The sequence below is a fragment of the Cornus florida genome, unplaced genomic scaffold (assembly GCF_030987335.1).
Source record: "Cornus florida cultivar Cherokee Brave unplaced genomic scaffold, ASM3098733v1 CherokeeBrave_3.0.0_Hap2_Chr07, whole genome shotgun sequence".
Lineage (NCBI taxonomy): Eukaryota > Viridiplantae > Streptophyta > Magnoliopsida > Cornales > Cornaceae > Cornus > Cornus florida.
This window is the reverse complement of record NW_026775577.1, coordinates 52,661,190-52,733,278: the sequence shown is the minus strand read 5'-3', so window position 1 is coordinate 52,733,278 and position 72,089 is coordinate 52,661,190. Positions and strand designations below refer to the sequence as shown.

The following is a 72,089-nucleotide window of genomic DNA, read 5'->3' as shown; positions in this document are numbered from 1 at the left end:
AATGACAGAGGTTCATAAATCTGAGTTCTCTATCTATCCAAGTGGAGATAAAATGTATCAAGACATGAAGCGATAATTTAGGTGGGAAAGTATGAAGAGGGACATAACCATCTTTGTCTCCAAGTATAATACCTGTCAGATGGTCAAGATTGATCATCAGAGACTGCTTCGTTCCTTGCAATCACTTCTTATACCGGAGTGGAAATAGGAGAGTATCTCTATGGATTTTGTGGAGGGATTACCCAATTCCACCAGGAACCACAATTTTATTTGGGTCATTGTTGATAGGTTGACCAAATCAGCATATTCGCACTGATTTCACTTCAGAACAGTTGGTGAGGCTTTACATTTCAAAGATTGTGAAGCTACATGGCATACCGATGTCTATTATGTCAGACAGGGATTTGAGCTTTGTATCAGGATTTTGGGGGAGTTTTCAGCAGGCCTTGGGTACCGAATTACATCTTAGCATTGCTTATCATCCTCAGACTGATGAACAGATCGAGAGGGTTAATCAGATCATGGAGGATATGTTTCGTGCCTGTGTCCTTGATAATAAAGGTAGTTGGGAGGATTATTTGCCACTTACAGTGTTTGCCTACAATAATAGTTTTCAGATGACTATTGGTATGGCACCATTTGAGGCCTTGTAAGGCCGACCATGTCAATCTCCTGTTTGTTGGTTAGAGGTTGGTGAGAGCAGATTTCTGGGTCCTGCATTTATCAAGGATACCTCTGAGAAGATTGCTCTTATTCGTGACTGCATGCGCACTACCCAGAGTAGGCAGAAGAGTTATGCAGATCGTCGTACTCGCAGTTTAGAGTTTTAGGTGGGGGATCAGGTGTTGCTCAAAATGTCTACCATGAAGGGTGTAATGCGCTTTGGGAAGAAGGGAAAGTTGTCACCACGTTTTGTCGGTCCTTTTATGATTACAGATCGAGTCGAAGCCGTAGCTTATCGATTAGCACTTTCGGTTCATCTACATCTGGTCCATAATGTATTCCATGTGTTCATGTTGCGGAAAATTCTGCGAGATGAGGATCGCTATCAGCATATAGATGTTAGCGAGATTGAGTTGCAGCCGGATGCGACGTATATCGAGCCACCGTGTCGTATTCTTGATCGTCGTGAGTAAGTGCTTTGCAACAAGACTATCCCTTTTGTGCGTTATCAGTGGAGCCATCATAATGAGGCCGAGTCCACTTGAGAACAGGAAGATTTCATCTGTTCAAAATTTCCAGAATTATTGAAATAAAGAAAAGAGTGAATTCCGAGGACGGAATTCCTTTTGTTAGGGAGAAAGAATGTTATACCCCTAAATTTTTAAAGGCTTTTATTTTTTAATTTTATTTCAATTTATTTATTTACATGGCTATTTGAATTGTTTGTGCATTAGTTTTAAGATTTTATTTGTTTGTCACTAAATGCTAATTATTTAGTATTTATTTTGTTTTAATTATTTACATGACTATGTGAATTCTTTGTACATTTATTTTGGAGTGTTTAATTATTGGTTCTTTTAAATGTTATTTATTTAAATTCTTTATTTGTATGGTTGGGCAGATATATATCTACACACACACACACACACACCTACACCTATAATATATATATATATATACATATAATATATATATATATATACATACACATTAATATACACACACATACCTACACATATAATATATATATATACATACATATAATATATATATACATACACATTAATATACACACACATACCTACACATATAATATATATATATACATACATATAATATATATATATATATATATATACATACACATTAATATAGTGTGTGTATATATATATACACGAATATATATATAGACCTTATATATATGAATGGATATATATGATTTTTATATATGGATATATAGAAATATATATATATACCTTATATGTGTAACTTTATATATATGTATAGATATATACAATTTTTATATATATGTATGGTGATTTACGAATATATATATATATATATATATATATATATATATATATATATTTATATTGATTTAAATGTATGGATTTATATGATTTAAGTTATTTATTTATTAGTTATTGGCTATGACAGAATGAAAGATTAAGGAAAGAAAGGAAGGTATCAAAATGGGTCTGTACATAAGGATTAGCTGTGCATATATATATAAATATACATATATACATATATATTTATATTTATGTGTACATATTATACTGTAGTTATATTATAGCAATGGGTTACTAGTCTTCCTATGTGTTATGGGAGTGGTATTAGAATAGGTTAGTGTTTTGTTATTATTTGTAGGTTGTATATATATATAATTTAGGTTGGGTCTGTAGGGTTGATTTAGAACCCGTATACAGATAGAAGAGAAAAGAAAAACAGAAAGGGGCGGCACAAACCAGAGAGAAAGGAGAGGAAGAAAAAGAGAGGAAGAGAGAAGAAAAAAAAAAAAGGAGAGAAGGAGGAGGAGAGTAGTAAGGCCGACTGTTGTGAGTGATATTCGGAGCGCAGAGGTAGACTATGGCGACCCAAAAGCCGCCGGCGTCATTGGAAAATTTGAGAAGAATGGTGTAGAGTTTCGACCCGCAGAGGTAAACTATGGCGACCCGAAAGCCACCGGCGTCATTGGAAAATTTGAGAAGAATGGTGTAGAGTTTCGACCCGAAACTCTTGAGACAAGTCTTTGTTCTATTCATTCTCTTTGAATTCGCATTCGATTCATCTCTAGAAGGATTCTAGGGTATAAATTACAAAGAAAGAGATTAGTTTGATTGTATGAATTAATCAGGTCATTATGATATATTTTTCTTTTATTTTATTGCATGAATTTAGTTGTTGTTCTTGTATATTTCTTGAATTTTGTTGTTCTATTCATGGATTGTTCGGGCACTTTGGGATTTAGTTCTGGTCTTAGGGATTTGGCTGTAGGTTTTCAGAAGAGATTGTAGGGCTACAAATGGAAGGATGAGATGTGCGGTAAGAAGTCGGTGTAGTTGAAGGGGCAGTCGGTTCTGCCTGTGTGTCATCAAGGTTTTGTTATATTTTCATTATGTTTGGGTTTTGCAAAGTGTTCAGTAGAGACCCATGTTATTCGGGGTCAGTTTGGCATGGTGCAAGCAGTATAGTTTTGTTTCTAGCAAGTGGTTACTTCGAATTATTATTTTAAGTTATAATCTATTTATGATAGTTATTACTTGATTTGGAGTTAGTTGCATGTTGACTATTAGCTCTCACTTGTAAGTAACTACTGTAATTTTATTAAATTAATATAATAGAATTTTTTAAAATTTCAAATTATTAATTTTAATGTCTATTTAAAAAGGCTTACTTTCTTATGAAAAATTATTGTAGAGGATAATGCTATATTAATTGTCTAAGAAACAATAAATGGCTTTGTTTGCATTTTAAGTTATTAGCATGGGACTTTTAATAGTTAGAAATTTTATTTTTATATATTTTGATGGTATTATGATAATTAATCATGCATGTGTTAATGTTAATGATTTTACTTGCATTATAAGTTAATTGCATAATAGGTATAGAAGCCTATACCACCTTATAAAATACTCAGATAAATTCTATTAATAGTGTATGGGAATTTTAAGTATACATAATTGTATATATGTGTATAATGGGAGACCATTGTCAAGATATGGTCTTTGAAGTACCATTGTTAGGATATGGCTTGCTGATACATTTATGGTCTGGCTAAAATGTCAAGACTCATATGTTTTGTCAAACCATTGTCAAGATATGGCTATGACCTTAGATTGTGCCATTGTCAAGATATGGCTATAATTACTTACATATGTATATTTTAATTGGGTACTGTAATACAAGCTTGAGGTCTCAGGATCGATGGTTAGGGTTGGCGTATATTACCAGGTGAGATGAGTAGCAGGACATAGGGATGTTTATGCCCTGGTAGAGGAGGTACTCATGACCACCTTGTGTGCGCTTGCATGAGACCTATTATCCGGTTGAGGCTGTCTTATGATCTAGTGAGAGTCTATAGTATGTATAGTTATGTATATTGACCTACGTAGTCATTGCATGAGTCAGACTAGGATGTATCGTTTATCGGGTCTCTATTTGGGATGTAGTAGAAATGACTTATTCGTGGATTTTGATCCACCTTTGTTATTATCTTTTTAGGTCCTCGTCAGCTCCAGGCGTAGAGTTAGTTCGTGCAGAGCAGAGGCCAGTCTTCTTCCCTCTTCCGGTGTCATCAACGTAGGATTCTATATTATATTATTTCTGAGATAGACATTTAGTTATTTCATCTATTAGTTTGGGATTTTTATTAGGGGTCCACGTTGTATGGATTCCCGAGTTATTCTCTGGAGATTTATTATTACTATGGAATTTTATTATAGATTATGTTATCAGAGGTTTTGTTATTTAATTATTAATTTAGTTTTCTATTTCAGCGTTATTTATTTATTTTATTATTTTTCCTCTTATATTTTGTGCTTGCTTATTATTGATTAACTGATATCCCCTGACTTTATGCATGGACCTAATCAACCCGTGTTCCAAAATTAGGGGGTATCACAGTTGGTATCACAGCACTCTAGGTTCAAGTGTCTCTAGGGTTTCGTTCGTTATAAGACTTCCGCGTAGCGTATTCTTTTGATTAGAACCTAAGTTTTAGGGTTCATTGTATTCCTTTATAGTCCATTAGATACGTATTGATGTCTATCTTTTGATGTTAACTGAATGGTTAACAGTGGAAGAAGAAAGAAAAGAGAGCAGGTTAGGAGAACAAGGCAACAAAGGTGAGCGAAGCGTAGGCAGCAGAATCTCCTACGACGTCAGCAGATTACAGAGGAGCAATGATTCCCTTTCTTGTAAGAGGAGGAGGAACAAGTTCCTATAATTCAAGTGACGGCCCTGGATTTTCAAACCAGTGCGTCCTGTGATGACCCGTAAGATGACCTGAAACGGATCCAAAATACGGAAGCAAAAATTAAAAACAAGGTATCTAAGGATACACGACATCCCTAAGACACCAAGGTGACCTTCCATGAAGTCACGGAACTCAAAAGAATCAAATGCGGAAGTTAAGATTTATAAAATAGGATTAGTACTTGACCAGGGGTAAAATGGTCTTTCTAAACAAAACTGGATGCAACTGAGCATACCATTAGATAGACAAGGAAAAATTAATAAATCTAGACTCAAGAATTACTTGATTCGAGTCTGGATGAAAAAGATATGAAACGTCAAAGTTGCAAAAATTAGACTTTTGGGTTTCAAATCAATGAGGCAAGTGTACTTGACGAGGGGTAAAATGATCATTTCAGATAGAACTGGATGCAACCGTGCATACCATTGGATAGACAAGCAAAACTTAATAAACTTAGACTCAAAAATCACTTGATTTAGAGTCTGGAAGAAGAAGATATGAAGCCTCAAAGTTTCAAAAAAATTAGACTTTTGGGTTTCAAATCAATGTGGCAAGGGTACTTGACAAGGGGTAAAATGGCCTTTTCACCTAGAATTAGATGCAACCGTGCATTCCGTTGGGTAGACAAGCAAAACTTAATAAACTTAGACTCAAAAATAACTTGATTTGGAGTCCTAAAGAAGAAGATATGAAATGTTAAAGTTTCAAAAAAATAGACTTTCCGGGTTTCAAATCTGGGGAGGACCTGCACAGATTTTGGGACTTCAAATGCAATTTTGAGGGCTTAAACGACATTTTTTGGCAAAAAGTTGTGAAGAAACCCCCCTAAAAAAATCATGTTTTTTACATGACCATGTCAAGAGAAGGTTTTATTTTTCAAGAGAAATACCCGAAATGCCTCTTAGATCAGAACTTTTTCCGGAAAAACCTAAAACGCACCAGATTTCCAGATCTGCGAGTTCTTTTTGGCATCAAAACGATTTTTTTTTTTTCTTTTGTAAAAACACAAAGAAGAAACCCCCTCTAAAATCATGTTTTCTATCTGGCTATATAGACAGAAACAAAAAAAAAAAAAAAAATACACTGTAAAATACCCAGAATGCCCCTAGATCAGAAAAAGGCAAGAAGTTGAAAAAGCTATTATACCATAGCAGAAAACTGAACTTTGCACGGGATTTTCGGCACCATGACGACATTTTGTGGAAAAACACGAAGAAGAAACCCCCCCTAAAATCACATTTTCTAAGTGACCATGTCAAGGCCAAATTTATTTCCAGAAGGAAAATCCCAAAATGCCCTTAAACCGGATTATGCAACAAAAATATAAATTGAGTCCATAGGAGGCTCAAATCACAAAGGAAATGGTTTTTCTTGCAAACGATCATGCACGTAGACGTAACTTACTTATTAGGATGCGCTACAATGATCCACGGCATAAAAATACCGCCGATGCAAAATATGACCCCCCGACGGCCAAAATGGCTAAAATAAACTAGAGATGGAATATTTGAAAACCAAAATTATAAAATAGTTTCAAATTACCATTTGGCCCTTGACCACACTTCATACATGATTAATAAGACCCTATGAAAGAATAATAATGGAATCCCCACACCCGATGCAAAGGTAATGAAGCAATAACTTACCATTTTTCAATGTTTTCATAATATTTCATGAAGTTAAAAGTTACATAGGATACAAGATACATGTCATCGGCCTCCGGTCTTATCTCATACATGTCAAATACATCGTAAAAGGTGTACTTATGTACACATTACATACATGGAATCGAATATACAAGTTTTGACATATAAGGCTAAAAAAAATGACATTTTAAGCGAACATTTGCATGAAATGGAAAACTTTAAAGCTACAAGTCGTCCAAGGAAGGATGTGCATCTCGAACCAAGGTATCCGTACCTAAAAATAATCCGGTAACTTCGGGGTGAGTGACCAAGTTACTCGTAGGGAATAAGCATGCATAGACCTAGCATTTTATAAAATTATCACCTTAAGATGAAACATGTTAAAGGGGCTTATGCCACCTTACGTCTATGTCAAAGTGAGACTCAGGGAGCATCCTAAGCTACCTTAGAGTATTTCTAGCATAAACCACATCATCCATGCAATTTAGGTAACATAGAAGCATGAGATACACACAACAAGATATTTAATATACAAGTATACGTACACAAGTATACAATCAATATTGAAATGCAATTAAGACAAGTATACTAGGTAATCTAGAAAGTAAATCATCAATATGCAAGTGTACATACTAAGTGCACTAAGCAATATTGAAATATAATACAACATATATATTCAAGTATACATTTCTAAGTATACTAAGCAATGTTGACATACATGGCATACAAGTATACAAATCCAACTATATAAAGCATTTTTTATATATACAATGCATACAAGTATACAAACACAAGTATACTAAGCAAGAAATGAAGTATCATGCGTCCAAGCACAAGTTAAAAGTAATCCACAATTACAACTAGGAATTGAATGTGAAATCAACCAATGGTGGAAAGACAAAGGACATATAGTCTCAATGACCAAACAAGTGATCTCGGGTTACTAGCCCGCAAGGAACTACCTAGTGCGCACTATATGTTGTAGAGGGAACTCTCATCCCCCGTACTAGAGACATACTTTAGCCTTAACATATTACAATGTCCATACAAGCTTTCCAAAAATCATCAAGTTGTGCAACAAGTATATCACATATACACAATGCACATTGTCAATTACCATGCATAACCAAGTCATGGAATACACACAAGATGTCGTGACTCGGATTTTTATACAACTCGGTAGGTCAGCGATGAACCGAAGATTGACCTGATAACGGATCCAAATGCGCAAGTAAGGAACAAGACAATGGTCTTCCAAGGCATAACACACCTCTAAGACCCTAAGATAACCTTCCATGAGGTCACGGAACTCAATGAGAACTGACGCAGAAGCAAAAGATCGGAAGAATGACAATTAAGCCCCCAGGGGCAAGGTAGTCATTTCTGAAAGTATGGATTCAGGTGTCACCGAGCACACCACTAGAAAGACAATGAAAAACTAATCAAGATGGACTCAAGAATCGCATGATTCGAAGTTCGAACGAAGGAGAAACGACAAGGTGAAGGAAAACGAGCAAACCCGTTAATCAAGGGCAAAGTGGTCAATTTGCAAATATGAAGGGAGATTTGACTCTAAATAAGTCAAATAAGGTTCACACAACCTAAACCAATCATTACACAATATTCCAAGAGGTTCCAAGAACATTGGACAAGAATCCTACGAAATGCCCCTTCCCGGTTTAAACAAAAACTGACACCCTCTCACTAAAACATGAATAACTCTCACTAAGATTGGAGTTTTAATGCATGGTTGATGACATTGGAAATCTGACTTCAAGCTCATGAATTTAGGCTCAAGAATCACCCCATTTGGGTTAGAAACAAAGAAGTTATGGCCATTCAAAGTCGGAGCAGCAGTGCTGAAACTAAACTGAAGCTAGTCTCAGGTTCTAGCTATTTCGGTCGACCGAAATGACCCATCAGACGACTGAAATGGACAAATTTTGTGCTGAAATCATGTTTTCAAGGCTTGGTTGTATCAGTAGACCGAAATGAACCATTGGTCGACCGAAATAAGCCATCGGTCGACCGAAATAGCCCTGAACAGTGAAAATGGCTACTGGAAATGCATGTTTTGAAGTTCAATCAAAAACCAAAAGGCTTCGGTCGACTGAAATGCGATCAACTGAAATGACTCGAGAAAGTGCAAAAATTTCATGTTATGCACTCAAGGTTGAAGGTCTACTTGAAATTCCCCATGGCATGTTCAATTCACAAAATATACAAGTGTGTGATGATGTGAACATGCACGCAAGTGTAAAATGGACATTTAAACATGTTACAATGGTCTACGGCCTCATTACATTCCATTTACAAGATTTGACATATCAAACCTCTAAAGTTGAAAAAATTACGTTTCAAAGGTAAACTTAAAGTTTACAGACATAGACTTGAACTTAAAGGTTTGTGGCCCTTGGCCTCATGTCATACATGTCAAATACATTGAAAAGAGTGCATTTATGTGCACTTTACATACATAGAATCAAGAAATACATGTATGATACATAAAGCTACCAAAAATGGCATTTCATGCTAACACTTGCATGAAATGGAAACATAAAAGCTATAAGCCATCCCAATGAATGATGAACATCACGAACCAAGTCTTCGTACCTGTCAAAACCACCAATAACTTTGGGGTGAGTAAACAAGACTAACAAGTTTACTCGTAGAGAATGAGCATGCATCGACTCGATTTCTTTCAGATTTTTAGACTGACATGCAATAGTTCAAAAGGATCATGCCATCCAATGTCAATGTCAAAGGTTAAACTCAGGGAGCATCCTAGGCTACCCTAGAGCAATATCAACAAGAATCATGATATATATACATATATGAAATAAGTCAAGATTTGGGATAATCCAAAGAACACGATAAGATGGATGCTTGAAAATAGATCAACATGAATTATACTTTTAATACAATTAAACAAGGTTTGGGATAATCCATACCACACGACAAGAAGCATACTCAGAAGCAAGAACAAGGCATAATATCTATGCTAATGACAAGATTAGAGCATTCTAATTTACACGATAGGAGTCATACAAGAAATCAAGAACAGGGCATAATATCTATGCGATTAACACGGTTTGTGCATTTCATAAAACACGTCAAGGAGTAACATATGGAATCAGGGACAAGGCATACTATCTATGCGCGTAAACAAGGATGGAATATTCCATATAACACGACAATAAGTACACTTGGATATAATTTAACAAAAATTACATTATCAATGCAATTTATATGATTGGACTACACCAATTAACATGACAAAAAGTATACTTGAAATCACGAATGAAGCATAAGATCTATGCAATTAACAAGATTGGAGCATTTCACATAATACAACAAGTTTTAAATCTTCAAGGAATAACAACTTGAAATTTAAGGAGTGAAATCAACCAATGTGGAAACTCAGATATCGCCCGAATTAAAACTGTACTCTTGAGATCACTTTAGGGCTACTAACCCATTGGTACCTTTCCCCTAGTGTGCACTATAGTTGTAGGAGGACATTCCCCCATACTAGAACCAAGTCCTAGCCATGACAATTCTTGATTGATATCCCAAGTCCCAAAATCAACAAGTTGTGCAAGTCAAGATTGTATCAAACACAAGAAATGCATTAACCACGTTTCATGCACAACCAAGATTTTGGAACATACAAGTCATGCCCTAAGTACTCAACTATGATGGCATGTGAAATATCAAGAAATCATAGTATGCAACTATATAGACAACAACCATGATATATAGTGATTGGAATTCATTGAAGAAAATATACCACAAGTGTAAGATACATGGTTCAAATACTTACTAAGCAAGACATGTGTAAGTAAACCATTCCAAGACAATGAGCAAGTTCATTAAATATATTAATGAAACCAAGATATAAGGGATCATGATTAAACCGATGGAAGCATAAAAAGGAAACTTAATCTACTCAAGGGATCAAGTTATCAAGATTACAAGGTAAGTCCAAGTGTTCTACAACAAGGCATGTCAAGGATCATGTCAAGGACAAGTCTAAGAGCAAGTTACTAGTTCATTTCATACAAGATTCAACCATGTGAATTAAGTTCCATACAAAGGAAATAATTAAGTATATGTTTCAAAGCTTATCCGATTATTCTCGAGTTGATACACGTGAATGAATTTATCAAGGAAAACATGATTACAAGGTTAGAAACTTAACCTAGCTCATGGAACTATAGAATGGATTTTAATTAATTCATTTAATTAAAATCTCTAGATTTTGAAATTCATTCAAATGCTCTCAAATTAATGTATGTTATACAACATGTCAAGACTTGATTTAAGAGCATGCTACAAGTGAATTAAATGCAAGATACGGCCATGAGTATTAAACTTTAATACTAGAAAAATAATAATTGAAAGGTTTCAAAATCTAATAAAATATTCTAGATTTAATATATATGAAACTAGATGGCATGTACATCATGAATATCAAGTCGAAAATCAAATGGAGTGAATAGTACACTCGGGGCAAATTAATTAATCAAATTAATTAATGAATACTAGATTTTAAAACATCTCCGATTACTCTCAATTTAATCTATGTTGAAGAGCATGCTAGGGCCTAATATGATATGCTAACACATATTGATTTCAAGCTAGTTAAGGCCATGTGAATTAATCTGTCACCTAAGATAAATATTAAATAAAAGCTTTAATACTTATTTAAATGCTCTAAATTTAATACACGACAATGAGCATATCATGGGGCAATATAATATCATGCTACATGTTTAAACCAAGTCATGAGCAACCGGGAAAATCAGATCCCGTACAAGAAAAATAAATAATAAAATCTCTAGATTTTATATTTAATCATGCAAACAAGTTGTATAAGCATCACAAGCAAGCTATATAACAAGAATCATAAATTATAACACCCCCTACCTCGATTTGAGATGAAATCTCAAAAGCCCACCGAAACAAAAGTGCTCCGAATCCGGCGATACCAAAGGGTTTTGTTAGGGACAACACCGTGAACAAGAATCCGCAAGAAGCCCCATGAAAATCCAAACTTGGCTTCAAACCTGAACTCAAGAAATGGTGAGAAATGGTTTCTAATAAAGGCAAAAAGGTGTGCGTCATCAAGGCGAGCATTAAACACTAAGGTACTACTATGTTTTACACGAGGGAAGTGGCCGAAAAAGAAGAAAGAAGACCGGTAGCCCCTTGGCAGCCATGGCTGCCGGCCAAGAGAGAGGAGAGAGAAAGAGAAAAATCTGATATTTTCTCTTAAGTGACCTTATTTATAGAAAATCTCAAAAAATGCCCCGAAAGGGCTCCGCCAAGTCTGGAAAAGTGTAATTTGAGCAGACGCGCTCAAACAGCAAAACTCCATGAACAAAAAAGATTCACAATGAGAAAAAATGAACAACGGAAGAAACGGCGTCTAAAACCGAGTCCCGAGCAGAGAGATATGCCTCGAACAAGTTCGGCGGCAACCGGGTCCAGAAACTCTGAAACTGGAGAAAAATGACCAGAACGGAATTCTATGAGTACACGACTCGACGAAATGTGAAAATGAATCCCGTACGAGGATCCAGGCACCAGACAAGGTATTTTGCAATAACTTTCGTTAATTGCACAATGACCCCTACAAAAAGGGTTAACTGCAAAACTACCCCATAATGAAAATATCTTCCAAAAGATATTTTCTTAGATACCCCTGAAATAAAATATCTCCAAAAGATGTTTATGAAAAACACCCCAAGAAAAGAAAAGATTCTTAAGAATTGTGCATCCATGTCCCTATGGACACCGGGAGCAACCAGAGTACTTTCTTGCAAAAGTAAAGATACGTATTTCGAGGAAACCACTGAAGATAAAGGCATGTGAAGTCAAAAACTAACTCCGAACACAAAAAGTGAGGTTGTGCCAAAAACTGACAAACGGGGATAAGACAGAATAGGGAAAAGGACGAAATAACGCATAGTGTCCGAAAAGTGAAAATGCGAAAATGACTCGGTCCTCAAAGAAAGTTGTCAATCCATGGAAAAGAGTCTCGGAAATCATTTCCAAGCACTAGAGATGACACTAAGCGACAAGAAACAGAATTCAGAAAGGAAAATTAAACGGAAAAAATTTATCCGTAAAATTTCAGGAAAAAAAGAAAGGGAGGAAAATTTCCGAGTCATGACACAAGATATGCTCTAGACCTTCAAGCTACAATGGCATATTAAATGTCATATAAGTATAATGTGTATACAACAAGTTAAAACATAACTTCTACTCATGGAATACCATCTTGTAATCATACACCAAGTTACAAATTATAAGTTAAGCAAGAATATAACATCAATATTTAATTACCTCAATGAAAGCATACAAATGGAACTTAATTAAATTAAATAACTAAATTCTCAAGATTTCAAAGCAACTCCAAAGATTCTAAATATATTATATGTCAAAGGTCATGGCAAAGCCTAATTTAATTTCAAGTTACAAGCCAATTCTACCTTAGTTACAACAAAGTAAATTAAGATCAATGCCAAGAAAATAATTAAATAAATTTCTCAAAACTCATTCAAATATTCTCTATTTAATATATATGAAAGAACATGTCAAGACATTGTTTAAAATCAAGTTACAAGTTAATTCTACACTAGGTACAACTAGGTGAATTAAATTTCATACAAGAAAATAATTAAATAAAGTTTTCCAAATTCATTCAAATATTCTCTATTTAATATATGTTAAAGAATATACCATACTCATTACCTATATCAAGTCAAATGTCAATTTAAATGAATGTAACACTTGAATAGAAATTAATTAAACTAACTAATTAATTTCTCTAGAATTTAAATCAATTTCAAATGACTCTAAGTAATTATATGCCAATGGTACTATCATGGTAATCACATATATCAACTCAAAAACTTAATTAAGTATGTAGAACAATTAAATAGAAATTAATTAATTTTAAATAATTAAATCTCTAGATTCTAAAACAACTCTAAATGACTTTATACTAATACAAGTTATAGATCAAGTCATGGCCTTCAAGAATATCATGTCCTATCTTAATTTCATGCAAGGTATTACTACCTATTAATTTAAAAATTAAATATAAGACATGTAAACAAATTATTGTACGGTATAAAAATAATTAAAACACTTAAATTAAAAACCTAAATCACCTCCTACCTCACAAGAGGATTGTTCCTCTTGAATCTAAAGCAAACAAAGGAATTTTACAATTTCCTTCAGGGTTATATAAAGGAATGTGAGGCAAGTGTTTTGTGTTCCAAGCTCTTAGGTCTAAGGTGAGTGGAAGGAGATCAAAACCAAGGTTTTAAGCCTAGGTTAATGGTTTCCTTCAATGGTGGCTAGGGTTCTAAGTGATGAAGAAGAAGTTTTATGTGTAAAATGAAATAATTAAAACACTTTAGTGTATTCCTCCACTCACTTGGTCAATGGAAGTCAAACACACCTAGTCTTGCACCATCCCCTCACACACACAAAAGCTAGACTTTAATTAGAAGCCTATACTTGTCATTAATCCAATGGTTCATTCTAGGCTTAATTTAAAGCCTACACTTGTCAACAATCCAAGCCAACAAGTGCACCAATGTTAGGACAACAAGTGGGTGAATCTCCACCCTCCACATGTCATCATTCAAGGCTTCCAAGTGTGAACCAATGAGATGCTTACAAGTGGACCAATGAGAATATGACACTTGTCACACTTTTCGATAATTACAAAAAGGTCATTTTTGAAAATATCTTCCAAAATAAATTACAAAAAAGTCCCTAAGAAATAAAATAATTACTTTCTATAATTAAAAAAAAAAACCCAAAAATAAATAATGTTTCTTAAGAAACTATGCATCCATGCCCTTTTACGTAAAAGTAAACAACTAGCATACTTTTCTAAAAAAGTAAAAATACATAAAGCATGTAATTTAAATATCATGGATGCATGCAAAATCGGAACCAAATCCGAGCACAAAAAGTAAGGTTACGCGAAGAAAATCATTCTCGGGAAAAAGACAAAAGGTGAATAGTGTCAAAAAAATAAAAATGTGGAAATGACTCGGTCCTTAAAAGAAGTTGTCAATCCAAAGGAAAGAGTCTCGGAAACCATTTTCGAGCACTTGAGATGACACTAAGTGATGAGTAACCAAACTCAGAAAAGAAAATTCAACGAAAAAAATTTATCCGTAAAATTTTAGAAAAAGGAAAGGAAGGAAAATAACCGGGTCATTACAATTCATGAGGAGGAACAGCAAACTCAGGAGTCTCAGTGTCAGGACCAACATTAGGGCAGAGGTGTAGAGTATCCTCCTCAACTAGTTGACATCATTGTTCAGACTGTAGTAGTAGGCGTGGTAGCTACACTTCAAAATTAGCCACATGTTCAGCAGACACATGTACCAGTACCGGTAGTTCAGGCTAATTCTTGGGAGAAGGTTATGAGTTTTTTTTTTTTCACAAAGGGGAGCCAACCTAAGTTCTTAGGCTCCACCGATGTGAGAATGGCTCACCAGGGATAGGCGTTCCCAACTTTACCAGCGCCACGCCACTACAGGGACAAGCACCGTAGCAATTGTATTATGGCAGGGTGTATAACCACATGCCACAGGACGTTCAGACTCCTCAGGCTATTGAGGGTATGTTTCCTATAGACGTTAGATTTGGGCGTGTTTTGTTTGATACAGGAGCTACACATTCATTTGTGTTTAGTTCATTTGTTGTATTATTTGGGATGACTATACAGTTATGTGATCAACCCCATAGTATTGGTACACTTATAAATGTTACTTATATTTTGCGTTAGAGTGATGGGCCTGTGACACTAGATATGGGTAGACTTAGATTTCTAGCCAACGGTCCTGGACATGCACTTTCATGATGTGATACTTAGGATGGATTGGTTATCTCACTTCTATGCTCAGGTTAATTATCACGATAAGTCTATTGTGTTTGCGATATCGGGTTAGTATATGTATATCATTGGTATGCCATATTATAACGGGGGATCGAGCACTCATTTATTGTATATGAAGGAGGAGTCTGAGGAGGAGATTACTGTAGCACTGGACAGTTGTGATACCCCTCGAATCCGAGGCACAGGTTGATCAGGCCCAGGCCCAAACCCAAGGGATATCAAACAATTAATATGTTATAATGAACACAGATTACAAAATGAAATAAGAATTAAACTTTTAAGAGCTGAAAGAAACTAAAATATAAAATCCTTTAATATTATATATACTTAAATCCTAATAATCCAAAACCTCCATAAGTTAAACAACTCGAGAATCCATCTCTAGTGGACCCCAAATAAAAATCCCAAACTGAATGAAAGTAAAAATAAAGATAAAATCCAAATCCAACATCTGGAAAGAAATCATACATTGTTGGTCGAATGGAAGATCGTCTCTACTCAGCACGAACAAGGTCAAGCCTGGAACTGACGCAGACCTGAAAAATAGAAGTGGGTCAGGCCCACAAACAAGTTCTATCCTACTACAATCCAAATAGAGACTCGATAAGCATGTACATGCTAAATAGTTCAACAATAGCTACTAATCCATACATAAATATATCCACACTATTGGACACTCGCTAAACCATGAAGAAGGTCTCAACCTGAATAAAAGGCATCACACAAAACACACCTGAGTGGGCATGAGTGCCTAAACCTAAACAGGGTATACCTCAACCCTCACAGCTAGCTACATATCCAATTGCATATACGCACCCTAACCGTCGACACTGAGACTCAAGCTTATGTCGCGGTATCATAAAAATATATCTAAACTCCGTTCCTAACCATCCACAAGAAATCCAATAAGTCGATCGGCGTATTCAACCGCACCGACTCATCAATATAAGGAGGAATTTATTTAATAACCCATGCTCTTATTCCAAAATAGGTAGGACTTAGAATTTTCTTTTGAGCTAATCCAAACCTAGTATGACATCGTCCCATACCGGTGCATACAATCCCATCCATCCAACAGTTGATATAGTACTTACAATTAAATAACAATATCAACAATTCCATAGCAAGCGTACTAGAATGTATTAGCAACCATTCTTAAATAATACCAAAAATTAATTAACATTGAAAATATAAATATTAGTATCAACTACTCCATACAAAGCATACTAAAGCAAATTATCAACATACTTAATTAACTTAATAGTCGATAAAATACTGCCCATATAAATGTCAATACCAAGAATTCCAGACTAAGCATGTTAGAGCAGATTAACTAGCATGCTTAATTAAACCAATACAGAAACCATAACTTGATCACACAGGACTGTATCTGTATTATAACTCTATTCCCAGTTTCTATATAATTAACAGAGCCTAAAAAAATATTGTCTCATTCAATTCCATGGCATGCAACATAAATATAAGTAAATTATCATACTTGAAACTTTCTGCTCAACAGATTGATGCACCGCATTCTAGAAATTTAATCACCAATTTATCTTAGGTAAACATAGATTCCTAGCAACTATTTCTATTCTTTGAATATGACAATAGCAGTGAACAACTCTCACAGAAACTTCTAAAATAATTAAGAATTAAACTATCCAAAATCCCACAGGTCTGCCAAGCACATACAAATTTCATACAGTTTCAACAGTCAAACTCAGTGTCTAAATCTATGTTCTTTTATTCCTTTAGACTTTAATTTTCCTCTGGACAATCTCTAAACATCCATTACAATATCTATTCTTCTCAGAATAACTTAGAAAATCAACTACCAAAGACCTTCCTTACTGAAAATTGAAAAACAAAACCACAGAACGGGAAAAACTGGAAAAACAAAAGATGGAGCAGGCTCCAAAAATACTTAGAGCCGCCTCCAAGTGCCTTGGAGCTGCCTCCAAAGGCCTTGGACCCACCTCCAAGTAAAAGGAGCCGGCTCCAATCCAAAAGGAGCCGGCTCCAATCCAAAAGGAGCCAGCTCTCTCCCTTCTCTTCTCCGTGTTCTCTTTTCCAGCATCGTCTACACCCTCGACTCTTCACTGCTTAGGTTCCCAGAACATGTAACTGAGTTCCAGTAGATTACCAACCCTTGTTTAAGTCCTTATTACATTGCTAAGATGGGTGTAAACAAAGAACTATATAGACAAGTTTCAAGTTTATACGATTTAGCAGGTAAAAACACATACTGTCACAATTAAAATTCGAACCATGAAACAGATAACATTTTTATTTTATTAACACATGTAATCCATCCTGGAACTATTAAGTATGCAAAGAACATGAAGCCTAAGGGAGAGAGTTAAGACAGAACTTGCCTTTGAGACTTTTGTTCAAAATATCTACGCTGTCTTCGAAGGTTCCCGGCAATTCTTACTGAAAAATTCCTCTGTTCCTCCTCTCTGCTTCCAAAGACGTATTAGGTTTATTTTTCTTAAACCCTAAACCACTGTATAAGCCTATTTATAACCTTAAACTATAAACCCTAATCCATGTATAATTCGGCCCATAAGTAATCCTAGGTTAAAATCATGTTGGCTACTTATGTGTATACCAAATATGCAACCAACCCTACTGTAACGTGAAACATAATTAAATTGAATTAAATCAAGGCAATTAAACAATTAAATTTAAATTCAATTAAATAAATTTAAGGAAAACAACTAAATTAAACCACTTAAATAATTAAATCAAGTAAATTAAAACAATTAGCTAATCAATTAAAGAACACTAATGAAAAATTAAATAACTAACCTTAATATCAGCAACAAAATTAACACATATACACTTCAACAATTTAAAAATGTAATTTAAATAGTAAAACAAATAAACTAAAATAGCAGGACTAACCTTTTGAAATTAGGGGTATTTCATTCTTCCCCCCTAACAAAAGGAATTCTGTCATCGGAATTCGCTCTTACCTTCTTCCAAAATTTCAGGAAACTGCGAGCGAATGACATCCTCCCGTTCCCAAGTAGACTCAGACTCATTGTGATGACTCCACTGAACATGAACCAAAGGGATAACCTTATTACGAAGGATTTGATCCCGACGGTCGACAATACGACACGGTGGCTCCAGATAAGTTGCATCTGGCTACAACTCAATCTCCCCAACATCGATATGCTGATACCGATCCTCATCTCGCAGAAATTTCCGCAACATGGAAACATGGAACACATTATGGACACGATCCAAATTATCCGGAAGTGCCAACTGATAAGCGACAGCTCCAACTCGATCCGTAATCATAAATGGATCGACAAACCGTGGTGACAACTTCCATTTCTTCCCAAAGCGTATTACACCCTTCATAGGTGACACCTTGAGTAGAACCGGATCCCCAACCTGAAACTCTAAAGCACGAGTGCGACGATCAGCATAGCTCTTCTGCCTACTTTGAGCAGTACGCATGCGATCTTGAATAAGAGCAATCTTCTCAAAAGTATCCTTGATGAACTCAGGACCCAAGAATCTGCTCTCACCAACCTCCATCCAATAAACAGGCGATCGACACGATCGGCCATATAACGCCTCAAATGGTGCCATCCCAATAGTCTTCTGAAAACTATTGTTATAAGCAAACTCCACAAGCGGTAGGTAATCCTCCCAATGGCCCTTGAAATCAAGAACACACGACCGAAGCATATCCTCCATGATCTAATTCACCCGCTCAGTCTGTCCATCAGTCTGAGGATGATAAGTAGTGCTAAGATGCAACTCTGTACCCAAAGCCTGCTGAAAACTCTTCCAGAATCCTGACACAAAGCTCGAATCCCTGTCCGATATAATAAACAATGGGATGCCGTGCAACTTTACAATCTCGGCAATGTAAAGTCTCGCCAACTGCTCTGAAGTGTAGTCAGTATGAATAGGCAAAATGTGAGCTGATTTCGTCAGTCTGTCCACGATAACCCAAATAGAGTTGTGATCCTTGAAAGAGTTTGGCAATCCCTCCACAAAATCCATAACAATGCTCTCCCATTTCCACTCTGGTATTGGTAGTGGCTGTAGAGCTCCTGGCGACCTCTGATGATCAATCTTGACCATCTGAAAAGTACTACATCGTAAGACATATAAAGTAATGTCCCTCTTTATACCTGCCCACCAAAACTGCCGCTTCATATCCTGATACATCTTATCGACTCCGAGATGAACAGAGAACTCAGAGTGGTGAGTCTCAGTCATCACATCCTTCCTCAAATCATCAGCAGAAGGTACTACTAACCGTCCCTTGTACCTCAAACCTCCATCAGCCCCAACATAGTAGAATGGAACCTCTCCGGAAGCTATCTCTGCAACCTTGTCGATACACTGCTGATCGGTGAGTTGTGCTTGTAAAACCTTGCGAATGATGGAAGGTGTAACCACCATGAAGCCATAAAACCATCCGATAACTCATCTACATTCTTCAAAGCATTCCACTCAGTGGTGAATAAGGCAGAAGGACTACCAACAGGTCAGCGACTGAGTGCATCCGCCACCACATTCGCTTTCCCTGGATGGTACTGTATAGAGAAATAATAGTCTTTCACAAACTCCAACCATCTACGCTGCCTCATATTCAGCTCCCGGTGAGTGAACAAGTACTGTAGATTCTTGTGATCACTAAATAACCTGAAGGACTCACCCAACAGATAATGCCTCCAAATACGTAAGGCAAAGACCACAGCTGCCAACTCCAAATCACGCGTTGGATAATTAAGCTCATGAGGCTTAAGCTTCCGAGATCCATAAGAAATCGGTCGCTCCTCCTGCATCAAAACACATCCAAGACCCTACAACGAAGCATCCGTGTAGACAAGATACTCTATCCCGCTCTGTGGATTAGCCAGAACTGGTGCAGAAGTTAACTTCCTTTTCAGGTCATCAAAAGCTCGCTGACAGTGCTCATCCTACACGAACTGTACACCCTTCTTGGTCAGATGAGTGAGTGGTCCTGCTATCTTGGAGAACCCCTGGATGAACCAATAGTAATATCCTTCCAAACCCAGAAAACTCCGAATCTCGATAGGTGAAGTAGGCTGTCCCCACTCAACCACCGCTGAAACCTTGGCCGGATCCACTGCTATTCCCTTTTCTGACACCACGTGACCCAGAAACTTCACTTCCCACTGCCAAAATTCACACTTCTCAAACTTGGCATATAACTGGGGCTCACGAAGCGTCTGCAAGACTATGCGAAGAAGATGTCTAGCATGGTCGTCCTCAAACCTAGAATAGATCAAGATATCATCAATAAAGACAATGACAAACTGATCCAAATAAGCCCAAAAAACTCTATTCATTAAATCCATGAACACTACAGGTGCATTAGTCATCCCAAACGGCATGACACGAAACTCATAAGAACCATATCTCGTGAGAAACGCTGTCTTAGGAATATCCTGCTCCCTAACCCTTAGTTGATGATACCTAGAACGCAGATCAATCTTAGAGAAGTATGTGGCTCCCCGTAACTGATCAAACAAATTATCGATCCTGGGTAGAGGGTACTTGTGACGAATAGTAACCTTGTTCAACTCCCTGTAATCTATACACAGGTGAAGCGAACCATCCTTCTTCTTCACAAACAGAACCGGTGCTCCCCAAGGTGATGTACTCCTACGAATAAAGCCCTAGCTGAGTAACTGCTGAATCTGATCCCTCAACTCTCTCATCTCTACTGGTGCCATCCTATAAGGTGCCCTAGCAATAGGCGCAGTGCCTGGAGCTAAGTCTATCACAAAATTGATCTCGCGACTGGGTGGCAACCCTGGAATCTCCTAAAATACATCCAGGAAATCCTGTACAATCGGTATGTTATCCAATGATATAGTAGTCCCTTCCTCCATTTCCTCCTCCACATGGAACAAATAGGTGCTAATGACTCCGCTAGAACGCGGCATGACGACGACATACATGTCCTGACCAGGTATGGTAAACACAATAGACCTATCAAAATAATTAACTTGGGCATGGTAGTGAGACAACCAATCTATCCCAAGTATCACATCATAAGTGTGCATGTCCAGGACCAATAGATTAGCTAGAAACCTGAGTCTGTCAATATCTAGTGCCACTGGCCCATCACTCTCATGTATAATAGCTGTATCGCCCAATGGTGTAGAAATACCTTGAGGTCTAGTGCATACCCTCGTCCTCATCCCAGATAATACAACAAAATTCCTAGCTACAAATGAGTGTGTAGCACCCGTATCAAATAAAACACGTCCATGAAAACCATGTATAGGAAACTTACCCTCAACAGCCTGAGGTGCCTACATATCCTGTGGCTTGGGATTGTATACCCTGCCATAATGTAACTACTGCGGTACTTGTCCCTGAGGCTACGGCAGTGCCGGTAAAGCCAGATATGTCTGTCCCTGAATCCAAGGAACCTATGGAGCTGGTAAAGGCATTGGCGCCCTCTGCCCCTGCTGCACATGCTGTCCCTGCCCCTGTCTCTGTCCCTGTCTACCTGTAGCACACTGCTTGAAAATGTGACCATACTCTCCACAAGTATAACAACTACCCTAGAAAGTACCAAATGGCCTCCTCTGTCGGTTAGTTTGTGGCTGACCCTGTCCTGCCTGTGGTCCCCCATTCTGCTATCGCTGAACAGGTGCCACATCCCTGGGAGCATCTGATCCACCCTTATGCTTCTTCCAAGGCTGTTGTCCATGGAACTTGCTCTTGTCATTCTGTCGATGACCGTTCCTATTCCCTTTCTCAGCTGACTGATTAGTAGAGTTTCTGTCACCCCGCTTTTCACCCTTGGCCTGTCTGATATCCACAGTCAACTGATACTACTGTAGAGCGGCGTCTACCACCTGAGCATAGGTAGTATAGGCTGGACTACCTGTAATAGCTCTCTTGATAAACCATATCAGTCCCTTGACGAAACTGTTCCGCTTCTTCTCCTCTGTATCCACCTCCTCCGGTGCAAAGAGAGACAAGCATGTGAACTACTGCTCATACTCTGCCACTGTCATATTCCCCTACTGCAGATTAAAAAACTCAGTCTTCATGGCTGCCCTGACTACATAAGGGAAATATTTCTCATCAAAACGGGTACTGAACTGATCATAAGTCAAAGTCATCCTCTCCTCTGCGGTGGTAACTGACTCCCACCACTGTAATGCATCCCCAACTAGCTTGAAGGTAGCAAGCATCTGCTTCTGAACTTCCGTGCACTGAGCCAAGCGAAGATGTCGCTTAATATCCTGTTTCCACTGGTGAACTGCTCTCGCATTGGTGGAGCCTGTGAACTCAAGTGGACTCCCCTTTGTGAAAGAACTCCTAGCCTTCTCCCAAGTATCAGTCTGAACAACAGGTGCTTGTAGAGGTGCTGACTGTACCTGAGGCTGATTCCAAAGTGCAGCTGTTACCCCAACTTCTATAGCCCGAGAAACGAGGTCATTGAGGTGAGGAGGAATCTCTGGTTCTCTGACCTGGTCCAGAGTCTGCTGAACATTCTCCTGTTCCTCCTGAAACTGACCCATGTTATCCTGAAACCCAGGCATTTGCTACTCTTCCTCCATTTGCTGACGCCGTAAGAGATATTGTTGCGTACATACTGCTCTCCTTTCCTTCCTAGTTCCTTGCATGTTTTGTCCATTTCTAGCATTAACCATCTGTTAACAAGAAGAGACAGACATCGGTACCATTCCTAAACGAACCGTAAGGAATACAATGAATCCTAAACTTAAGCTCTAATCAAGACAAAACGCTACGCGGAAGACTTAACCCAAAACATCTTAGAGACACTTGAACCTAGAGTGCTCTGATACCAATTGTGATACCCCTCGGATCCGAGACACTGGTTGATCAGGCCCAAGCCCAAACCCGAGGGATATCAAACAATTAATATGTTATAACGAACACAGATTACAAAATGAAATAATAATTAAACTTTTAAGAGCTAAAAGAAACTAAAATATAAAATCCTTTAATATTATATATACCTAAATCCCAATAATCCAAAACCTCCATAAGTTAAACAACTCGAGAATCCATCTCTAGTGGACCCCTAATAAAAATCCCAAACTAAATGAAAGTAAAAATAAAGATAAAATCCAAATCCAACATCTGGAAAGAAATCCTACATTGTCGGTAGAATGGAAGATCGTCTCTACTCAGCACGAACAAGCTAAGCCTGGAACTAACGTAGACCTGAAAAATAGAAGTGGGTCAGGCCCACGAACAAGTTCTATCCTACTACAATCCAAGCAGAGACTCGATACGCATGTACATACTAAATAGTTCAACAATAGCTACTAATCCATACATAAATATATCCACACTACTGGACACTCGCTAAACCATGAAGAGGGTCTCAACTTGAATAGAAGGCATCACACAAAACGCATCTGAGTGGGCATGAGTGCCTAAACCTAAATAGGGTATACCTCAACCCTCACAGCTAGCTACATATCCAATTGCATATACGCACCCTAATCGTCGACACTGAGACGCAAGTTCATGTCGCGATATCATAAAAATATATCTCAACTACGTTCTTAACCATCCACAAGAAATCCAATAAGTCGATCGGCGTATTCAACCGCACCGACTCATTAATATAAGGAGGATTTTATTTAATAACCCGTGCCCTTATTCCAAAATAGGTAGGACTTAGCAATTTCTTTTGAGCTAATCCAAACCTAGTATGACACCGTCCCATACCGGTGCATACAATCCCATCCATCCAACAGTTGATATAGTACTTACAATTAAATAACAATATCAATAGTTCCATACCAAGCGTACTAGAATGTATTAGCAACCATTCTTAAATAATACCAAAAATTAATTAACATTGAAAATATAAATATTAGTATCAACTACTCCATACAAAGCATACTAAAGCAAATTATCAACATGCTTAATTAACTTAACAGTCGATAAAATACTGCCCATATAAATGTCAATACCAAGAATTCTAGACTGAGCATGTTAGAGCAGATTAACTAGCATGCTTAATTAAACCAATATAGAAACCATAACTTAATCACCCAGGACTGTATCTGTATTATAACTCTATTCCCAGTTTCTATATAATTAACAGAGCCTAAAAAAATATTGTCTCATTCAATTCCATGGCATGCAACATAAATATAAGTAAATTATCATACTTGAAACTTTCTGCTCAACAGATTGATGCACCGCATTCTAGAAATTTAATCACCAATTTATCTTAGGTAAACATAGATTCCTAGCAACTATTTCTATTCTTTGAATATGATAATAGCAGTGAACAACTCTCACAGAAACTTCTAAAATAATTAAGAATTAAACTATTCAAAATCCCACAGGTTTGCCAAGCACATACAAATTTCATACAGTTTCAACAGTTAAACTCAGTGTCTAAATCTATGTTCTTCTGTTCCTTTAGACTTTAATTTTCCTCTCGACAATCTCTAAACATCCATTACAATATCTATTTTTCTCAGAATAACTTAGAAAATCAACTACTAAAGACCTTCCTTACTGAAAATTGAAAAATAAAACCACAAAACGGGAAAAACTGGAAAAACAAAAGATGGAGCAGGCTCCAAAAATACTTGGAGCCGCCTCCAAGTGCCTTGGAGTCCCCTCCAAAGGCTTTGGACCCACCTCCAAGTAAAAGGAGCCGGCTCCAATCCAAAAGGAGTCGGCTCTCTCCCTCCTCTTCTCCGTGTTCTCTTTTCCGGCATCGTCTACCCCCCCGGCCCTTCACTGCTTAGGTTCCCAGAACTTGTAACTGAGTTCCAGTAGATTACCACCCCTTGTTTAAGTCCTTATTACATTGCTAAGATGGGTGTAAATAAAGAATTATACAGGCAAGTTTCAAGTTTATACGATTTAGCAGGTAAAAACACATACTGTCACAATTAAAATTCGAACCATGAAACAGATAACGTTTTTATTTTATTAACACATGTAATCCATCCTGGAACTATTAAGTATGCAAAGAACATGAAGCCTAAGGGAGAGAGTTAAGACAGAACTTGCCTTTGAGACTTTTATTCAAAATTTCTACACCGTCTTCGAAGGTTCCCGGCAATTCTTACTGAAAAATTCCTCTATTCCTCCTCTCTGCTTCCAAAGACATATTAGGTTTATTTTTCTTAAACCCTAAACCACCGTATAACCCTATTTATAACCTTAAACTATAAACCCTAATCCATGTATAATTCGGCCCATAAGTAATCCTAGGTTAAAATCATGTCGGCTACTTATGTGTATACCAAATATGCAACCAACCCTACTGTAATGTGAAACATAATTAAATTGAATTAAATCAAGGCAATTAAACAATTAAATTTAAATTCAATTAAATAAATTTAAGTAAAACAACTAAATTAAACCACTTAAATAATTAAATCAAGTAAATTAAAACAATTAGCTAATCAATTAAAGCACACTAATGAAAAATTAAATAACTAACCACAATATCAGCAACAAAATTAACACATATACACTTCAACAATTTAAAAATGCAATTTAAACAATAAAACAAATAAACTAAAATACCAGGACTATCCTTTTGAAATTAGGGGTATTACAACAGTTTACCGATTGTACAGGAATTTCCGAACGTATTTTAAGAGATTCCAAGGTTGCCACCTAGTTAAGAGATAGACTTCATGATTGAGCTAGCTCCAGGCACTACACCTATTGCTAAGGCATCATACAAGATGGCATCGATGGAAATGCGAGAGCTGAATGATCAAATTCAGCAACTTCTCTGCCAGGGTTTCATTCATAAAAGCACTTCACCTTGGGGATCACCAGTGTTGTTTGTGAAAAAGAAGGATGGCTCACTTCGCTTGAGTATAGATTATAAGGAGTTAAATAATGATGAGCGCTGAAAAGTGCGCATTTAAACCCCTTAAGCTTAGGTATTCTAGGACCTTTATCTATCTTACTTTCCCGTTTTAGACTAATTTTGTGTTATTACCCTTTTCAGGTACTTATCCCCAAAATAAGCTAACTCAGCTAAATAAGAGCATAAATGAAGCAATCTTGAGATTAATCAAAGAAATGAGCAGAGTGTGAGCAAAAGGAAGCAAGTGATGGAGATTAAGTAAGTTCGATCGATATTAGGAAATATTCGATCGATCCAACTTTGATAGATTTCAGCACTTCAAGATGGATCTGAACTATTTTGCCCTTATCCAAAGATCCCACAAAGTTCGATTGATCCAACTTTCTTCCGATTGATCGAAGAGATTCCATCTTATCCAGTAGTACCACCACACCTACTACTTTTGTCTCTTTCCCAAAAATATCTCCAAAATATCTCAGATTTGTCTTTATCCAAAAAGGCGCCGCCATAGAGGATCGATCTAGCTTAAGTTCAATAGATCTCAGCTATGTTCGATCGATCTCAAAAAATGTTCGATCGATTGATTTCCCCAAGTACGAGAAAATTCAATTTCCAGATCATTAAAAGTTGTCTCATATCCAATCATTAGGGAGGAATATTGGCATACGAGCCCAAGTCATTGGGGGTGACATTTGACCTACCTATATAAGGAATATAAGCCACTTTTACAAAAAAGACTTTTGACACAATTTCCATATCATATTCTTAGTGGGGAAGAAAAGAAGAAAGGAGGCTAGAGACATAAGCTTGGAGTTCTTCCATCAACCAAGAAGATGAGCAATTTCTACCATGGAATTAGCCCTTGAGGGTTGGAGGACACCATCCATGAGTGGCTAGACATCCTCTTGGGGCTAGAGTTAGCCCTAAGCATGCTTTCTACATCTTGATTTATGTATTTTTGAGGGGATTTGTATTGTGATATATGTTTTGACATTTTTATATATATAGATCTTGTTTATTCAATGATTTGTGTGGTTTAATGCTTCCAATTGATCATTTCATTCTATCCATATGTCTATGTATGCTAGAATAGATGTTCATGTGTTTCTCTCTAGATTTTGTGTTATTGATGTATGTCTATGTGTATTGATGCTATAGATCTAGAGATTGTCAAGACATAGTGCTTAATAGAATGCTCTTGTGGTTTATTTGATGGTTCATACTCATTTCTTGATGGATTGTGTCTCTCCCTTAGTTTAATTAATTTAATTTCATGTCATTAGCTTAATTGTAGTGTAGTTGTAGTTTAGATGTTAAATGGGAGGACAATCCATGCTTGTTGTTTGATGTTCCATACTTATGAATACAAGTAGCATATGTCTCTAACCTTGTGATGTGTTTGGATTGTGAGCTTAAAGAAAGGATTAATGGCTTAGTTTGATATATTGTGCTATCAACTATGTTGCTTAGACAATATATACTTAATTAGTCATTCATGCTTATTGAAACAACCACACACACACACTATTGTTGCAATACATGTTTTCTCCCTCACTAATCATTCATTAAGGGTGTAGAAAAGCTATACGTAGTGGTGATCTCTAAACCCCAAGATATCTCTCTTTTATCTTCTCTCTATTGCATTTAATTGTTACCTTTAGTTTAAATTGCATCTTAGTATAATTCAATCACCAACCAATCTTTTGATCACTCGATCTACTAACTCTAATCTTGATACCACAACCTAATATGGCCCACCAATCCCTTGGGATGATCCCTACTCGCCCTAACTATATTTTTAGTGAAAGGTAGTAGCAGCAAATTGTAAATGTAAAACTTAGCCACACTCATCTTAATCCACTTTGCACAAATTTGGCCGCGACTGCGTGGGTGACACCAAATAAGGTTACTATTCGTAACAAGTATTATTTGCCCAGGATCGACGACTTATTTGACCAGTTGAGGGAGCTACTTACTTCTCCAAGATTGATTTGCGATCTGGCTATCATTAGCTTTGAGTTAGGGAGAAGGATGTTCCTAAGACAGCATTTTTAACTAGATATGGATCTTATGAATTTCGGGTCATGCCTTTTGGGTTGACTAATGCGCCAGCTGTCTTTATGGACATGATGAATAGGGTCTTCAGGGTTTACTTAGATCAGTTCGTCATTATATTCATCGATGATATTCTGGTTTATTCTAAGTCTAAGGAAGACCATGCTAGACATCTTCGCATAGTGTTGCAGATACTTCGTGAGCACCAGTTGTATGCCAAGTTCGAAAAGTGTGACTTTTGACAACAAAAGGTGAAGTTTCTGGGTCACGTGGTGTCAGAGAAGTGGATAACGGTGGATCCAGCTAAGGCCTCAACTGTTTTAGAGTGGGGACAACCTACCTCACCCATTGAGAGTCATAACTTTCTGAGATTGGTAGGATATTATTGTAAATTCATCCAGGGGTTTTCAAAGATAGCGGCCCCATTCACCCATCTAACTAAGAAGGGTATACCATTTGTATTGGATGAGCATTGTAAGACTACATTTGACACACTGAAGAGCAAGTTGACTTTTGCACCTGTTCTAGCTACTCCCCATAGCGGGATAGAGTATCTTGTCTATGCAAATGCTTCTTTGCAGGGTTTGGGATGTGTTTTAATGCAGGAAGAACGACCGGTTTCTTATGGGTCTCGTAAGCTTAAGCCTCATGAGGTTAACTATTTGACGCACGATTTGAAGTTAGCAGTTGTAGTATTTGCCTTACGCATTTAAAGGCATTATCTGTTGGGGTAGTCCTTCAGACTATTTAGTGACCATAAGAGTTTGCAGTATCTCTTCAAGCAGAAGAAGCTAAATATGAGACAGCATAGGTAGTTGGAGTTTATGAAAGATTACCACTTCTCTATATAGTATCACCTAGGGAAAATGAATGTAATGGTAGATACACTTAGTCGTCGACCCAATACTAGTCTTTCTGTAATGTTTACTACAGAATGGAATCCTTTGAAGACTGTAGATGAGATGTTTGATGCTTTTGTGGCGTGCATAGTAATTACACCTGCTATCATCCACAAAGTACTGAAGGCACAACTTATGGACCAGCAGTAGTGATGTTCCATTTTACTCTATTGGGAAAGATAGGGGCTTGAGGTCCAAAGGTCGTCTAGTAGTACCTTTTGCTGATGATTCGAGAAAAGAGGTAATGACAGAGGTTCACAAATCTGAGTTCTCTATCCATCCAGGTGGAGATAAAATGTATCAAGACATGAAGCGACAGTTTTGGTGGGCAGGTATGAAGAGGGACATAACCATCTTTGTCTCCAAGTGTAGTACCTATCAGATGGTCAAGATTGATCATCAGAGACCATTTCGTTCCTTGCAGTCACTTTTTATACCGGAGTGAAAATAGGAGAGTATCTCTATGGATTTTGTGGAAGGATTACCCAATTCCAACAAGAACCACAATTTTATTTAGGTCATTGTTGATAGGTTGACCAAATCAACTCATATTCGCACTGATTTCACTTTAGAACAGTTGGCGAGGCTTTACATTTCAAAGATTGTGAAACTGCATGGCATACCGATGTCTATTATGTCAGACCGGGATTCGAACTTTGTATCGAGATTTTGGGGGAGTTTTTAGCAGGCCTTGGGTACCAAATTACATCTCAGCACTGCTTATCATTCTCAGACTGATGGCCAGATCAAGAAGGTTAATCAGATCATGGAGGATATATTTCATGCCTGTATGCTTGATAATGAGGACAGTTGGGAGGATTATTTGCCACTTACAGTGTTTGCCTACAAGAATAGTTTTCAGATGACTATTGGTATGGCACCGTTTGAGGCGTTGTAAGGCCAACCATGTCAATCTCCTATTTGTTGGTTAGAGGTTGGTGAGAGCAAATTTCTGGGTCCAGCATTTATCAAGGATACCTCTGAGAAGATTTCTATTATTCATGACCGCATGCGCACTGCCCAGAGTAGGCAGAAAAGTTATGCAGATAGTCGTACTCGCAGTTTAGAGTTTCAGGTGGGGGATCAGGTGTTGCTCAAAATGTCTACCATGAAGGGTGTAATGCACTTTGGGAAGGAGGGAAAGTTATCACCACGTTTTGTCGGTCCTTTTATGATTACAGATCAAGTCGAAGCCGTAGCTTATCGATTAGCACTTTCAGATCATCTACATCTGGTCCATAATGTCTTCCATGTGTTCATATTGCTGAAAATTCTGCCAGATGAGGATCGCTATCAGCATATAGATGTTGGCGAGATTGAGTTGCAGCCGAATGCGACGTATATCGAGCCACCGTGTCATATTCTTGATCGTCGTGAGTAAGTGCTTTACAACAAGACTATCCCTCTTGTGCGTTATCAGTGGAGCCATCATAACGAGGCCGAGTCCACTTGAGAACGGGAAGATGTCATCTGTTCAAAATTTCCAGAATTTTTGAAATAAGGAAAAGGGTGAATTCCTAGGACGGAATTCCTTTTGTTAGGGAAGAAGAATGTTATGCCCCTAAATTTTTAAAGGCTTTTATTTATTTATTTTATTTCAATTTATTTATCTACGTGGCTATTTGAATTGTTTGTGCATTTGTTTTAAGATTTTATTTGTTTGTCACTAAATGCTAATTATTTAGTATTTATTTTGTTTTAATTATTTATGTGACTATGTGAATTGTTTGTACATTTATTTTGGAGTGTTTAATTATTGGTTCTTTTAAGTGTTATTTATTTAATGCGTAATTTTTATTTAAATTCTTTATTTGTATGGTTGGGTAGATATATATATATATATATATACACGAATATATATATATAGACCTTATATATAATTATATATATATGGATATATATGATTTTTATATATGGATATAAAGAAATATATATATATATACCTTATATGTGTAACTTTATATATATGTATAGATATATATGATTTTTATATATATGTATGGTGATTTATGAATATATATATATACCTTATATATATATTTATATTGATTTAGATGTATGGATTTATATGATTTAAGTTATTTATTTATTAGTTATTGGCTATGACAGAATGAAAGATTAAGGAAAGAAAGGAAGGTATCAAATTAGGTCTGTACATAATATATATAAATGGGTCTGTACATAAGGATTAGTTGTGCATATATATAGATATATATATATATATATATATATATATATATATTGTAGTTATATTATAGTAATGGGTTACTAGTCTTCCTATGTGTTATGGGAGTGGTATTAGAATAGGTTGGTGTTTTGTTATTAAGTGTGTGTTGTATATATATATAATTTAGGTTGGGTTTCTAGGGTTGATTTAGAACCCGTACACAGACAGAAAAGAAAACAAAAATAGAAAGGGGCAGCACGAACCAGAGAGAAAGGAGAGGAAGAAAGAGAGAGAGGAAAAAAAAAAAAAAAAAAAAGGAGAGAAGGTGGAGGAGAGTGGTAAGGCCGACTATTGTGAGTGATATTCAGAGTGCAGAGGTAGACTATGGCGACCCGAAAGTCGCCGACGTCATTGGAAAATTTGAGAGGAATGGTGTAGAGTTTTGACCCGAAACTCTTGAGGCAAGTCTTTGTTCTATTCATTCTCTTTGACTTCGTATTCGATTCATCTCTAGAAGGATTCTAGGGTATAAATAACAAAGAAAAAATTAGTTTGATTGAATGAATTAATCGGGTCATTATGATATATTTTTCTTTTATTTTATTCCATGAATTTAGTTGTTGTTCTTGCATATTTCTTGAATTTGGTTGTTCTATTCATGGATTGTTCGGACACTTTGGAATTTAGTTCTGGTCTTAAGGATTTGGCTATAGGTTTTCAGAAGAGATTGTAGGGCTGCAGATGGAAGGATGAGATGTATGGTAAGAAGTCGGTGTAGTTGAAGGGGCAGTCGATTCTGCCTATGTGTTATCAAGGTTGTGTTATATTTTGATTATGTTTGGGTTTTGCAAAGTGTTCAGTAGAGACCCATGTTGTCCGGGGTCAGTTTAGCACGGTGCAAGCAGTGTAGTTTTGTTCCTAGCAAGTGTTTACTTCGAATTATTATTTTAAGTTATAATCTATATATGATAGTTATTACTTGATTTGGAGTTAGTTGTATGTTGACTATTAGCTCTCACTTGTAAGTAACTATTGTAATTTTATTAAATTAATATAATGGAATTTTTTTAAATTTCAAATTATTAATTTTAATGTCTATTTAAAAAGGCTTACTTTCTTATGAAAAATTATTGTAGAGGATAATGCTATATTAATTGTTTAAGAAACGATAAATGGCTTTGTTTGCATTTTAAGTTATTAGCATGGGACTTTTAATATCTAGAAATTTTATTTTTATATATTTTGATGGTATTTTGATAATTAATCATGCATGTATTAATGTTAATGATTTTACTTGCATTATAAGTTAATTGCATAATAGGTATAGAAGCCTATACTACCCTATAAAATACTCAGATAAATTTTATTAATAGTATATGGGAATTTTAAGTATACAGAATTGTATATATGTGTATAATGGGGGACCATTGTTAGGATATGGTCTTTAAAGTACCATTGTTAGGATATGGCTTGTTGATACATTTATAGTCCGGCTAAAATGTCAAGACTCATACGTTTTGTCATACCATTGTCAGGATATGGTTATGACCTTAGATTGTGCTATTGTCAGGATATGGCTATAATTACGTATATATGTATATTTTAATTAGGTACCATGATACGAGCTTGAGGTCTCGGGATCGATGGTTAGGGTTGGCGTATATTGCTAGGTGTCTGGTAAAGGAGGTACTCATGACCACCTTGTGTGCGCTTGCATGAGACCTACTATCCGGTTGAGGCTGTCTTATGATCCAGTGAGAGTCTATAATGTGTATACTTATGTATATTGACCTACGTAGTTATTATATGAGTCAGACTAGGATGTATCGTTTATCGGGTCTCTGTTTGGGATGTAGTAGAAAGGGCTTATTCGTGGGTTTTGATCCACCTTTGTTATTATCTTTTCAGGTCCTCATCAGCTCCAGGTGTAGAGTCAGTTCGTGCAGAGCAGAGGCCAATCTTCTTCCCTCTTCCGGTGTCATCAACGTAGGATTCTATATTATATTATTTCTACGATAGACATTTAGTTATTTTATCTATTAGTTTGGGATTTTTATTAGGGGTCCACGTTATATGGATTCCCGAGTTATTTTCTGGAGATTTATTATTAGTATGGAATTTTATTAGAGATTATGTTATCAGAGGTTTTGTTATTTAATTATTAATTTAGTTTTCCCTTTCAGCGTTATTTATTTATTTTATTAATTTTCCTCTTATATTATGTGCTTGCTTATTATTGATTGGCTGATATCCCCTGACTTTGTGCGCAGACCTGATCAACCCGTGTTTCGAAATTAGGGGGTATCACATTTGTCTACTCTTCCTCTTCCTCTCTCTCGTCATCTACTCTCTCTCTCTTAGGGCCTAATGATATGTAGGCCAACTCTTAGGGCCTAAGTTTGATTCTACCAATATTCTCGCTCTCTCTATCACGTTATCTTCTCTTCCTCTATCTTCTCTCCATTTTTATCTCTCTCTTTTTCTTCCTGATGTCGCGTCTCTTTTAAACATACAAGCCCTAATCATCTGTTTTAAATCTAAAATTTTAGTTCCCCGCCCATATATGATTTTCTTCATCTTTTTTGAATCTTGTTACCCATTTGTAGTGGTATTAAAGAATATTTGCTCTTGATTCTAGTTACCCATTTGTAGTGGTATTAAAAAATAATTGCTCTCTTTTTATTTTGAATCTGTGCCATGTAATTTGCATTTTTTGAATGTAAAAAATCTATGAAATCTATATATGTTTGCTGAAGGAGAAACGTATAAATTGAAGAAATTCAAGCTTTTTCCAATATATCTTTTAGCTTGTGTATATTGTATTAATTTTTGGGGTTATTTGTTATGTGTTGACAAGATAATAAAAGAAGGTGAATGGATTTTGGTTGAAGATGTTTGAATGAGAATTGCGGAGTTTCTACTGAAGATTAAGATTTTTTCTATATGTTGATAAACATTTTGAATGAGTTTCTATTACATGAGGTTCAATAAACATTTTCATCGGTTTTGGGCTTTAATTAGTGTTTTTAGTGTTGATTTTGAGCTGGGTTTTTGTAATATCCCTAATTTTAAAAGGATAGTCTCGGTATTTATATAATTGATTTAACTGCATTTTTATTAAATTATATGATTATTTGGTTATTTGTTTATATGTTTATTTGAATTACTTGTTTAATTTGAATTGTGTGATTTATGTGACTTAATTATAAATTGGTTTGTTATTATGTGTAGTGAAATGTTTTAATTGTGCATGTTGTTTTATTTTATTTTATTTAAATTAAAGGACGTGGATTTGAACAGTAGTAATGGACTAAATAATTGGGTCACATGTACTACTTAGATAGGAGGTTAATGGGTACGTATATTTACCCATGGATGGATGTACATACATACATATATATATATATATATATATATATATATATATATATATATATATATATTCGACCCTAGTTATATTAATATTATTTTTAATAATAATAAATATAAAATCCTTATATGTATTAATATTATTTTTAATAATAATAAATATAAAATCCTTATATACATATATACCCATATATATATATATATATATATATATATATTTGTATATATAGTTATAATGTCAATAATTATGTATATATAGTTATAAGGTTAATGGTTTTATATATATATATATATATAATTATGTTAGTTGGTAGACTTATATATACGTATTATTATTTTATTTTTCCTTATTTCTTTTCTTTTCCATTGAGTTAGCAAAGTTGGATTAGAAGAAAGATTAGGGTTGGATTTATTTAGCCTATATATATGTAAGTATAAGCCTGTAGAGGAGGCTAGGGTTTATATTACATGAGACTATAGAGAAAGAACAGAGAATTACAGAGAGAGTTTTAGAGAGAAACAGAGGAGAGGAAAGAGAAGGTACGGCCAAAAGAGAAGGCTGAACCCAAGGAGGAAGGAAGGAAGGTTGCTCGTGGGTCTAGCACGGAGCAATAGAGAGGTTTGACAGCAATGCAAGAGTCGTCGAAAAATCTAAGAAGAAAAAGGAGTTGGGTTTTATTCAAAACCCGTAAGGTAAGTTTTTCTTCTATCTCATTCCCTTTAGTCTGTGTTCTATACATGCTTAGGACTATTCCAGGACTTTTAAATTATTAAAAATCAGCCATGTATGCATGCTAATAGATGAACTACAGTAGATTTTGTGTATATGTATATGTTTGATTTAATTTGAACTTTGAACGCATGAAACTTGATTTAAACTTGTTTAATTTATGCATAAGGATGTTAAATAATGTTTAGGGGTGTTCTGGACTTAAAACGGTAGCCTTAGGACCCTTAATGGAGGAGGATGGAGTCACCGGAGCCGGGGAAGATGAACAGTCAAGTTTCATGTCAACCGGTTTTGGGCACATGTTGACTAGTTTACATAATTCGGTTGACGTCTGCACACTTAACGTCGACCGGTTTACATGAACCAGTCGACATCTATGAGAACCAGTCGACATCTTTGAAAACTAGATGACATCTATGATTTTAGGTTGACATCTACGATTTTAGATTGACATCTACGACTTTATGTTAACATCTACGATTTTATGTTGACATCTGCAATTTTAGGTTGACATCTACGATTTTCTGTCGACATCTATGATTTCCCGTAGATGCCTGGGAGAAAATCGTCGACCGGTTTGGCCCAAAGCAGGGATGTTGGGTTTGCACTTAGGACGTGTTTGGGTCTAATTTAATGATGTGAAATTGTATAAATTGAATTAAACAGAGACTGAAATGCATAATATTCAGTAGTATGCTAAGTTTGAAATTTAATTAACCTAAGGGTTAATTTGTGGAAGAATATTTGTATTAAACTGTTTTAATCAAATAATTAGATTTAAATAGTTTAATCATATTAAGGAGGTTTAAACAATCTATTTGAGATGCATGTTAATTTCTTATTATGTAAATTAAATGTATGCTACTTAGGATTGTTATTGTTGCTTAATTTTATGCAAGGACTGTATATGATTTTTATCATTTCTTGTCTCTAGATTTATTTGATGCATTACTTTATCTGTTGCATCATTTATGGATTGTATGCATTATATGCACCAGTATAAGATGGTGGCATATTAGGGACGGATTAACTAAAAACGTTAAGTCCTACCTATTCATGCATAACGGAATGGATTAACTAAAATGTTAAACCTTACATATTTTTATGTCAGGTCAACTGAATTAGTTGGATGACATACCGGATATTTTATTTTATGTTTTAGAATGGATTATATATATATATAGTTATGAGCCATGATATGAGCTTGAGTCTTAGGATCTATGGTTAAGGTGCGTATATTGCCAGGGATGTGTAGTTAAATATAGTGTAGTTGTGTGCCCTAGTAAGTTTAGGTACTCATGCTCACTATATGTGCGTTTGCATGTTGCTTACTATTCAGGTTGAGGTAACCCTATAGTCTAGTGAGGTTCCTTTAGTGTGTATTTATATATATACGGATTGCTAGTTATTGTTGGATTGACTAGGATGTATATGTGTATCGGATCTCTATTTGGATTGTAGTAGAGTAAAACTTGTTTGTAGGCCTGACCCACCATTATTTTTTAGGTGTTCTTCATGTGTAAAGGATTGTTCGTGGTGAGCAGGGATCAGTCTACTTCACTCTTACGAGTTTACTTATGATATTCATTTATGTTTTGTTATTTAGATGTAGATAGTCATTACTGTTACTTATTCAGTTTTATGGATTTTTTAGGCTTCCACATATTATGGATTCCCGAGTTGTATTAATGGAGGATTAATTGTATCAGAATATTTTTATTATTTATGAAAATTTATTCTGAGGTTTAGTTATTAGATTATGGTTTAGTTTTCTTTCAATAAATTATTTATTCCTTTTTATTCTTTTGTACTCTGTGTTCGTTTAGTGCTGATTTATTTTTTATATCATCGGGTATTCAGGAGTGGATCTGGCCAACCCGCATTCAGAAATCCGGAGGTATTACAGTTTTGTTTGTGTAAAGCAATTTATTTCAAAATTAACAAAATAATTCAGTATTGTTTCATGGTATTTTTATGTTTTTTGTAAGTTTTGTGTATGCTAATTTTTCTCAATTATAGTTCCCTGTGCAATAATTAGAAGGGTCTTATCGTTTACCTTCATCATGGGTAATTATAAAGTGGCATTTGACTTTGTATAGTCATGACCTGTCTGCATGCTTTTGGTATAATCATAGCTGGCACTTTTATATTTTTTGTAACTATATAAGTTGGTAAAATCAGTTGTGGTCTAGACAATTGATGTCTATTGCACTTTCAGACTCTGCACATAGAGAATATTGAAGTTGAAGAAACCATTTTCTATTCGTTACATTAATTATATGTGTAAAGTGAATTGACGTTTGTGAAGTAGGGATTATGCCTATCTGAATAGCACATAGAAAATAAATCTAAATTTTATAATCCATGAATTCTAGTAATTCTCACCTAAGGTCTGATCTGGTTAAGGAAAATCGGGATACATCTAATAGTTTGTCACATATTGAAGATTAAGAAACTATATTCTGTTTTTTCCCTTAAGTAACTGTGTGAAGCCTAACAATATTTGATTGAATTTAAAAAATTATGAGTAGTATTTATTTGTTTCAGGCTTTTGTGATGGGGGGAGATGATCAAGGTGACAACTAATGAAGTAGGAGAAAGTTAATGAACAAGAAAGAATCTGACATTGCTCTAAGAGACCTGATTGAGTTCCTTGAGGAGGAGAAGAAAGGGGAAGAGATATTAAAGCTAGTGAAATGGTGGGCTAGGAGAAACCAGATGATTAGAACTGAGAAGATTCAGGAAGCAAACGAGATCAAAGTAAAATGTTGCAGCAGTTTGGAAGAAAAGTTCGTGTCTATCGCGGCAGTTTTTATTATTATTATTATTATTATTATTATTATTATTATCACTTTTGTAACTCGTATTTGTTGTAGTGGCTGAAAGTTAATTCATGAAGGCATTTGTGTTTCTCATTTTTATTAAAATGCTATGATTGATTTAATAACGTCTTATATTGTTGTATTATGGTGCCTAAAGATCAATAATGTTATATAACAGGAATGCTTGGGTTTTTGGACTTATTTTGGATTTAGCCATTGTAGTCCGTTCTATCCCAACGAGTATACATGTACCAGAGGAACAATCATCATCCAAGTAACTCTTGAAATTTAAAAGCATCCAATATCTAATTGCTTCAAAACTAATAACCTGTAAGGCTGGAATATTGAATCTGCCCTTTTCTCCCATAAGAAGGTTTTATTGTTGTAGCAAACAAGCAATAAATAAATAAATAAATAACTAGATAAAATATTTAAAGTGTAACTTATGGGCAGTGAAATTTGGATTGAGTTTGGTTGGAAAGAAATTAAATAAAAAAAAAAAAAATTGGTGAGATATAATTTTGTACTTTTAATAATATTTTGGAAAAAAAAGAAAAGAAAAGGAGGGATACATGATACTTGATGATGAGTTAGTTTTGTTATTCTTCAAAAAATGGGAAGAATAAAAGGAAATGGGAGTAACAAAGGAAAGGAAAGGGAATGGGAACTAACTTTCTCCTTCTAAAAAGAGTCCTCCCTTTTCCATAGGAGCTTTATCTGCTTGTCGGAGTGGATTGATCGGTGGTAGCCTTCTATTTCCTTCTCTTTTCTTGATCAGTTTGGTTTTAGTTGTTCTTTATTATCTCATTCTTTCGTGTTCTGTGTGTGCCTTGTTAGTTTCGGGTAACCATGACCCCTGTGTCTAGTCGAGTACTATCTTGTTATTGGGAACTTTCTTATCTTCTTGCGGATATGGTGGAGTGTTTAACCCTTGTTTGCTCTTTGTTGTCCTGTCCCTTGGCCTATCTACATATTGGGCTTTTCTTAGTTGGTTTGGTTTTGGGGGGTTTTGGTTTGTTTTGTTCTCGTTCTGTTTCTTCAGGTGGTTCACAGATATGGTTGGGTGGCTGTTGGTGGTGCTTCTGGTCAGCCTTTTTTGGTGAGTCTCATTTACAACGTGTTGATGGAGGGTTTCCTGCATGTGGTGCAGTGGCTTCCTATTTCTTTGGTGGGTCGTTTACGGCGTCGTTTCTAGCGGTGGGAGATGATCGGTTTTCTTCTATCAAAGGTCTCCTCTGGTCAACGTGTTTTCGGTCGATGGGGTTATTCTTTTCTGTTTTTGGTTTGGATGATGTCTAGGGTTCAAGGGCCTACGTCATATTCCTTTGCTGGGATGGGGCTGACGTTATGGATGTGTATTGCCAAAGATTTCTTACGGTCATTGGTGGGCCATGGCTACTTATACCCTCGAGCCCAGTGTCTGACGTTAATCCTTATCCTTATCATGCTTCTTGTTTTTCATTTCTCAAGGGCAGTTTTCAAGGTTTATTTGTTTTGTGTGGTTGGGGTGATGCAGAGTATCCCATACATTTCTGTCAATGATGACATTACTCAATCATTGCCTTGGGTTATGTGGCTCCTTGATTTATCGTCTCTAAGGTCATCTTATATTGACTTATGTGTTCCTTAGCCTCTGTTAACTGAGGGCAAGAATAATAAGCTTTGGTGGTCCCAGTGGTTGGTAAGCAAATTGCCCAACTTTTAAGCTTAGGTTTTTATCACGACTTGCGTTGTTGGTGGGATTGGGTCAGCCCAGTGCTTCAGACACCTTTTAAGCTTTAGTTTGTTATCACGACTGTTATCGTGACCTAGTTTAGTGTTGGGTTTGTCTGGGGTTGGTTGTATTGTTAGTTTTTGTGATTCCTTGTGATATGGATGTGTATCTGATATTTGATGTAAGTGCGATTTGGCAGTTCTTTTGCTGGGTTAAAAAAAGAAAAAAGAAAAGGAAATGTGAGTATTTTTAAAAAAATTTAAATACTAGATATGTCCTCACTTTTATAACAGACAAAAATATATATATATAAAAAGTGTATTATTTTTCATTATGACTACTCTGAGTCAAAAGAATTCACACTATTTTTTGTTTTTTTTTTTTTCACTTAAATAAAGAAATGATTCTTGCACTGAATAGTTGTAGTGAATTTACTTACATTTTTAATTTGTTAATTATGTAACAAATAAAGAAGTGCTCCATTTAATTATACTGGGAAAAGGCATGTGCTATGCACGTAATAAATGTTTTGTAACTTATTTTATTATTTGGTAAATTATTTTATTAAACTATTACCAATTTTACCTATTTTTTAGTTGTTTTAATAATGATTTGAAATCTTTTATTTTAATTCATTTTATTTATAGAAACTCTTTTATTTTAATTCATTTAATATCAATTAATAAATATTTTTTTATTCATAAATAAATACTAAAATACTAAAAGAAAATAAAATAGCTAATTAGTGGTAGAGTTTTATAGACTATTTTTTATATTAATAACTTGTCTAATTAGATTTCCTTTTATTAAAAAAGTCATAATAAAAGGTAATTTGTGGTAGAGTTTTAGAAAAATTATTTAATTTTTTGTATCAATTAATAAATATTTTTTTATATTAATAATTCTTATCTAATTAGATTTATTTTTATTAAAAACTCATAATAAATAGATAAATAAGTAATTTGTGTTAGAGTTTTATAGAAACTCTTTTAAAAACTATTTGTATATCAATTAATAAATATTTTTTTATATTAATAATTCTTGTCTAGTTAGATTTGTTTTCTTAAAAAACTCATAATAAATAGATAAATAGGTATTTTGTGTTAGAATTTTATAGAAACTCTTTTAAAAAATTATTTTATTTTCTTTAAATATATTCTTTTATAATTAGATTTCCTTTTATTAAAAAAAAAACTCATAATAAATAAATATATGTGATAAAGTTTTAAAGAAAATAAAATAGGTAATTTGTGGCCGTGTTTTATATAAATTATCTTATTTTCTTTTAATAATTTTTTTCCCTTGGAAAAACTCATAATAAATAGATAATGTGATAGCGTTTTATAGAAAATAAAATAGCTAATTTGTGGTACATTTTTTTGAAATTATTTTATTTTCTTTAAATATATTCTTTTCTAATTTGGTTTCCTTTTATTAAAAAAAAAAAAAAAAACCTCGATAAATAGATAATATGTGTTAGAGTTTTATAGAAACTCTTTTAAAAACTCTCTTTATATCAATTAATAAATATTTTTTTATATTAATAATTCTTGTCTAATTAGATTTCCTATTATTAAAAACTCATAAATTGATAAATTCGTAATTTGTGTTAGATTTTTATATAAACTCTTTTAAAAATCTATTTTTATATAAATTAATAAATATTTTTTTATATTTATAATTTTTCTTTAAATAGATTTTCTGTCATTAAAAAACTAATAATAAATAGATAAATATGTAATTTGTGTTAGAGTTTTATATAAACTCTTTAAATATATCATTGTCTAATGTGAATTATGTGATAGAGTTTTATTGAAAATAAAATAAGTAATTTGTGGTAATGTTTTTTAGAAATTATTTTAATTTCATTATAGAAATTTGTATTCTTAGCTACTACCAATGCATTGATCAATTGTAGAAATGGTAACATGACCTTCACCTTTGGAAATATGAAAGTGAACATCAAGAAAAGGGAAAGAATCTACCAACTTATTTGATTTGAAAATTTGAATTCTCAAATTTAGTTTTTGTTACTAAAAAATAAAAAATAAATAAAAATTGAAAAAAAAAAACATATAAAAAATTTATAGCAACAAATTCATTTAATAATCAAGTCCAACCGAAAACCCAAAAACATTAAAACCTGTATTAAGAATGAACAAAAAATAAAAAATAAGAAGAAAAAAAATTACAATCCAAAGAAACTTATAAAGAATAAAATAAAAATAAAAACTAAAGAAAAAAGAATATCAAAAAATAAAAAATAAGAAAAAAATTACAATACAAAGTAAACTTATAAAGTATAAAATAAAAATAAAAACTAAAGAAAAAAGAATAATGATAATTCTGAAAAATAAAAAGTAAAGAAAAAAAATAACAACAATGACTCAAAATAATAATAAATTATAAATGAATCAAAAATAAAAAATAAAAAATAAAAAGAAAAAATAACAATCCAAAGTAAAAACTTATTAAAACAACCACTTTCAAACATCAATTAGAAAGCGAAAAATAAAATAAAACAAATCAACTACTTCTAAACATCAATTAAGAAGAGAAAAATAAAAATAAAATAAAAGAAAAAATAATAATAATGCTTCTAAAAAGAAAAAGTAAAGAAAAAAATTTAACAATCCAACAAATTAAGAATAACAAATTTTGAACCATCCAAAGTATGTTACAAAGAGTAAAATAAAAATAAAAACTAAAGAAAAAATAGGAATGATACTTCTGAAAAAGAAAAAAAAAAAAAAAAACAATAATGACTCAAAATAATAATAAATTAAGAATGAACTAAAAATAATAAAATAATAAAATGAAGAAAAAAAATCAACCACTTCTAAACATCAATTAGAAAGAGAAAATAAAAATAAAACAAATCAACTACTTCTAAAAATAAACATCAATTAGAAAGAAAAAAATAATAATAACATAATAATAATACTTATAAAAAGAAAAAGTAAAGAAACCAATTATAAAGAGAAAGGAAAAAATATACACACCACAAACAGGACCTAATATATATATATAGGTCATATGTGATAGAGTATTATAGAAAATAAAATAAGTAACTGAAATTTTATTAGGTAATTTGTGTTAGAGTTTTATAGAAACTCTTTTTATAATTTTTTTATATTAATTAATAAAAAAAATTTTATATTAGTAAATAAATACTGAATTATTAAAGTAGTTAATAAATATTTTTTTATATTATTAAATAAATACTGAACAACTAAAATACTAAAACTCTTTACACATTTAATAATAAATATTTTTTTATATTAATAAATAAATATTGAAATACTGAAACGCTATAAATAACAAATTTAAAATTACAATATTAGGTTAGATGATTCAATATCACTATTAAATAAAGGGCAAATTTCTCAAAACCTCTAAAACTATTAAAAAGTGATCATAAAACCCCAACCAGTTTTTAAAACTCCCAACAATATAGCAACGTTATCATTTTACCCCAACTCTGGCAATTGGCTGTTAAAAGTATGTGAAATGACTAAATTACCCTTATTATATTTCCTTTTATTTAAAAAATCAAAAAATTATATTTTAAAAATTACAATATTGTCCTTTAGCACAAAACGACAGCGTTTAGTGCCAACATAGTTGGACATCAAAACTCCGTCGTTTCATTCAAGGCAGCAGTTGTATTAGACTTAAAACGCTATCGTTTGATTCATTGAACAAGTGTGTGTGTGTGTGTGTGTGTGTGTGTGTGTGTATATATATATATATATATATATATATATATATATATATATATATTGTTACACCGGTATTACGCAGTTTAGCCGGCATGGACCCTTTTCACCGATAAGATCAGCCGACTATCCATCACTGCCTTGTACGTCGTCCCCCATCATACCCCTCCCGACCAGCTCCGCTAACCCTCATCAACTGCTCCAGAGTATACATCTCTACTTTGCCGCTACAGAACCCTAAATATCCACTCTTTTCACGGTGTTGTTGAACACCCTGAATCTGAATCTGGGTTGTCTTCTCTTTAACTTATGATTCATTCTCTACAACAATCAATGTGTTGTTGCTTGTAGCATCAGTATTTGCATTCTCAGGACTAGACATTGTTGATTTTGACAATAACATTTGGTGTCGTCGTTTTTTTATCAACACGAAGCAACATAGATTAGCTGCGATGAGGATTAGAATTGCGATGACCAAGAGTATAATCACTCCGATTCTCTTGTGCTTCTTTGGCGACGGCGGCGAGATAACCACTCCTTGTGCGTTCTGGAGAAGAGTCGTAGGCGGCGAGGCGGCGGCGCCGGCGCCGGAGGATGAGTTGAAGAACGAGGAAGTGCTGGAACCGCATGTTTTGTCGATGATCTCCTCGCAGAGGCTAGGGTTCCATGAAAACGAAGTTGTCGTGTTCATCTGTGGAAGCCATGGCCGATCTAAGAAATTACAGGTTTAGTTATTGTGTTCATCTATGGAAGCCATGGCCGATCATCATCTGCACTCTTACGTACTTTCTGAATGCAAGCAATCGCGTGTTTACGCGCGGTTGAATGTTTCTCGGTTCCAATTCGACTTCGAAGAGTCTGTCAAATACTGCAACTTCATTTGGCAGAAGCGACGTGGATCGTAATCCGCCATTGTCGATCTTTCCTTTTCGTTCTTGTTCTTCTTTCAGAGCTTTTTGTGTTACAGAGAAAATGATCAACTGAATAAAAAACTGTATATGCGTATGGTGATCTAGGTCTGCTATATGTAGAGGACGGACTTCAATCTCTCTTTACAAATAATTAATTTCTCTCTCTACTTCTTGAGCCAAGTCGTTTATCTGTTAGTTAGTGGACTTGTAAGTTAGTTAGATAGGGATCGGTCGTTAACATAGAGCAGCTGACGTCGGCGACTCTATTTTCAAGATTTGGCCAATGTTCAAATCCAAGTGAGTTGACTCGCTTCCAACTCGGTAATTCAGGCCATCCGCTGACCCGACCCAATTAGGTTCAAAAAGCAAGAGATCCAAGTTGACAAATTAATTCCTGATTTTCCTTCTCTTTCAATGGTTTATATATATATATATATATGTGTGTGTGTGTGTGTGTTTTGCTTTATATAGATGTTTATCTATATATTGGTTTGTATATCTAAACTTCATGATTGTTGTTTAAAGTGAGTATATGTAGTTAAGCCTGTCCGGAAGGGTGAGCGGAGATGGTCGCGAGTAGAGAAAGAATAAAAAGCAAGAGAGAGAAGATGACTAAACTGTGGGTTTTAACTGTAACAAGTTTTGGGGTATTTTCGGAATAACACGTATAAATATATTTCACTTGTTTGGCACATTTTACTCTAGGGGTATTTTGGTCATAAAATTCACTTTGGCAAAGCAATTGTTAATCACACGCTGAGTTAACGGCCCCAATTGGCACATTGTTATATTGTTGGGGGATTTTTTAAACTGATTGGGGTTTTATGATCATTTTTGGATAGTATTAGAGGTTTTGAGAAATTTGTCCTTAAATAAATAATGATATTATTTCTTTTCTTTAAAACTGTTATCAAACATAGCCTTAAAGGGATTATAGAAACCGTAGCCTTTCGGTCAGCCCCAAATTATCAAACCCTAAATCCTACGAGTATCCATCCGCTGTCGTCGAGCTCGATTTGCAGGCAACGGCGGGCGAGATTTCGACTTTGATTTACCAGATTTGGTTGATTTGGCAACTTCTTTTGGACATACGCCATAATGTCGAAGCGAGGAGGAGAAGAAGGGGAAGAACAGACGAAGAAGAAGAGAGAGGATAGAACTGAAAATTCAAAGCAATTACCGAACTACCTTTCGCATGAAATCATCGACCAAATACTCTCCAGACTACCCGTCAAGTCTCTGTTACGATTCAGGTGTGTTTGCAAATCATGGTGCTCTTTGATTTCCGATTCGAATTTCGTTAAAACCCATCTTAGTTGTATGTCAAGATCTGAAGAAGATGATTATAAGCACTACAAAATCATTTCGCATAGTCCTTGTGATGGTTATCTTCTCGAGTCTTGGTCTCTTTATTCTGTATTGTATGAGAAATCCTTTAAGCCCGATCTTGCATTGCATTTGAAGAATATGCATCGTGAGTTCTCGTTCGTGGGTTCTTGTAATGGGTTGCTCTGTATAAAATTTCTAGATGAAGTTTTCATATGGAACCCATCCATTAGAAAATCCAAGAGATTGCCTGATTCAGGCATGAGTGTGGGGACATATGGATTTGGTTATGATGAGTCCATTCTTGATTACAAGGTAGTAGGAGTCTTTTGGCGTACAGGTTTTTTGGTTCCCCAAGTCATGGTTTATACATTAAAGAGTGATACTTGGAGAAGGATTCAGGACTTCCCTTGTAAGCAACCACCTTTGGGTTCTGGTAAATTTGCGAACAAAGCTCTCCATTGGCCTGTTTGGGGACCAAATTATTCTTGGGTGATTGTTTCTCTTGATTTAGCAAAGGAGATATACGAGGAGGTGGCGCAACCTAAGTACGAAGATGTTGCAGAATCTGAAGATGGTCAGATTGTTTCTCTTGATTTAGCAAAGGAAACATACAAGGAGGGGGCGCAACCTAAGTACGAAGATGGTGAAGAATCTGAAGATGGTGAAGAATCTGAAGATGAGGATTTCAATTTGTATTTGGGGATTTTAAAAGGATGCTTATGTGTGCAGCGTAACTACCATGGAACTCGTGCTCGTGCTGATCTATGGGTCATGAAGGAATTTGGTGTGAGAGATTCTTGGACTAAATTAGTCAGCATCCCCTATACCTATTTCTATTTCTATTTGACAGATTCGGAGGAGGTTGGGTACTCGCTACCATTGTGCATTTCTAAAAATGGTGAAATTCTGTTGGTATTAGATTCTCTAATTATATATGATTTAAAAAAGAATACATTGAGGTTTCCTTCCTATAGCGGCTCTATTTTCCAATTGGAGACTTATGTTGAGAGCCTTGTTTCACCTAGTGCTGACAATGAGCTTCAGGAGTACCATTAATTAACAATTTTTCAATAGAAAAGGTAAGATCAGATTTTGATTATCTTTTATTATTCTTTCCCTGCTTTTTGTAATGCACTGTATAATTCATTTAATACTGCATTTATGGTATGCAAAATACTTTTATGAAAGCTATATTATGTTTAGTGACTTTTTTTTGCTTGATTATGTGTATGGGTAGATAAAAGTAGCTTATAAAGAAATAAGGATCTCCTAAAACAATTAGCAAATGAAACTTGTGGTGGCTAATGTCTTTCAGTTTTATGCTTAAATTTGGGACTTGAAGTGAATGTTCAAGCAGAATTTTGTGACTCGTTGCTCTTTTTTCCTTTTCCTGAGCTCTTATAATTATTTAATTTTCTTTTAGGTAATGTGGGTAATTAATATTAATTTCAGACTTGTATTGTTAGAGGAATTTCTATTTCTTTCTTAAGGTTTCACAAAATAAGTTGCAAAATTAATCAATTTAAAGTAAATGCAATCATGTTGTATCTACATGTGCTATTGCATTGTATTATCGTGATTGTTTTGCATTTTTCTTGTTTAATTTGCCTATTGCTTCAGTGGCAAATTTGATAACACCTTTAGCAATTATTGTTAATCCTAAGATGAATATAGAAATGGATTAGGAATATGATAGTTTGCAAGGGAGTTAGATCGTCTATGTGGTAATTGAAAAATGTTAAAAACCTTGAACTATTCTGCTTTTGCAAATAACCCTCTTGTTCTTCTAAAAACCTTCTATGCTATAAATTGTCACCTAGCGCCGAGAAGGAAATAAATTGTTTTTATTCTGAAAGTGGTGTTTGATTCCATATATCTATTCTTAGAATTGTGTATATATTGGTATAAATTTCTAAATAATTTATCAATATTTTTCAGTAAATGTATTTTGATTCCATATATCTATTCTTGTAATGGGTTGCTCTGTATAAATATAAAAGATGAAGTTTTCATATGGAACCCATCTCTTAGAAAATCCAAGAGATTGGTGGATTCAGGCATGAGGGTAGGGATATATGGGCTTGGTTATGATGAGTTCATTCTTGATTACAAGGTGGTAGGATTCTTTCGTGGCACAAGTCGTTTGGTTCCCCAAGTGAAGGTCTATACATCAAGGACTGATACTTGGAGAAGGATTCAGGACTTCTCCTGGGAGAAACCTCTGGAATCTGGTAAATTTGCAAACGAAGCTCTCCATTGGTCTGTTGGAGTCAGTACCGGATCAAATTATTCTTGGGTGATTGTTTCCCTTGATTTAGCGAAGGAGACATACAAGGAGGTGGCACAACCTAAGTTCGGAGATGGTGTTTGCAGAGATGATGCTAACCATCGTCTTTATGGAGATGGTGATTACATTTTGTGGTTGGAGATTTTGAGAGGATGCCTATGTGTGCTGATGTATAGGTCATGAAAGAATATAGTGTGAAAGATTTTTGGACTAAATTAATCAGCATCCCTTATTTGACAGATCCCGGGTTTTATCAGTACTCAGTACCATTGTGCGTCTCTATGAATGGTGAAATTTTGTTGGAAATCAGATTATCTTTAGAGTTAAATGATTCAAAAGAGAGTACATTTAGGTATCCTTCCATTCCTAATTTACATTCTTTTCTCGAAGTGGATACTTATGTTGAGAGCCTTGTTTCACCTAGTGCCGACAATGAGCTTCAGGAGTCCCATTAATTAACCAAAACAAAAAATGTTGAACCACCACCTCATTTATAACATACAGTTTTTGTTGTAGCACTTCATCTTTAGCTCTTCTGCACGAGAGCCTTTTGACATTTCTTTTGAAATCATTTGAATTTTTTTATATTTTATTTCATTGTAAGATACCGGATGATTTTTGTTTAAATTATCTCGATAATTTTAGCATTTTTATATATTGTTCTTTTAGTTTTTTTTTTTTTTTTAAAAAAAAAAATCACGTTTCAGATGAATGAGTTTCTTGTAGTTTAAAAAGTCTTTGGGCTGTGGTTAGTTTATGATTGCTGCCATAAACTTACAACTCTATCTGGACAATATTTTTGGTTGCGAAGTCGCAACTCTATCTGCCTGCGTAAATATCATTTTTCATATAAACATGTTTATGAAAAATTCGGACAACCCATTGGCATATTTTGCTTTGAAAAATGAAAAAATAAAAAAAATGTTTTTGATTTTTCTGTAATTTCGTTTTTAAAATTAAGATTAGAATTTAAATATTAAAAATTAATTTCATCACGTACATCGGAATAGTCATTTATTATTTATAAATAATAATAAATATATGAAATAAAATTGACCCAATCCAAATTAATGTAAGAATAGTGTTTTTGAAATCGTCTCCTACTTTATCTTCTCCATTATTTCCTGGAGATAAATCTAATGGTTACAATTATCATTGACTATTAAATGCTTTTGTTTGATTACGTGATAATGGAATTCAACTAATACTGAAAAATGGAGAATGCCAACCCCATACCCATCCATATGTATCAGCAATTGGGCCTGGCCTACTTGTAGAAGCCCGTCAAGCCCTTTGAGCTCAACATATTCAAAGCCTGTGACCAGATCCTATTAAGCCAGTTATATTGGGTCTCTACTTGTGGAGTTCAGTTCAACTCATTTTCCTTGATAGATGATATATATTTTTTATTCGACCCTACCTAATTTTATGTGGCTGGTGTGTTTTTGAGCAATGATAATTAGTTGCGACATCCGACTGGTTGGTATCTCACAGGGGTGGTGGCTCTCACAACAACGGGTGAGAGTCCTACCACTACTGCGAGACACCCGACTTTTAAATATTGATACGAAATTTTCTATTATATAAGAATTTTAAGTGACGTGGAGACTTAAATGGTATAGATAAGAAACAACTTAAATTCAAATGAGAAATAAGATAAAAGTAAGGAATTTATCTTCCCCAAAATCTCTATGGAATCATAAAAAATCTCTGGTTACCATGTGTAACGATAATTACCATTCCTATAAGAAGGAAACGATATCATTTTGGATCGGAGAAAATCTCTCTTCAACAACTACTACCATTAATGCTTCTATAAAAGAAGTGATCGGTCAACCTAAAAAGGTATACCATAAGTCAACCTAAAAAGGTACGCCATAAATTTTATAGGTAATTGTTATCGGATATTGAATCGTCAAGTACTAACTTGACCGTCAGAGTGCACCCAGCCGGTACCACGCCGGTCATCACTTCTCTTGTCTTGTAGGAATCGCCAAGGGCTCCGAAGCGTACAGATTCTTGCATCAACAGTTGGCACCGTCTGTGGGAAACGTGTGTTAGTCGCAACAAATTACGATCTAGAAATTATTGATCTATAACGTTGTTCGTGTTCTTGGCCTTTGTTAGCAACACTGGCCAACTCCAACGTTTCGTTCATTATCAATCACAAAAAAATATATATATCATGAGTTTAGTGACGATCAAATTTCTGTTTCCATTGATATCTACAACTAAGAAAATGGGTACGTACAGTCAACTCTACCCGTGTCTATTACATTTTATCAAATTTATGGTTGATTCAAACTCTATAAATCCAATTCTTTACTCTGTTACGTATCTTGTATAAATATATATCTAGTATATTTTACACAGATGAGCACATACAGATCATTTTTCTTTCTATGAGCATGAGTTAGATTAGATCATAGTTAACAATTTAATCCATCATATATGGGTACAAGCTTGCAATGTCATGACTTCATATATCTGGTTTAACCATGAAGGCAGAGTAGTGGGCACAATGAGGAAACTGGTAAATTAGTTCTATAAGTAAAATTTTCTAGTCCAGGCTCAATTAGAAAGACATATATTTATAAGCAGAAATCTCCATATAGTTTTAGAAATGCCACAAGAATGTGAAAAAGTGGAGAACTTTGAAAGAAGAAGTTATACCTTGTAAGATGTGAGTAAACTATTTGTAATTTGAGTTATCTTTTGTTCATACTTTATTGCACAACATAAAGGGACAAGGAGAAACTTTTTGAACCCATGTCAAAATAAGTTCCAACCATCTCCCCCTCCCCCAACAAAAATTGAAGGGACCATGTAATAAATAATTAATTGATGCGTTAAATGTGGTCTAAGGACTTATAATGTTTTACTCTATTATGTATGGAAGAATTGTAAATTATTAAATACAAGCAACATAAATTCCAATTGACACCATACTTTACAAGCATCATGGCCATCCAATTAGGCAGGTTGTGATGGCGCATTTTCTTGTTATCATTGATGTACATCTTATGTCTGTTCTTCCTTCTTTATTCTTTTTGTCATTTTCTTTTCTTTTCCTTTTTTCCCCCCTGAAAGGACTGAACAGTACCATCTTCACTTGTTGGTGAAAATGGTATTTTCTCATTCTTCATTGAATTATATAGATACTTTAGCAATGATGGAATTTATGCTTTGTTTACTAAATCACATAAAATTTTACCCAATACCACAAATCTAATGGAATGTATGTCTCATTGAAGATCTTTGTACAGAGGCCGAAAAAAATAAATAAAATAAAAATGCTTATTTTATTTGGGTCAATATTAGACTAATTGGAATTTTATTAATGAATTGCACATTTCATGTTGGTGTATTTCGGGGTTTGGAATGGGATCCCAGGTGTTTCATGGCCACGTTTGTAAACGATAACTAATGTGGTAGAAATTCTATCTGTTATATATATATGCAGTCAAGTATTCATACATGGCATGGGATTAGACTTCTCGGCCCTCGAAAGGGAATTCATTATATACTAATTCTTTAACACTGCAAAATTAAAATATCATGATTGAATTGGTTTATAGGAAAAAAATAAATGGAATTCTTATATTTGATTTAATACAGTATATTGTTCTTTGAACTACATTTGAAATAATCTTTAATTCCAAGAGGAAGACAAATAGCATTACAACTCCAGTGATATTTTCTTGGACATGAGCCCCATCATTGCATACTCTTTCAAATATGAAAGTTTTGGTGAAAACCTTCTAATGGGAAACAGGGAATTATTTTGATTTCTAATTGAAATATAAGACCCATAATGTTTTAGTACCTAATCAGTTCATGTCTACCATGAATGACACATTACATACGCTTACCAAATTGTCGCGTCGTGGTTAATGTCAAAACTAGCTCATTTCATTTGTTAAAATTATGTGTTTATCATACTTGTCCCTAAGCTGGCAAAAACTAATATAGCCCCAACAAGGGTAGTTTGTAAATGCTTATAATGCAGGTAATCAAGGCAAACCACTTTGAACAGTGCCCCTATTTAGGTGTTTGTTCCTTGAGCACCTTTGATTTTACTCTTGACTTTTATCAATCGCTCGTCTCTTGATGTGCAAGCACGGGAATGGAATGGGGGCACCTAATATAGGATTCAAAATCCTATGGAGAGTTAGAGTAACACGAAACTCAGGAAAATTAATCTCCCTTATTAAAAAGAATTCAAAAGGATCAACCTCCCCATATTAAAAGGATAAGTTCATGAAGCTTGGAGAATCTACTTCCCTTGTTAAAGGGTGAGCTGATAAGCGCCGAATAATGTATATTCAAGCGCCCTAAATTACATTAACAAAGTCCAGTTATTAATTATTTTATGTAGATTAACTCCAATTCTATGTTTTTATGCATTTTCAGGTTCATTGGCCAAAATGGAACAAGAATAAGGTCTTGTGGAGTCTTGAGCAACAAAAGGGTGCCAATGCTGAATTCTGGCAGCAGTAGAGCCTGGACTTCGCTTGCCATTTTGACCTTCCAAACTCCAGAACTGGACTTCCCTCATAACATGAAAGATTTAGAGTTCTGAATCAGCTTTCCAAATCTTCAAGTGGTTCATCATTCGGAGTTCGGAGCAGAGAGTTATGATCTTCACAACAGAGGTGCGCAGAACTGCCTAGCAGCACTGATGTACTGCCTTTCTCCCCATTTTCGACCAACCAGACTTGAGATTTGGGTCTTCATCAAAACATGAAGTTTTTAAAGCACTGAATCAGCTCTCCAAAGCTTCAAACAGATCGTCATTCGGAGTTCGGGGCACAAAGTTATAGCAGTTTTCCCAAAATAGGTCAGCACTGAGCAAGAGGAGCATGTTGCACATTGCACTAAGTTAGAGTGCTCGAAGTCACCAAGCGTGCGCTCGAAAATCAGGCAGAATGCCCTTCGGAAATGGCTCATTTCAGCCCACTTGCACATTGGTTTCCTCAATGCCATCTTCCCTCTTTATGAAGTGGTTGGAGGTGTTCCTTGGAGGAGAGAGGGTATGGTTGGAGCATAAAAGGCTACCCAAAGGCCACATATATCATTAAGCTTTATCTTGAGCAAGAGAAAGGAGAGAGAAGAGAGCAAGGAGAAGGGTGTTCTTGAGTGCTACAGTAGGAGCTCGAAAATGGAGATGAGGATGATGCTTCTTCCTTCTTCTAGCTCACCAATGGGTAACTAAACCTCATCTAGGGAGGTGATGAAACCCCTCCCTTGTAAGCATGTGTTAGTATAGTTTATTTTTGGGGATTACAATGTATTTTTGATAGTCTTTCCATGGTCAAGAGCCTCATTTTTGTTGTAATGAATGTTGAATGTTTTAAATGATTATTGTGAGTTATTCATCTTGTCTTGGATGGTTGCCTTTCTTAATCATATTGCTTGCACTTCCATGGTGACAATGGAAGTTAGATCATGGAATGGTTTTAATGGCATGGAGTTGGAGAACCTAGATAGTTCATGGCTTAGGGTTTCCCTTTGATGGGCTATACTTGATTCTTAGCTTTATGTGCATTCACCATTTAAATTAGGGCTTGATAATCCTTGGCTTAGTAAGCATGTTCTAAGCTACATTTTAGTTTAGGTAGTTGATCATGTGAACCTTTGATGGTTTATTCTTGCCTTTCTAATTAAATGAACTTCTTAAGGATATTATAGCAACCTAGTATTGTTATGTATCATGACTATCATATATGTTGTTTTCCCCTTAAATTAATCTTAACCTAGCATGTGTAGAGGGATGGAGGTGGATTCATTTCCCTAGCCTTCTTTACTTGTACTCACTCCCTTGAATTCTTGCAATTTACTGTTTTATGCACTTTTAATTTCCTAGCTTAAGTGACATCCAACAAAACCTCTATACACCCTTCATCATTCTAAGAATGATTCTAGACATTTAGGTTGTATTAGACTAGCGTAGTCCCTGTGGTTCGACTTACCCGACCAATAGCCCTATTTTACAAATGATTCGTGCTATTGCGAAGGTTGATGTTAATTGACCAACCGATCAATTTTTGGCGCCGTTGCCGGGGACTGCAAACGGTTTAGCAACCGAAGTTTCTAGGGTTAAATTTAGTTTGATTGTGAATATTGTGTCTTGTGAATATTCCTTGTGTGTTTTGACCACCTTTGTGTTTTAAGTGTTGTAAGATTCTAGGGACTCGAAGCTCGCCGTGGGAATGCTAGCAAATTGTAAGTCTAGAGGACCCCAGGTAAGTCTCGTGACTTCTAGTTTCGAGTTGTGAATATTGTGCATGTGTTAAATTTAGTTTTAGTTTAGTTGTGAAGCCCTTGTTGAGGCTCTTATCCTGTTTAAATTTTGTGTTAAAGCATCGGTCCTTGTCGTGGCCATTTACATTTTCCGTCTTGATAATTGAGGAGAAAGGGAACATCGTATGTGGAGTTGTGGTTGATGAATTGCTTTGTTGAGTATATGCTTTATTGTTGATGTTCGGTCGTAGGTCACTTTCCTTACCCACAATCGATTCGCCCATTGATATCAATTCTCTTGAAAGAACTCTTAGACGGAACCTTAGGGAACCCACTCTTACAAGGGACCTTGAAACTGAATTCAATATAATGGGGGATAACGTAGGAAATCCGGGGAATGAAAGGGCTGAAATTCCTAATATCGAGCCAATGACTCTTAGAGATCATTTCATCCCTACCACCTATGCTTCTCCATCTTGCATAGTGATGCCAAACATCGATGCAGCTCAATATGAGATCAAGTCTAGTACCATTCAAATGCTTCCATCATTTCATGGCTTTGATAATGAAGATCCATACAAGCATCTTGATGAGTTCCTGGAAATCTGTTCAACCATCCGGTTGAGAGGTTTTCCGGACAATGCACTTCATCTCCATCTCTTCCCATTCTCCCTAAAAGATAGGGCAAAATATTGGTTGAACTCCCTCGCTCCCAACTCTATTACTTCTTGGGCTCAATTGCAACAAGAATTTCTTAAGAAGTATTATCCGGTGAGTAAAACCAACCAAATGAGGCGTTCCATTCTAAGCTTTTCTCAAGTTGATGGAGAACAACTCCACGAGACTTGGGAAAGGTTACAAGATCTTCTTCGGAAGTGTCCTCATCATTTGATCCCAAAATGGCAATTAGTGCAAGCTTTCTATGCCGGCTTGACCGAAACCCATAGATTCATGGTTGATTCTTCTTGTGGTGGGATGTTCATGTCCAAGAATACGGATGAGGCTTGGACCTTACTTGAGAATTTGAGTGAAAATTCACTTCAACACAATTCTCGTAGGGCTCCGACCGCAACCACTCCAAGCAACACCAACCCTTGTCAACCAAAGTCAATAAGGGAGGAATCATCTCAAGTGGATGCCATCGCTCATAAATTCTATCAATTGATGGCACCACATCTTCCTCCTTCATTGTCTCAAAATTCGGCAAGTTCAGTTTGTGCTTCATGTACTAGTCCATTCCATCTCTCGGAAGATTGCCCCACATCGGAGCAATTTCCTAGTCCCAACCAAGAGCAAGCTAATGCCATGTTCTCGCGGCCCGGGAACAATCCATATTCCAACACCTACAATCCGGGTTGGCGTGATCATCCGAATTTCTCATGGCGGCAACAAGCCCCACAGAATTCCCAATTCCAAAACCAAGGGCGGCAAAATCAGCCCTCTTCTCAATATCAAGGTAGACCTTTCCAAGCCTCTTCAAGCTACCGTCCTCCTTACAATCCAAATGTCTCCAATCAACCTCCTGTGTGTCCAACTGACGAGATAGTAGCTGCAAACAAGCAAATGATGGAATCATTAAATAAGCAAATAATGGATGCCAACAAGCAACTCTTGACATCCTTGCAGCCTACTCTCCAAATGGTTCACTCTCATACTCAATCCATAGCTAATCTCGAAAATCAAGTGGGCCAAATAGCTAACTCGGTGAATCAATTGCTTCAAAAGGACAAGGGCAAGCTTCCCTCTTAACCTTTTGAAAATCCTAGAGGAATGCATGTGATTGACGAAACCCCTCCTCCGAGTGGGCCGACTCATGAACAAGTTCAAGCTATCACCACCCTTCGGAGTGGTAGAGTGGTGGACAACAAGGTCGATGGAGACAAAAGTGAAAAAGTTTCGCCGTTGAAAAATCCAAATTCAAGCTCTTCTAATCCAAATTCTTGTCCCAATACCATTCACGGATATCCCACACATGTCTCCCCAAATGTGGAAACTACTTATGAGCCAAAAGCTCCGTTTCCTCAACGTCTTCAAGAGTCGACACACTTTGGGAACAAGAATTGTAAAATTCAAGACATGTGGGAAGTCTTCAAGCAAGTGAAGATTAACTTGCCCCTGTTGGATGCTATCAAGCAAATCCCTCCCTATGCAAAATTTCTCAAAGATTTGTGCACTCAAAAGCGCACTTCTAAAAATCATTTGCCAAAAAAAGTGAGGTTGACTGAAAATGTTAGTGCTATTATTCAGCACAGCACTCCCCCGAAGTATAAGGATCCGGGTGCCCCCACAATCTCGTGCGTCATTGGTGACAGCAAAATCGAGAGGGCCCTCCTTGACTTAGGAGCTAGTGTGAATTTAATTCCATACTCGGTCTACCTACAACTTGGTTTGGGCGATCTTAAGCCGACTTCCGTGGTTTTGCAACTTGCCGATAGATCGGTCAAGCATCCACGAGGTATTCTTGAGGACGTCATCATCAAAGTGGACAAATTCTACTTCCCGGTAGATTTTGTGGTTCTTGATACGGAACCAGTCCATGACCCAAAAAAGCACATTCCCGTGATCCTTGGTAGACCATTTTTGGCTACGGCTAATGCATCAATTAATTGCCGAACCGGGGTGATGGACATTGCTTTTGGAAACATGCAAGTCAAACTCCACATCTTTCATGCAACTCAACATCCCTCCAATGAGGATGATTGTTTTCTTGTGGATGTCATTGATGAAGTGGTCGAAGAATCTCTCCCCTTCATCCTAAGCAAAGATCCCCTTGAAACTTGCATGTCTCATTTTGACTTCTCAAACTTTGATGTTGATCAAGCCATTCAAGAAGTCAATTCCTTGCTTGATATTAATGCTATCATGGATGTACCTCCTTGGAAAATTCCAAAAGAACCACTTCCCCAACTTTCCACCACTCCTCCGGTCCCATCATTGTTATATCCGCCACAACTTGAGCTTAAGCCGCTCCCGGCCCATCTCAAGTATGTGTTCCTTGGTCCAAAGCAAACCCTTCCGGTCATTATTGCCTCGGACCTTCAAAAAGACCAAGAGACCAACCTTTTAGCGGTGCTCCAAGAGCATAAAGAAGGTATTGGTTGGACAGTGGCAGATTTGAAAGGAATTGACCCCTCCATTTGTATGCACCGCATTCATATGGAGGATGACGCAAAGCCTACTAGAGAGGTCCAGTGCCGGTTAAATCCAAACATGAAGGAAGTGGTCATGAAAGAGGTGATCAAATTGCTAGATGCGAGAATCATCTATCCTATCTCTGATAGCAAGTGGGTGAGCCCCACACAAGTTGTCCCCAAGAAATCCGGGCTCACCGTTGTTGAAAATTCAGCGGGCGAGCTCGTGCCACAACGAACCACCACCGGGTGGCGTGTGTGCATTGACTATCGTAAACTCAACTCATCAACTAGGAAGGATCATTTCCCACTCCCATTTATTGATCAAATCCTAGAAAGGTTAGCCGGCCAAAGCTTCTATTGTTTTCTTGATGGTTATTCCGGCTATAACCAAGTGGCCATCGCCCCCCAAGATCAAGAGAAAACAACATTCACATGTCCCTTTGGTACTTTTGCCTATCGACGCATGCCTTTTGGTCTATGCAATGCACCGGCAACGTTCCAAAGGTGCATGATGTCCATATTCTCCGATATGGTTGAAAGGTTCTTGGAAGTTTTCATGGATGACTTTTCCGTATTTGGCTCCTCCTTTGACTCGTGTCTCAAAAATTTATCTCTTGTGCTCCAAAGATGCAAAGAGACGAATCTCATTCTAAGTTGGGAGAAAAGCCACTTTATGGTCCAAGAAGGCATTGTTTTAGGACATGTCATTTCTAAGCGGGGAATCGAGGTAGACAAGGCAAAAGTTGAGTTAATCTCTAATCTTCCTCCTCCGAATTCCGTCCGTCAAATCCGTTCTTTTCTTGGCCATGCCGGATTCTATCGTCGCTTCATCAAAGATTTTAGCAAAATCTCACGGCCCTTGTGTAATCTCTTAGCCAAGGATGTTCCGTTCAATTTTGATGACGCTTGCATGGAAGCTTTCATCAAACTTCGCATTCTCCTCTCCTCTGCCCCGATTATGAAACCCCCTAATTGGTCTCTTCCCTTTGAGATCATGTGTGATGCATCCGATTATGCATTAGGGGCGGTTTTGGGCTAACGTGTGGATAAACTTCCGCATGTCATTTATTATGCTAGCAAAACTCTCTGCGATGCCCAATTGAACTACACCACCACTGAAAAAGAATTGCTAGCTGTGGTGTACGCCTTGGATAAATTTCGCTCCTATCTTCTTGGCTCCAAGGTCATCGTCTTTTCAGATCATGCCGCTCTTAGGCATTTGTTAGCGAAAAAAGAGACAAAACCCCGCTTAATTCGATGGATCCTCTTACTTCAAGAGTTTGACATTGACATCCGGGACAAAAAAGGGACCGACAATGTTGTCACCGATCATCTCTCTCGCTTACTTATTGAGAAATCTTCAGAATTTGCAGCCATCCGTGATTCCTTTCCGGATGAGCAACTTCTTCAAGTTTCACATTCTACTCTTCCGTGGTTTGCGGATATTGTCAATTATCTTGCGGTTGGCAAAATTCCAGCTCATTGGTCCAAACAAGAGAGGGACCGGTTTTTCTCCCAAGTCAAGCATTTCTTTTGGGAAGATCCGGAATTATTCAAGTATTGCCCGGACCAAATCATCCGGCGATGTATTCCTGAAACCGAGGCCACAAGCATTTTAAATTTTTGCCATACTCTTGCTTGTGGAGGCCATTTCAGTGCCAAAAAGACCGCTAACAAAATCCTTCAAAGCGGATTCTTTTGGCCTACCTTGTTCCGGGATGCATACAATTTTTGCAAATCGTGTGAACGATGTCAAAAACTTGGATCCATGTCCCGAAGAGACATGATGCCCCTCACCAACATTTTAATTGTTGAAATTTTTGATGTGTGGGGGATTGACTTCATGGGACCATTTCCATCTTCTTATGGCTATAAGTACATCCTTGTAGCGGTGGATTATGTGTCTAAATGGGTTGAAGCCGCGGCTACCAAAACCGATGATCATAAAGTCGTGATCCATTTCATTCAATCTCACATCTTTAGTCGTTTTGGTACACCCCGAGCAATCATTAGTGATGGCGGATCTCATTTCCGAAATCGTTATCTCAAATCCGTCCTTGCTAAGTATTCAGTCATTCATAAGGTTGCTACACCTTACCACCCTCAAACGAGTGGTCAAGTAGAGATTTCTAACCGGGAGATTAAGCACATTCTAGAAAAAACGGTTAGACCGGATCGCAAAGATTGGTCATTACGGCTAAACGATGCACTTTGGGCTTACCGGACAGCTTATAAGACACCCATTGGCATGTCACCATATCGACTTGTCTTTGGCAAAGCATGTCATCTCCCGGTAGAATTAGAGCACCGTGCTTATTGGGCCGTAAAAAGGTTCAATTTTGATCTCAAACAAGCCGGCTCTAATCGTGCGTTGCAATTAAATGAACTTGAGGAATTGCGTAATGACGCCTATGAAAATGCAAAAATTTACAAGGCAAAGACTAAAGCTTTTCATGACAAACACATCGTCAAAAAGTCTTTTGCCCCGGGACAAAAGGTCTGGCTTTTCAATTCCCGCTTGAAGCTCTTTCCCGGTAAACTCTGGTCAAGATGGGATGGTCCATACATTGTCACTACCGTCTTTCCTCATGGAGCAATTGAACTTCATGATCCTGCAAGTGGATCACTCTTCAAGGTAAATGGCCAAAGGCTTAAGCCTTGCATTGACAGCACAATTCTAACCCGAAAAGTTGAGGAAGTCCCCTTGACGGATCCCATTTATGAGGAATAGTGCCTGCTCTAACTTCGTCTAGCTATCGACATTAAATTTAGCAAAGCAAGGGAATAAATTCTTTCGATGTTCCAAGCTTCTCTACCTTCTTAAATTGCTCGTGCCTTGAAATTTTCTGGGAAATGGTTTCGATAAGCCAAAAATTTGATTTTTCTAAAATGGTCTTCAGTTGTGTTTCACAATTTTAGACTGGCCTCTTAGACCTTCTTAGCTCTAATTTTCATTCCCGGAAATTTCTATCGCTTTTGAGCAATTTCATAGGATCTTTGGCATGCAACTCATGTGCACAACCTCTCCTTTTCAATGCATTGTTGAATCATGGTTCCTCAAAAATTTTCATGCATTAGAGAGAAGCTGCAAGGTTTGAAAATTTTCTCAAAACTTTCCAGGCATTGGAAATGAAATGCAAAGTTTGAAAAATTTTCATCCAGGCATTAGAAATGTTGAGCAATTTGACAATTTTTCCAAAAATTTTCTATCCATGCATTGGAGAGGTGTTACATTTTGAAAAAATTTCCAATTTGATCCATGCATTAGAAAAAAGTTGAAAAGTTTTCCAAATTTTTCTAAAAATCCATCCATGCATTGGATTGGAATAATGTGTCAAGTTTCAAATTTTCCATGCATGGCTTGAATTTAGGACTGACATGCAAATTTTCAAAAATTCTCTGTGCTTAAAATTTTCATTTTTGAGAATTTTATCCATTTTGCATCATGTTGCAAAAAGCTTGAAAATTTTCTTAAACTCATCCATGCATTGTGTGCAGTGCAAAGTTTAAAAAAAAAAAAAAAAAAAAAAAAAAAAAAAAATTTGCACAATTTCAAAATTTTTCTAAATTTTCCATGCTGTAAAAAAAAAAAAAAAAATTGCACAGTTTGAAGCATTTTCCAAATTTTCCATGCATTGCATGAAGTTGCCAAGTTCTTGATTTCCATCCATCCATTGGTTTGGAAAAATGCATGCAAGGTCTGAAAATCCATCTATGTATTACTTGGCCTCAGGTCCAGCAGTTGCAAAAAAATTTTTCCATCTAGTTTGCATAATGTTGCTCACATTGCCAATTCCATCTCCATGTTGCCTAATGAGCTCACTGCCTCATTTTCGAGCCCTCTCAAGTTTCTTTGGAGTGCTCGCAGCCACCTCCCAGCAAACCCGAACTCTCTGGCTTCATTTCGAGCAATCTAAACTCCAATTTGGAGTGCTCGACCTTGTTTGATTTTTAAACCCCAAAGCTGCTGAGGCTACTGGTCCCAATTCGAGCACTCTACTTCCATGCTTAGAGTGCTCGACCACTTCTCCCAACACAACTTCATGACCTGCATCAACCCTCACCATCTCTCTCTCTCTCGGCAACTTCAAGCTCCCTCAACTCACCACCATTCAAAACCCACCAACCATGTTCAGCTTTCAGCTCACTCAATCCCAAGCCCTCGCAGCCATCCCATGCAAACCACACCCTGTATGCAAGCTTCGCAACTCATCATCCACACCATCCTATCTCTCTCCTCAACCCAACGCACCCAACCAACCTTCCAACCTTCTCTCTTTCTCGGCCTCTACAAACCAAACATCACCACCTCCTGCAACACAACAGCAACCCACTTCAAACCAAACTCCCCAAACCACCCTCCAACTCAAGCTCACCACACATGCATGCATGCCAAACCCACCACTCAGCAATCACCTTCCATCTATCAACCCTCCTCCCATGCATGCATGAATGCCCATGCATGCATGCAAACCCTTAACTCTATCTCACACCATGCACACCAACCTTCCTCTCTCTCTCTTCCCAAACCAAACCATGCATGCATGCCACCTCTCAAACCCACATTCTCTTTCTCTCGGCAACACACCAACAACACACCCTCCAACACCATGCACCACTACCACCTCTCGGCCTCCACCCCTCACCACCCAGCTAACCACCTTCCTGCATCCACCCTCTCGGCCATGCATGCATGCAGGCCCATGCATGCATGCCACCCCTCCCATCCCTCACCACTCAGCTCACCACCCTCCTACCAACCATCACAACCAACCTCACCACCCCTCCACCCACTGCTCAAATTTCGAGCACTCGAAGACCCAGCTTCGAGTGCTCGAACTCCCCTTCCCACACCCTAGCCCCTCACCCAACTCTCTGCCCCCATTTCGAGCACTCGAAGTGGGCCTTCGAGTGCTCGAACCAAGCTCTCACTCTCCCTCTTTTAAACCCCGAAGCTACCATCACCTCACTCTCATCCCCCTCTCTTGGCTCCAACTTCCCCACCCTCATTGCACCCACTTTTCATCTCTCTCTCTCTCTACCTTCCCCAACCACCTGCTCGACCCTCTCACACACCACACCAGCTTTTCTCTCTCTCCCACTCACAACCAAGTGCACAACCACCAGCATGCACCACACCTTGCATGCATGAACATCCAACACCCATCACCCTCTCGGCACTCCTCCACCCACCACCTTCAGCATCCACTTGCATAACCAACCCACCTCCATACCTCACCACCCCATCCTCTCACCTCCCTCTTCCTGCCTTCCTTCTTGCTCTCGGATACCCTGACATTCAGGTTTGTGTCCTCTTCCTTAGTTTTTCTTTTCCTTTGTTCATTCATGGTGTTTTACACGGAGGATGGGCTAGTAATGTTGGAGTTTGGTTTTGTTGGTGATTTGTTGTTGCTTTGTCAATGCTAGAGCTTGTTTCTTTGTTAAAAATTTTGGGTTTGCTCCTCCATCCCACTCACTTTCCTCTTCTCCTTTTTGTGGTGCACGCTAGGTGTTCGCTGAAATTCCTCAACCAAGTCCACCTCTCTAAATGTCTCGTGCCGGTCCTTCTCGCCCTCCTCGACCCTCTTCAGGTGCCCGTGCTGTCACTCGTGAGCGACCACGTGATCCTTGGGATCGCAAACAACTCAACTACGAACTCTCATTTCCGCTCACGGATGCCTTTGACATTCTACCCACAACTTCGTGGGCTGTCGCCGAATTGACTAACCGGCGTCTGCAACACATTTGCGCACCCCTTGCCAGGGTTGCCTACCCCCGTGTAGTGCGCCTCTTCTACCAGAATCTCCAGTGCCCTGAAGAGCCACCCATTTCTCTCACTACATCCATTGACGGCACCGCCTATGCTTTCACTATGACCGACATCATTCAGGTTTCTGGTTGCCCCATTGAGTGCCCCGATGACATTGTCAATCGTGAGAATCTCCCTTTATATGAGGAGCCGGATACATTAACTGTGGCGCAGATTGCCGCTGCCATTTGCCCTATTGACGATCCTACTCGGCCCCGGTCTTTTATCCGCAAAACCAATCTTCCGGAACGCCTATGGTTCATTGACACTGTCTTCAAGCACAATGTTTGCCCTTTGGTGCACAGCACCGAGCGTCGGGGCCTCTTTCTGCAAGCCTTATATGCCATGGACCAAGGCCAATGGTTCTCCATCCCAGAGCTCATTTGGTCCACCTTTATGAAGTTTTGGCATGATGCTCATAATGCACGGGCTCCGCGAGTTGAAAATCGGAAATTGCCTTTGCCGTTTTTCATCACTCGACTCCTTCAGCACAAGGGTTTCGTTGTTCCTCCCCACGAACCAAGAGGCGACAAAATTAAAATTTTTACCCAGCGCCGGTGGATCAATGTTTTGAGCCATTCTAGTACCCCTCCGCCTCCTGCCCCCCTGTTCATCCACGCTCCACCTCCTCCTCCTTCTGAGGCAGTTTCCACCGCCGCAGCCACTGCGAGGATAGAGCCTTCGGTCGACTCTCACCAGGACCAGGCTTTCATCCGGGCTTCCATTGCCGGTATTCATGCGGGACTAGATCGTTTTGAGCATTCTTTGTCCGCGTGCACTCAGGCTCTGTGTGAGTCTTCTTCACGTGCTGAGGAAGATCGTCGTCTTGCTGCTGAAGACCGCCGTGTCGCCGCTGAGGACCGTCGTTTGGCTTCCGCTGAACGGCGTAAGACTCAATCTCTCCTCCATTCCATCCTCGCCCGTTTACCTTCTGGCCAGTAGCTTGTTGCGCGTGTGGACCTTCTCTTTTGTTTCATCTGTAACTATTTCTCTTGTATATTTTGTTTTCCTTTTAAACTGTAAGAATTTGCTATGTATAGGTTGCTCTGGTCGACATGATCCCTGTACAGTTCTTTTTGTCATCATGTAAACTCTTTTTGCAATGCAAGTTCTTTATGTTCTGTTAACTTTCGATACATTCGTTTTCTGTCTTTATGCTTGTGCTATTAATGTGTTTGTGGTTGTTTCTTTTGGTTCTTCATATTGCTTTCCAGGTTGCGCAGTCCGGTTCAAGTTTGGGGGTTTTTGTCTCAAAATGCCATTCCCTCCCCCTGGGTATTGTTGTTCCTTTTATACTCGTTGTCATTTTTGTCTCTCACTTGCATCCATGTCCACATTGAGGACACTGTGTCGTTTAAGTTTGGGGGTGCATCAAGCATTCTTGGCATATTTTTGGTTCCATAATTTTTGCTAAGCAATGATAGTATAACTTGACACTTGTCGGAGATGAAACATATGTTTAATACCTTGTGTATAGAAGCAATTGAAAAATTTTGAAAATAAAGAAAAATTTGAGTTGAAATGATCATGTAAATACAATGTAGTCTGTATAAATGCCTCAATTAGATTCTTGCGGGATTTACACTCTTATAAGCTTCACAATGCACAGATGCACATTGGAAACTTAACTGTGAGGCATGCAACTTGATTGACCTTGACCTTGGCCTAGTTAATCTGATTTGATGAACCTGATAGATGGATACCTTTGGCATGTTTATTCAAAAAAAAAAAAAAAAAAAAAAAAAAAAAAAAAAAAAAAAAAAAAAAAAAATGACCAGTTGACGTTCGTAGCCTTTCCAACTTGAGCTATTAAGCCCTATGGAGTGTCTCTACACTTAGCACCCTAAAGCCATCTGGTTTGGGAGTTGTTGGCCTAACGCTTGCTACAAGGGTTGGTTAGAAAGCTTAAGGGACTTAAACATTGCACGGTCATTCAAAAAAAAATTAAACTAGTAATAAACATGGTTCGTTGGAGTTCGTAGCCTTTCCAACTTGAGCTATTAAGCCCTATGGAGTGTCTCTACACTTAGCACCCTAAAGCCATCTGGTTTGGGAGTTGTTGGCCTAACGCTTGCTACAAGGGTTGGTTAGAAAGCTTAAGGGACTTCAGCATTGCACAACCATTCTATGTTTCGCTTATGTGTTGAAATAAATTGTTAACAAGCAACAAAAGTTGTCTTGAAAATAAAATCATGCCTTAGGGACTTCATGTAAAAGGGAATTCATTGACTTGAAAACTTGTACCTTGGAATTGGAAAAGAAAGTAAAAGCCGCATGTTGAGAATCCAATTCACTTTCACTGAAGCGAGAGTTGATTTCCATTCAAGAGATGATAATTGAGTTATTTATATAGACTTTGATGTTGATGCATGTATGTAGAAATGTATGTAGCCAATTTTTGTATCAATGCTTCATATATGCAAGGTAGTTTTCCCAATGACCCCATCTCCAGTTTTTGTCTGTTTCAAGTTGTATTTGAGCTATGTTTCTATCTCATTTTACCATGGAGGATATTTTTGTAGTAGCATGCCCATGGTTGTCTTTTCTTTATGTTTTTCATTGTAGTTTTGCTAAGGGACTAGCAAAATGTAAGTTTGGGGGTGTGATAAGCGCCGAATAATGTATATTCAAGCGCCCTAAATTACATTAACAAAGTCCAGTTATTAATTATTTTATGTAGATTAACTCCAATTCTATGTTTTTATGCATTTTCAGGTTCATTGGCCAAAATGGAACAAGAATAAGGTCTTGTGGAGTCTTGAGCAACAAAAGGGTGCCAATGCTGAATTCTGGCAGCAGTAGAGCCTGGACTTCGCTTGCCATTTTGACCTTCCAAACTCGAGAACTGGACTTCCCTCATAACATGAAAGATTTAGAGTTCTGAATCAGCTTTCCAAATCTTCAAGTGGTTCATCATTCGGAGTTCGGAGCAGAGAGTTATGATCTTCACAACAGAGGTGCGCAGAACTGCCTAGCAGCACTGATGTACTGCCTTTCTCCCCATTTTCGACCAACCAGACTTGAGATTTGGGTCTTCATCAAAACATGAAGTTTTTAAAGCACTGAATCAGCTCTCCAAAGCTTCAAACAGATCGTCATTCGGAGTTCGGGGCATAAAGTTATAGCAGTTTTCCCAAAATAGGTCAGCACTGAGCAAGAGGAGCATGTTGCACATTGCACTAAGTTAGAGTGCTCGAAGTCACCAAGCGTGCGCTCGAAAATCAGGCAGAATGCCCTTCGGAAATGGCTCATTTCAGCCCACTTGCACATTGGTTTCCTCAATGCCATCTTCCCTCTTTATGAAGTGGTTGGAGGTGTTCCTTGGAGGAGAGAGGGTATGGTTGGAGCATAAAAGGCTACCCAAAGGCCACATATATCATTAAGCTTTATCTTGAGCAAGAGAAAGGAGAGAGAAGAGAGCAAGGAGAAGGGTGTTCTTGAGTGCTACAGTAGGAGCTCGAAAATGGAGATGAGGATGATGCTTCTTCCTTCTTCTAGCTCACCAATGGGTAACTAAACCTCATCTAGGGAGGTGATGAAACCCCTCCCTTGTAAGCATGTGTTAGTATAGTTTATTTTTGGGGATTACAATGTATTTTTGATAGTCTTTCCATGGTCAAGAGCCTCATTTTTGTTGTAATGAATGTTGAATGTTTTAAATGATTATTGTGAGTTATTCATCTTGTCTTGGATGGTTGCCTTTCTTAATCATATTGCTTGCACTTCCATGGTGACAATGGAAGTTAGATCATGGAATGGTTTTAATGGCATGGAGTTGGAGAACCTAGATAGTTCATGGCTTAGGGTTTCCCTTTGATGGGCTATACTTGATTCTTAGCTTTATGTGCATTCACCATTTAAATTAGGGCTTGATAATCCTTGGCTTAGTAAGCATGTTCTAAGCTACATTTTAGTTTAGGTAGTTGATCATGTGAACCTTTGATGGTTTATTCTTGCCTTTCTAATTAAATGAACTTCTTAAGGATATTATAGCAACCTAGTATTGTTATGTATCATGACTATCATATATGTTGTTTTCCCCTTAAATTAATCTTAACCTAGCATGTGTAGAGGGATGGAGGTGGATTCATTTCCCTAGCCTTCTTTACTTGTACTCACTCCCTTGAATTCTTGCAATTTACTGTTTTATGCACTTTTAATTTCCTAGCTTAAGTGACATCCAACAAAACCTCTATACACCCTTCATCATTCTAAGAATGATTCTAGACATTTAGGTTGTATTAGACTAGCGTAGTCCCTGTGGTTCGACTTACCCGACCAATAGCCCTATTTTACAATGATTCGTGCTATTGCGAAGGTTGATGTTAATTGACCAACCGATCATGAGCTGGGTGAAGCTCATAATAATCTACTTCTCTTGTTAAAGGGTGAGCTGAGTGAAGCTCATAGTAATCTACTTCCCTTGTTAAAGGGTGAGCTGAGTGAAACTCGTATTAATTTACTTACCTTATTAAAGGGACGAGAGGCCGACTACACCTTATTAAAGGTTCCCTCATTAAAGGGACAAGAATCTGACTACTCCCTCTACATAGAAGGGTGAGATAATTAAAGCTTATTCATTTACTAAAGAGACGAGGGGTTAACTACTCCCTTATTAAAGGGTGAGCTCATAAAGCTCGAGCAAATCCACTCCCTTATTAAAAGGGGCAAGAAAGTAATCATCAAGCATGCTTAGCTTGGAAGGACTTGGCATTCCCGATACTTGATAAGCAAGATTTCGGGAATGGGGGGCTACTGATACGAAATATTCTACTATATAAGAATTTCAAGTGATATGGAGACTCAAATGGTATAGATAAGGAACAACTCAAATTCAAATGAGAAATAAGATAAGGGTAAGGGATTTATCCTCCCCAAAATCTCTATGGAATCATAAAAAATCTCTGGTTACCATATGTAACGACAGTTACCATTCTTATAAAAAGGAAACGATATCATTTTGGATCGGGGAGAATTTCTCTTCAACAACTACAACCATTAATGCTTCTATAAAAAAAGTGATCGGTCAACCTAAAAAGGTACGCCATAGGTCAACCTAAAAAGGTACGCCATAAATTTCATATGTAATTGTTATCGGATATTGAATCGTCAAGTACTAACTTAACCGTCAGAGTGCACTTGGCCGGCACCACGCCGGTCATCACTTCTCTTGTCTTGCAGGAATAGCCAAGGGCTCCGGAGCGTACAGATTCTTGCATCAACAAATATCGCAAAGTTTTGCATTTTAGTTTCGTTAAAATTTATTTTAGATATTAGATAATTCAAAAGATTTTATCCTAAATAAATAAACATTGAGATATTCAATACCCCATTATAGACTATCGCCAAAGTGGTCTTAGCCCTATAACTACAAAAGTGAGAAAACAACACCATCAGATGGCTGACCGCAACAAGGCAGGGAAAAAACAAGTCTTTGGGCCCAATTATCTGTTGTGGGTTCTCCTCTGACTCAAACCACCCATTGGGCCCAGGTTGTTTTGTCTTCATTTGGGCTTTGATATGTTGTTTCATATTAATACACTAACCAAGCTTTAATTACTTCATTAGTCTTGCATAAATTATGCCTTGCTGCTGCCGAGAGTCATCAGCAAGGTGAAAATCACCTCCAGTGAAATAGTGTGCCATTTACTTCATTTTGGAATGAGTGGTTCAGAAATGGCCACGTCACCCATGTTTGGGATGCATAGTAGGAAAATGTTGGGATGCACCTAACGGAAATGTTGGAATGTACTTTTACTTACAAAAATGGAAGAAATGGATTACTATGCAACTGGAGGTGATCATTATTTGTCATCAGCATGCATCTTTTCTTCAAGTGCAAATTTGCTTTAGAGATATGGATGTTCTTCCAACACCTCTGGAGGATCTATGTTGGAGATTTCAATTTATATGAGATTACCAACTAGATTGTGTCTATGTGGAAGGATGGTACCAAGGCTCTGGATGCTTATGTCTTCAAATTATGCCTTACTACTTCAGTTTATTATTTCATTTGGAGAGAGAAGAATAAGCGAAATGCCATGAACCTAATGGCTTCCACTACTTCGGTCACAAAATTGATTTACACCAATGTTACAAATCATCTTATGTCCTGCAAATTGCATGATTCGAAGACTGCGAGGACCATTGCAACTGCGTGGAGTCTTCCTAGTTCAGTGTTCCATAGTGATTAATGAGGGTTTAGAGTTCGTTGTTGCTGCAATTGTGTGTTTTTGCTTTTAGTTGCTGCTGCAACAGCTTTGTTTTTGTGCATGGGCTGGGTTGTTTGTGACCTTTCTAGGTTGCTGCCTTTAGGCTTGGGCTTTTGCCCCTCCTTTGTACAGTTTTTGTTTCTTTTAATTGAAATCATTTACCCAAAAAAAAAAAATTAAAAACTACAACCAACATTGGCATAATGGAATAAAATGAAAAATTTATCCTAACATCTTAAATTGGAAATGTAAAACATCCATCCCGTATAATAGAGAATATATCAACTATTTTATAGTACTTATCATGAATAAAACACTGCCTTAGGAATAGAATGAAAAATTTATTCTAACATCTTAAATTGGAACTTTAAAACCTAACATAACTTATAATATAGAATATCCCAACTATTTTGTAGTATTTATCATGAATAAAATTTTTAGAATTTTGCATTCATTTTTCCACAATTTAATAACACTTCACGAAAGTAATGAAAAATAATTTCATACGATTCACAAATTCATATGTAAAACACTGAAATAATGAAAAATACAAATCCTAGGTCCTTTATAACAATAAATACCTTAACCTATTTCTTGCATTGAAAAAAGAAGTCATTTATGAATAACAACCCGTAAATAGAGCTCAAACCTTTCTTCAAAAGCTCTTACTCAATGATGAACACTTGGACGAACCACGACTTCACTTTAGGATTTTCAGTGCCCTTACAATTCCTTCAGCGCCCTTCTTCCAATTTCTGTTCTAATTTCTTCAGCGCCCTTCTTCTAATTTCTCTTCCTATGCAGAAAGGGGGATTTCATAAAATATACACTATATCAATGATGTGTTCTACTGCCGTTCCAATTCCTTCAACGCCCTTCTTCCAATTTGTCTTCCAATTCCTTGTGTTCCAACTTCCAATTCCTTCCTTGGCGCTCTTCTTCCAATTCATCTTCCAATTCCTTTTTTTACAATTCCATAACCTAGACAACAATTTGGGAGGGAAATGAAATCAGAAGGGGGGATTTCAGAAAATGTATACACTATATAATATTACCGTATATACACATTATATAATATATAAAGAAAGGGGGATTATAAACTATATACACTACATACATAGTAAATATATAGTAACTCGGAGTTACTTTTTGAACAATTTTTTTTAAATGACGTGGCCCATTGTGGGCCACACCGAGAGAATTTTTGTCCTATTGTAATGAGTTTATGAACTTGATATGACTTGACCTCTGTACCTAATTATAAAAAGTGTCACATGTTGTGTATAGGGATGGCAATTTGACCCGCCCCCGCTGTTACCCGTTTCACCCCGCCCCGTTTCTGGCAGTTTTGGGAGACCGTTTTGCTTATTTGGGTGGGGATGGTTTGATGGAATAAAAATCCGCGCGGATTTGGTGTGAGGACGGGGGGAGGTCGCCCTACACCGCCCCGCCCCGTTTAGATAGGCAAATTACATAAGTACCCTTATTTCATTAGTATATATATTTACCACTATATATTAAGTACCCCATATAACAATATTAAAGTAACAAATGAATTTGATTAACAGGAAAGTTGCAATGGTGAAGAATTGAAGATGAGGGAAAAAAAAGAAGTAAATCTATTTCAACAATAATTAAATTATAGTCTTAAACGAGGCGGAGCAAAGCGGGTACCTGCGGGAGTAAAAATGTTAAACGGTTACGGGGATGGGTTGGAAAGTTTTCCTCTTTTTGTGGTTTTGGGTGGGGACGGGGGCAGGATTTTTAAATGGTTGTGGGGACGGGGGAGGGTACACCCGCCCAAACCCGCCCCCGTTGCCATCCCTAGTTGTGTACGTGTACACAAGGAACAATCAAAATATGGTCGAAAGAAAAAACGAGTGGAGCTATAAGAAGAAGCAAAATTGAATCCATTTCGGATATGGTACAGCGATTTACTCACTGGACTTTGGAGTTTAGTAAGCCCAAGGTCTCGGGTTCGAGTCCCGCTGGGTGTTCTTTGTGGTTAGCCTCCTCTATCCCTGCAGTGACTTACTCGGCCCGAGTGGGGAGGTGCCCTTCTGAATTCTCGGGAATTAGTCAGATTGTTGAAAGAGCTCTAAGGGTTCGTGCTATTCCGAATATCTCGGATTAACTAAAAAAAAAAAAAAAAAAAGGCAAAATTGATGTGGGTCGATCGGTGGGGACAGAGTGGTCCTTCTCCAACATAACACGCGGCATAAAAACTTAGTTAAAACTGACACCTTTTCCTCCCTAATCCCTATGTTAAATTGGAAAAGACCTAACCTCTAGAATCAACTCATTCGAAATTTCATGACAAAAATTGATTTTTTATTTC

General features: G+C 36.7%; 2 protein-coding genes and 1 long non-coding RNA gene across 5 annotated transcripts in view; all 3 read left to right on the top strand.

Annotated features, from left to right (window-relative positions):
* Window positions 1–45,654: 45,654 nt before the first annotated feature.
* Window positions 45,655–49,185, top strand: LOC132267208 (F-box/kelch-repeat protein At3g23880-like). Of its 2 annotated transcripts, none has more exons than XM_059768302.1 (2): window positions 45,655–47,145; window positions 48,187–49,185. In XM_059768302.1, exon 1 carries the CDS (start codon window positions 45,836–45,838, stop codon window positions 47,120–47,122), a length of 1,287 nt encoding a protein of 428 aa, XP_059624285.1. In that variant the 5' UTR covers window positions 45,655–45,835; the 3' UTR covers window positions 47,123–47,145; window positions 48,187–49,185. The 2 variants fall into 2 exon arrangements, with proteins under 2 accessions (XP_059624285.1, XP_059624284.1); XM_059768301.1 differs by having other exon boundaries at window positions 48,180–49,184.
* Window positions 48,126–48,808, top strand: LOC132266220 (F-box/kelch-repeat protein At3g23880-like). Its single transcript, XM_059767072.1, has 2 exons — window positions 48,126–48,471; window positions 48,594–48,808. Exons 1-2 carry the CDS (start codon window positions 48,126–48,128, stop codon window positions 48,806–48,808), a joined length of 561 nt encoding a protein of 186 aa, XP_059623055.1.
* Window positions 49,186–72,023: 22,838 nt separating the features above from the next.
* The window catches only part of LOC132267207 (uncharacterized), a 7,389-nt gene continuing 7,323 nt past the window's right edge, over window positions 72,024–72,089 (top strand). For both annotated transcript variants that reach the window (XR_009468921.1, XR_009468920.1), the window contains exon 1: window positions 72,024–72,089. This exon is cut by the window's right edge and continues 274 nt beyond it. This is a non-coding gene — a long non-coding RNA (uncharacterized LOC132267207).

What these genes read in the sequence shown, in the direction of transcription:
- LOC132267208 (XM_059768302.1), top strand. Translation starts at nt 45,836, where the DNA reads ATGTCGAAGCGAGGAGGAGAAGAAGGGGAAGAACAGACGAAGAAGAAG.
- LOC132266220 (XM_059767072.1), top strand. Translation starts at nt 48,126, where the DNA reads ATGAGGGTAGGGATATATGGGCTTGGTTATGATGAGTTCATTCTTGAT. An exon ending in CCATCGTCTTTATGGAGATG is followed by an intron (nt 48,472 to 48,593) that starts GTGATTACATTT and finishes CTTATTTGACAG; the next exon opens with ATCCCGGGTTTTATCAGTAC.